We start from the raw sequence: 62032 nt of genomic DNA, 5'->3' as shown, positions 1-62032 counted from the left end.
GGCCCGGATTTTACGGTGCTTCCTACAGCGAATGCACAGCATAGGCTATTGTACACCTTCAGAACGACTACACAAGTGCCAGGTATCCGCACGCCCAGAATTTGCGATCTGTCAAGTTTCGCTTTGACAGATTCACCGCATCCGCTACAACATCACTTTTGCTGTCACAGAGTTGGGCTAACTACTGTCCAGCGAATGCCCATGAAACCCTTACACCTGATGATAGCAGGCATAAGGCTTTCTTTTACCATCGTAAGGGTTAAAATCAATATTAAAATATATTTTTTAAGTGATATAAGCATACACTTACGTTTAAAATTCGTTTAGGTAAATTTTATTACGTTTTAAAATGTTACATTTATATTTCAAAACATTCAATTTGAATTTTAAATCATAGATTCATAGAATCATAGATGATACGGCACAGAAGGAGGCCATGCAGCCCATTGAGTCTGCACTGGCACTTTGAAAGAGCTCTTCACATAGTCCCACTCCACTGCTTTTCCCCATAGTCCTGCAAATTTCTCCTTTACAATTATTTATTCAATTCACTTTGGAAAGTTTCTATTGCGTCTGCTCCACCGCCCTTTCAGGCAGCGCACTCCCGATCACAACAACTGGCTGTGGTAAAAGAAAACTCATCTCCCCTCTGGTACTTTTGCCGGTTAGGTTCAATTAGTCTCCTGCAGTTACCGACCCTCCTGCCACTGGAAACAGATTCTCCTTATTTACTCTTATCAAAACATCTTGTAAATTTAAAAACCTCGATTAAATTTCCTCTTAACCTTCTGCAGGAAACAATTCCAGCTTCTCAGTCTCTCAACATAACTGAAGTCAACTCATCCCTGGGACCACTCGCTCTTTGTGCTTGTCTCTCTTTCTTTGTCTCTATCTGTCTCTCTCTTTGTCTCTGCCTCTCTGTTTGTCCCTGTCTCTCTCTCTGTCTGTCTGTCCCTTCTGTCTCTTTCTCACTCTGTTCACAGGCCCATTCTAGTTCTGATCAAACACTGCAGTTTTCAGTTACTCGTTAGTATACTGGTGAGTATCCTCGCCTGTCACGTGAGTGACCGCGGTTCAATTACCCGACGGGGAGGATTTTTTTTTTTTAACAACGCCAATTTTAAACTTCTTCCCAGCTCCTTGAAATGCTCCTTTGAAAAGTTCAAGTGAAATAATTTTAAAAGATTTACTGGCATATGAAGAACTGTATAAAAACTTCCTGCACCTGTTCCTTGTTGGAATCGTGCTCGCCCTCTATTTCCCTCTCACTGTTCTGTGCGACAGAGAGGAGTCATAACGTCACAGAATGAGACCATTGAATGCTTAATTAAATTCATTTATTTTGAACATGTGACCATTTATTCTTACTTCCGTGGTGTGGAATGTTATTTATTTGGAGATTTCTATTATGCTTATGGGATTCCGTACATAAAGCATCATAGGAATCCCCCTGTTAGATTGGTTGGCCTGGCCAACGTGAATCCAGGGATGCTGCCGAACCGTGAGCGCCAATGGTATCCGTGGGCCTTTATGCAGGCGTACGCCAGCAGGCCCAAGACCGCAAGTGTGCGAAGCTCCGGAGACACCAGTTAATTGGGATTTGTTTCTCGGTTCGGAGGCGTAAGCCGGAGCCAAACCTCCGATCGCAATTTCAAGGCCCATCATATTTTAGGAGGCTGGTTTAAAATGTTCATTACTTACGACATCAGGAATCTGGGGCATATTTTGTTCAATATAACCGGACCGGTTATTGCGCAGAATAAAAAGGTTCCACTCGAACATATCCACCCGGGCTCGATGTGGGAACTGTTCATGTAGGAGGCGAACATGATAGTCGCTGCACTACGGAAACCGGAGCGTTAGTGTCCACGGAAAAGCGAATCAGCAGCGAACATAAAACCTCATGGTGATCATTTTCAGATTCAATGCAGTCAGCCATTAAATAAAGTGAAATAATTTTACAGTGAAAAGATTTGGAAGTGTTACTCGTATCTGTGCCTTTAATTAAAGTTTGTGGCGTCTGACTCCCGCTCATGTCTCTGAATAAGAAAGGAGGGGCTTGACGTTGACCAGACTGCACTGTGCCTGAGGTTTGTGAGCTCATCCTTTATATTGAGCGGTTTCTCATTCTTTGATCGGCCTCAGCATCAGCTCAGCGGTATCTTCGCAGACTTAACTTAATTGTAAGCTCGAACCCACTCTCTCCGCGGGCGTTGTATGGTGATTTTATAGTCATATTCAATCCCGTTCTTCTACACCGAAACAAATTGTAGCCGTGATTTTAAACCTATGCTGCGTGATTCATAGCGATCACCTTTAAATGATTCAGAAAACCAGTCCTTTCACCTCCGCAACACGATTTCGATTCCTGGTCAGGAAAGTGACTTTTATAACAGTTTTTAAATCACAACCTGATGAAATTGACTACATTCAGCTGATTTGAAAAAATTAGAATTGTATAAATTACCATTACTTACCCCATAACTTTCATTTGCAGAACGAAATAATTAATTGCTTTGCACCATTTAAAATTATTCTGTGCGTCTATTCTTCCTACCAAAGTGAATAACCTCACATTTCCCTACATTATATTCCATCTGGCACCTTCTTGCCCGCCCACTCACTTAATCTGTCTATATCCCATTGTAGGCTCTTTGTGTCCTTCTCACAGCTTACTTTCCCACCTAGCTTTGGATCATTAGAAAACTTGGATACATTACACTCTGTCCCTTCATCTAAGTCAGTAATATCGACTGTAAATAGCTGAAGCATGCGCACTTGATCCTTGCGGCACCCCACTAGTTACAGCCTGCCAATCTGAAAATGACCCGATAATTCCTGCTCTCTATTTTCTGTCCGTTAAACAATCCTCTATTCTTGCTAATACATTACCTCCAGTCCCATGAGCCCTTATCTTGTGTAACAAGCTTTTACGTGTTTGCTTATCGAATGCCTTTTGGAAATCCAAATATGCTGCCTCCACTGGTTCCCCTTATAGTTCCAATGAATGCCTGAAGCAGAACATCCCGTTGTGCGAATGGAGCCTGTTTGTCGGACAAGGCTACATGTAAGGAAGGAGTGTGGTAAGGGGATAAGGGAAGTGATACTCTGGTAACAAGGTCGGGTAATAAAAATAGAAAGTGCTGGAAACACTCAACAGGTGAGGTAGCAGCTGTGGAGAGAGAAGCAGATTTAACGTTTCCGGTCGAATACCTTCCATCAGAAGGTGGGCAGTTGTGTTAGGTTACACTATTAAACGTGCACATTGTCACGTAGTAGAGGTAAGGAAAAGATATCAAAAGTTTGGAACAGATACTTTAGAATTCGTTAAAGGTTTGATTAACTTGTATATCGAACTCGGAACTATAACGTGTTGGAGTTCCTCGGTTAAAATTCGCAAAGATTTGTTTAATAGCTGTTGTTAATTATACTTCTAATTATTGCATGATTAATAAATCTGACATTTACGGTTGCGAACCCTTTTACTGCACTGCGCGTTCTCCAGCTGAGCTCGGAGCGTCGTCCCCTTCAATCCATCGCTCACAGGGACTGTTCCATTCAGCATTTCTTTTCTCTGGGCCTTGGTGAAATTTCATAGATTGAAAGCGACGTGTCTCAACCCCAAGCTCGTCACCGACTCACTAACCGCTGCACAGCGACCACACTCTGCTCCCGTGAGGTGGAGGCCCAGGAGCTGTTTCAAGCTCGAGTGCAGTTACAAGCAGAACTCATTCAAAGAAAGTCCACATCATTGAGGCGCCTGAGTCTTTGCACCGAACTCCTTTCCAAAGAGTTGAGATTAATGTGGGGGCGATTTGGGCACATTTTTCCCCACATTACAAATCTTCAAAGGGTCTTCAATGGGTTTACAGACCTTTGGGACGTCCTGAGTTCGTGAAAAGCTCTGTATCAAAGCCAGTGTTTTTTTTTCCAGAAGTTCGAACAGCAAGTTCATAATTCGCGGGCAAAATAAGGGCTCGTCCGGGATCTCCCGCAAGTTTCAACCAATAACCCCGAAGCGAGAATCATACCAACGAGCCAACTGATAAATTTGACTGGAGATAAGAGGTAAGCATTGTAAAACCATTTTGTTTGTGTGGTTGTTCTTGATGAGCAGAGCACCTAAGACCGAGACAGTGACTTTGCCTTTTCGAACTGTCTACTGAATCGCCGCCCGGGCCCACTGCTACAGTTAATGAGCTGTAGTTGAATATTGGATGGGATAAAAATTGATAAAGAGGAGGTACTAGAAAGCTGGCTGTACCAGGACCCGTTGAAATGGATCCTAGGATGCTGAGGGGAGTAAAGGTGGGAATTACGGAGGTACTGACCATAATCTTCCAATACTCATTGGATATGGGGTGGTGCCAGACGTCTGGAGGATTGCAAATGTTACACCCTTGTTGAAAAAAGTGTATAAGTTTCAACCCAGCAACTGCATGCCAGTCAGCTTAACGTCGGTAGTGAGTAAGCTTTTAGAAAGGATAACCCTGCACAAAATGACCAGTCACTTGGACAAGTGTGGATTAATTAAGGAAAGTCTGCTCGGATTTGTTAAACGCAACTCGTCTTTTCCCAACTTGATTGAATTTTTTGATGAGGTGAAAGAGAGGGTTGATGAGGGAAATTCATTTGATGTGGTGGACATGGACTTCCAAAAGGCATTTGATAAAGTGCCACGTAACAGGCTTGCCGGCAAAGCTGAAGCCCATGGAATAAAAGGGACAGTGGCAGCATGGATGTCAAATTGGCTAAGTGACAGGAAACAGAGAGTAGTGCTAAACTGTTGTTTCTCTGACTGGAGGAAGGTACACAGTGGTGTTCCCCAGGGGTCGGTACAAGGAGCCTGCTCCGTCATTCAATGAGATCATGGCTGATCATCCAAATTCAGTACCCTGTCCCTGCCTTCTCCCCATATCCCTTGGTCCCTTTAGCCTTAAGAAATATATCTAACTCAGTGAAGTAAAATAAAGTGCAATTAAAGAACAAGGTAGAAACCGCTGTGGCCCATTTGACAGGAGAATAAATTCGCCTCTAATTTTTCGCCACAGCAAGTTTAAAACATATATGTTTCCACCCGGGCACGAACCTGATAACAGCTACAATGTGGAAACCACCGGCTCTGTAGCAGCAGCAGAGTGGTACTGAGTCAGTTAACGTGCTCTGTGCAGATCGGCAATGTGTTGCCTCACTTTAAACACCTTCTGTCCCACACTGAATGCTCTCAGTCCTTCTCCCCCGCTGCCCTTTACAAATAATGTCACTAATTCCCCCACACACCCCTAACATGAATCCTTCCACATCCTGACATTGGGGCCGCTGAAGCTCCCACTGTCTCCCCGCGATCAGCGATCTCACCCAGTTTGTAAAATTAAACGCGGAACAAATGTCACGCAAAGAGCGTCTGTAACCGAAATCTGTAACAGAAAGTGATGGATTTATTAGCCAAGATTAAAGCCATTATTACTCGTCTCACAGACTTGAATTATCTTTCTGCAATGCACTGTTCCCAAATCTTATGTCAAGATGAATTCCTTGATTGTGAATCGAAAGCAGGTGAGTGTCATTCGACCACCACGGACCAGGTATGATACTTCTGTATATATGAACCTGAATACACAAAGAAAGTTGTCGAGACCTCGTGGCGCAACGGTAGCGCGTCTGACTCCAGATTACAGAGTCATAGAGTCATAGAGTTTTACAGCACAGAAAGAGGCCCGTCGGCCCATCGTGTCTGCGCCGTCCATCAATCCCTGTCCAGTCTAATCACATTTTCCAGCATTTGGTCCATAGCCTTGTATGCAATGGCATTTCAAGTGCTCATCCAAATGCTTCTTGAATGTTGTGAGGGTTCCTGCCTCTACCACCCTTTCGGGCAGTGAGCTCCAGATTCCAACCACCCTCTGGGTGAAAAAGTTCCTCCTCAAATCCCCTCTAAATCTCCTGCCCCTTACCCTGAATCTATGCCCCCTTGTTATTGACCCCACTACTAAGGGGAAAAGTTCCTCTTTATCTACCCTATCTATGCCCCTCATCATTTTGTACACCTCAATCAGGTCCCCCTCAGCCTTCTTTGCTCCAAGGAAAACAACACCAGCCTGTTTAGCCTCTCTTCATAGCTGAGGCGCTCCATCCGAGTTAACATCCTGGTGAATCTTCTCTGCACCCTCTCCAAAGCAATCACATCCTTCCTATAGTGAGGCGACCAGAACTGCACACAGTACTCCAGCTGTGGCCTCACCAGCGTTTTGTACAGCTCCATCATAACCTCCCTGCTCTTATATTCTATGCCTTGGCTAATGAAGGCAAGTATCCCATATGCCTTTTTAACCACCGTATCTACCTGTTCCGCTGCCTTGAGGGATCTATGTACGTGTACACCAAGGTCCCTCTGACCCTCTGTACTTCCTAGGGTCCTATCACTCATTGTGTATTCCCTTGCCTTATTTGTTCGTCCAAAATGCATCACCTCGCACTTTTCAGGGTTAAATTCCATTTGCCACTTTTCCGCCCATCTGACCAACCCGTTTATATCGTCCTGTAGACTGAGGCTTTCCTCCTCGCAATTTACCACCCCACCAATTTTCGTGTCATCTGCGAACTTACTGATCATACCTTTTACATTCTCATCCGAATCATTTATGTAGATCACAAACAGCAAGGGGCCCAGCACCGATCCCTGAGGTACCCCATTGGACACAGGCTTCCAGTCACAAAAGCAACCTTCGACCATCACCTTCTGCCTCCTGCCACTCAGCCAGTTTAGGATCCAACGCGCCAAGGCACGCTGGATCCCATGGGCTCTTACCTTCTTGACCAGTCTCCTATGCTGGACTTTGACAAAAGCTTTACTGAAGTCCATGTTAACCACATCCACAGCATTTCCCTCATCCACACACCTAGTCACCCCCTCGAAAAATTCAATCAGATTGGTCAGACATGATTTACCCTTGACAAAGCCATGCTGACTATCCCCGATTAATCCTTGCCTCTCCAAGTGGTGACTAATTTTGACCCTCAGAATTTCATCCAATAATTTCCCTACCACAGATGTTACGCTCACTGGCCTGTAATTCCCTGGTTTATCCCTGCTACCCTTCTTGAATAATGGTACTACGTTACCTGTTCTCCAGTCCTCTGGTACATCCCCTGTGGCCAGAGAGGTTCTGAAAATTTGTGGCAGAGCCCCTGCAATCTCCTCCTTTGCCTCACACAACAGCCTGGGATACATCTCGTCCGGGCCTGGGGATTCATCCACTTTTTGGCCTGCGAAAACCGCTAGTACCTCCTCCCTCTCGATGCTAATATGTTCAAGTATGTCACAGTCCCCTTGCCCGATTTCTATGTCTGCATCGTCTTTCTCCATAGTGAACACAGATGCAAAAAAATCATTTAAAACCCCGCCTACATCATCTGGCTCTACACACAGATTGCCACTTTGGTCCCTAATCGGCCCTAACCTTTCCCTGGTTATCCTCTTGCCCTTAATATACTTATAAAACATCTTAGGTTTTTCCTTTATTTTGCTCGCCAGTGTTATTTCATGGCCCCTCCTCGCCCTCCTAATTTCTCTTTTAAGTATGCCCCTGCACTTTTGATACTCCTCTAGGGCTTCCTCCGTCTTTAGTCTTTTGTAATTGCCAAAAGCCCCCCTTTTTTCCCTTATGCATTTTTGTTTATCCCTTGTCATCCAAGGTTCCCTTTGCATGTTGGTCCCACCCTTGACCTTTACAGGAACATGTTGGCATTGTACTCTCTCTATTTCCCTTCTGAAAGTCTCCCACTGTTTTGATGTGGATTTTCCTATAAGCAGCTGCTCCCAGTCCACTTTGGCCAGATCCTGCCTTATCATATTAAAATCGGCCTTCCCCCAAATTAGAACCCTTCTTTCCGGGCCGTCTTTGTCTTTTTCCATGACCACCTTAAATCTCACCGAATTATGGTCACTGTCGCCAAAATGCTCTCCTACTGACACTTCCACCACTTGCCCGACTACATTCCCTAGAATTAGGTCCAGTACCGCCCCCTCTCTTGTAGGACTTTCTACATGTTGGCTCAAAAAGCTCTCCTGGATGCACTTTAAGGATTCTGCACCCTCTAAGCCTTTCACACTCTGACTATCCCAATTAATATTGGGGAAGTTGAAATCCCCCACTATTATTACCCTATTATTTTCGCACTTCTCTGAGATTTGCCTACATATCTGTTCCTCTATCTCCCCCTGACTGTTTGGGGGCCTATAGTACACTGCCAGCAAAGTGCTTGCCCCCTTTTTGTTTTTAAGTTCTACCCATATGGCCTCATTAGAGGAACGCGCTAATATATCGTCCCTCCTTACAGCAGTAATTGACTCCTTAATTAATATTGCAACACCCCCTCCCCTTTTACACCCCCCTCTGTCTCGCCTGAAGATTCTATACCCCGGAATATTGAGCTGCCAGTCCTGACCCTCCCTCAACCATGTCTCCGTGATAGCAACAATATCGTACTCCCATGTGTTCAACAACAACTTCAGTTCATCCACCTTATTTGCAAGGCTCCTTGCTTTAAAATAAATGCCTTCCAGCCCTGCCATATTCCCTTTTGCCTTCACATATTTGCTCTGCCTTCCCAGCTGACTTGTTTTTTCCTCCGTATTTGGCTGTAAATCACCCCTTACTATAGCTCCACTCTGTATCCCATCCCCCTGCCAAGTTAGTTTAAACCCCCCCCAGCAGTGCTAGCAAACCTCCCCGCAAGGATAAGAACATAAGAACATAAGATATAGGAGCAGGAGTAGGCCAATCGGCCCCTCGAGCCTGCTCCACCATTCAATAAGATCATGGCTGATCTAATCCTAACCTCAAATCTTCTATCACTCTGCATCCACCCGAACCCATGTGATCTCCCGGGAGAGGCGAAAAACCAGATAAAGACCCAATGGCCAATTTGGGAGAAAAAAATCTTGGAAATTCCTCTCCGACCCAGCTAGGCGATCGAAATTCTTCCAGGAGATCACTCTGTCCCTATATTTTCTACAGTACTTACCTTCTGTAAAGGCGATCTCCACCCCAGCCAGGAATAGGTTCAGGTGTTAACCGTCCGACTTGTACAAGTCCCACCTTTCCCAGAAGCAGACCCAATGATCCAGGAAACTAAAGCCCTCCCTCCTGCACCATCCCTTTAGCCACGCATTCATCTGCTCTATCTTCCTATTCCTATATTCAGTAGCACGTGGCACCGGGAGTAATCCAGAGATTACAACCTTTGAAGTCCTGCTCCTTAATCTTCCACCTAGCTCCCTAAATTCTTGCTGCAGGAACTCATCCCTCTTTTTTCCTATGTCGTTGGAACCAATGTGGACCACGACCTCTGGCTGTTCACCCTCCCCCTCCAGAATGCCCTGCAGCCGCTCAGTGACATCCTTGACCCTGGCACCAGGGAGGCAACAAACCATCCTGGATTCACGTCTATGGCCACAGAAACGCCTATCTGTTCCCCTTACTATAGAATCCCCTACCACTATTGCTCTCCCACTCTTTTTCCTCCCTTCCTGGGCAGCAGGAGCACCCCCAGTGCCAGAAAGTTGGCTGCTGCTGCCTTCCCCTGGTGAGTCATCCCCCTCAACAGTATCCAAATTGGTATACCTGGTATCAGAAGCCTGCGTTTTCAAATCACGTCGGGGTCACTGTTCTTTTACAGCTCATATCAGTCTCGACAATTAATATCTTAATTGTTAACTCACAACAATGAGAAATTATATCAGATGTATGTTTTATATTGGTTAGATGTAGGTCTCGCTGGCAAGGCCAGCATTTATTGCCAATGCCTGAGGTGATGTTGTGTCACTGTAGTCGCCTTTCCCCACTTACAGATCTACACCATAGAAGCAGAAAATGGATACAGCACAGAAGGAGGCCATTCGGCCCGTCCAGCCCGTGCCGGCTCTCTGCAAGAGCCCTTCAGACAGTCCCACTCCGCCGCCCTCTCCCCGTAACCCTGCACATTTTTTTTCCTTCAGGCACTTATCCAAGATTTATATGCATCTGCGTTATTTATTCATTTATTTGGGTGAATCTGTCTCATTCAAAAAGCATGTTCTGGCTATTTATGTCTGTCTTAACTTTAAATGCCACGCAAATACATTTATACAGAACACCAATACACACACATCCATTGAGAAATAACACACAGATACAATCACATTTCTTCATCACCAGCCCACTGATATTCACAAAATCCATTTAGAAGAATCTCACTTTCAAACACAGATATTTATATATTGATAACCTGATGGATATGATAAAAGTCAAGAATATAAATGTACAACTGACACACAAAGGGAGACTGGATAGGCACTTGAGGGAAATAAACTTGCAGAGCTACGGGGATAGAGCGGGGGGAATGGGACTGACTGGATTGCTCCACAGAGAGCCAGCACGGACTGGAAGGACCGAATGGCCTCCTTCTGTGCTGTTATGACTCTATGACTCAATGACATGCAAAGGATCGCACTCAGAACACAAGCACTCGCTTGATATAGAAACATGCCACCCATGTACACACAGTCACAGCTCATATTGTCACCCGAAGCCGGTTCCATTTCTGTGAAAAGTTATTCTGTAGAAATTCAATCATTTATTTAGCTCTGAGCATGTGATGAGCCTTTATCCCTAGCTCATTGTATTTTAGGAACCTTGGTTTAAAATGTTGAGTGTTTATGACACGCACCCAGCCCCAGAATCGCCACTGTGAAAGTAGGGAACTGCTCGAAATACACAACAGGGCGGGCAACTTCTGAAAAACAATTAAACTTTTGGCGTGTAGACTGTTCACAGAAATGGAACCAGCTTCCTGTGAAAATATGAGCTGTGAGTGGGTGTACATGGGTGGCACGTTTCTATATCAAGCGAGTGTCTGTGTTCTGAGTGCGATCCTTTGCATGTCATTGAGTCATAGAATCATAACGGCACAGAAGGAGGCCATTCGGCCCTTCCAGTCCGTGCCGGCTCTCTGTAGAGCAATCCAGTCAGTCTCATTCCCCCCGATCTATCCCCGTAGCTCTGCAAGCTTATTTCCCTCAAGCGCTTATCCAGTCTCCCTTTGTGTGTCAGTTGTACATTTAATTTCTTGACTTTTCTCATATGCATCAGGTTATCAATATATAAATATCTGTGTTTGAACGAGAGATTCTTCTAAATGGATTTTGTGTGTATCAGTGGGCTGGTGATGAATAAATGTAAATGTATCTGTGTGTTATATCTCAATGTATTTGTGTGTATCTGTGTTCCATATAAATGTATTTGCGTGGCATTTAAAAGGAATACAGACATAAAGAGCCAGAACATGCCTTTTAAATGAGACAGATTCACCCAAATAAATAAATCAATAATACAGATGAATGTAAATCTTGGATAAGTGCCTGAAGGGAATAAAATGTGCAGGGCTACGGGGAAAGGGCGGGGGAGTGGGACTAGCTGAAGGGCTGTTGCAGAGAGCCCGCATGGGCTGGACGGGCCGAATGGCCTCCTTCTGTGCTGTATCCATTCTCTGATTCTATGGTGTAGATCTGTAAGTGGTGAAAGGCGACTACAGTGTTTCACCACCACCCCAGAGATGGGCAATAAATGCTGGCCTTGCCAGCGAGACCTACATCCCAGGAACAAAATAAATTAAATATATCTAATACAAGTACTCATTGTTGTGAGTTAACAAATAAGATATTAATTATCCAGACTGATATGAGCTGTAAAAGGACAGTGACCCCGACGTGATTTAAACACGCAGCCTTCTGATCTGATGTCAGACGCGCTACCGTTGCGCCACGAGCTCTAGACAGCTTCGATAGTGTATTCAAGTTCATATATACAGAAGTAACATACCTGGTTCCTGGTGGTCGAATGACACTCACCCGCTTTCGATTCTCAATCAAGGAATTTATGTTGACAAAAGATTTGGGAACAGTAAATTGCAGAAAGATAATTCAAGTCTGTGAGACGAGTAATAATTGCTTTAATCTTGGTTAATAAATCTATTACTTTCTGTTACAGATTCTGGTTACAGACGCTCTTTGCGTGACATTTGTTCCGCGATTAATTTTACAAACTGGGTGAGATCGCTGATCGCGGGAAGACAGTGGGAGCTTCAGCTGGCTCCACCGTCAGGATGTGGAAGGATTCACGTTAGGGGCTTGTGGGGGAATCAGTGACATTTTTTATGAAGGGCAGCGGGGGTGAAGGACTGAGAGCATTCAGTGTGGGACAGAAGCTGTTTAAATTGAGGCAACACATTGCCGATCAGCACAGAGGGAGTTAACTGACTCAGTAGCCCTCTGCTGCTGCTACAGATTGTAGCAGTTATCAGGCTCGAGCCCGGCTGGAAACATATATTTTTTAAACTTGCTGTGACGAGCAGCCAGAGGCGAATTTATTCTCCTGTCAAAAGAGCCACAGCGGCTTCTACCTTGTTCTTTAATTGCTCTTTATTTCACTTCACTGAGTTAGATATATTTCTTAATGCTAAATGGATCAAGGGGTATGGGGAGAACGCAGGGACAGGGTACTGAATTTGGATGATCAGCCATTTTAATATTGATTTTAACTCTTACGATGGTAAAAGAAAGTCTACACGCCAAAAGAACCACGCAGAGCTAGAGACAGTACTAGGCCTGGTTAACTACTTAGCCAAGTTTGCCCCGAGTCTCTCCAAAATCAACGCACCCATGCGTCAGTTGCTCAAACAATCCAATGAGTTCCTGTGGGACAAACAACACGACACAGCATTTCAGAAAATGAAAGACCTAATCACCAGAGAACCAGGACCAAAGTCATACATGAAGGATGGCCTGAGGAAAGGAGGAAACGCCCTCAGAGCATTTCTGAATTCTGGAACCACAGAGACAAACTGTCACAAGTCAACAGAATCGTCTTCAAAGGGGAGAAAATCGTCATTCCTACCAGTCTCAGAGAAGAGATGTTGACAGAAATTCATGCTGGACATATGGGCATGGAAAAATGCAAACAAAGAGCACGTGACATTATGTTTTGGCCCGGAATGTGCAAACATATTGAGGACATTGTCGGAAAATGTTCCATTTGTCTCGAACGCCGCCCATCAAATGTGAAAGAGCCCATGATACATCACCGTATCCCAGACAGGCCCTTGCAGGTCGCAGCAATTGATCAGTTCACATGGAACAACGAGGACTACATAGTGACTGTTGATTACAACAGCAGATTTGTTGAACTGGACAAGCTTCACAGCACCACATCTGCAGCTGTGATCCACATGCAAAATGCAGCCATTGCCAGGCATGGCATGGTAGAGACTTTAGTCTCAGACAATGGCCCCCAATATAAATCAAAAGAGTTCGAGTCGTTTGCCAAGGCATGGGATTTCACACATGTCACATCAAGGCCACATTACCCTCAAAGTAATGGCCTTGCTGAAAAAACTGTCCAGATTGCAAAAACACTCATGGACAAAGCCAAACCGGGCAAAAGAGACCCCTACGTCAGTCTCCTTGAGTACCGCAACACTCCGGTTGACAACTTCAAGTCACCAGCACATCAGTTGATGAGCCGCAGACCTCGCTCAATCCTTCCACGCACCAACCAGCAGCTGCAGCCAGAGCTCGCCAGCTGCAAGCAAGTGCATGCAAAACGTGTACAGAGACAGCAACACCAAAAGAAATATTATGACAGGTCAGCTAGACTACTGCCGCCACTGCAAAATGGAGAATCCATCAGAATCCAGGATCTTGACTACTGGAAGCCAGCAGTCGTCATCCAGCCAGCTGACACTGAGGGATCGTATCACGTCTGCACCCCAGAAGGACAGGTGTACCGCCGCAATCGCAGGCACCTCCTGAACACCAAGGAACAACACCGTCATTCCGACGAGAGGATCAGTTCAACAGAGTGTGATGAACAGAGCAATACACAAAACAAATCATATTTACCTGAACCTAAACCTGAACCTGAATTGTTGACCGATTCAGAGGCATGCTCAGTTCCATACCACACAAGGTCGGGACAAAAGGTCAAGCCTAGAGTTATCCTTGACTTGTGAACTGTCAAAGGGTGTAGGCAGATCGCTGCCTTTAAAAAAACTGTACATCATTATTGAAACGTTGAGATGTTTTCACTGTTAGTTAAATGCTGAGTTTACTTATATGTTGATGCTACTGAGAACATTATGTAGAAGAAAAGTTTAAAAGTAAAGCATAACATTTTTCTTTTAAAAGAAAGGGGCTGTAACATTTGCATATTGAATTTTCATTGGCCCGCAGGCATCTGTAAGGAATACCTGGTATATTCACATGTGATCACATGATGAGTTGTCATTGGCCTGCAGGCATCTGTAAGCACTGCTATTGTTTTGAAGTACAGGCTAGGGGTCCTTACTCCATCTTGTCTCCACGGTACTGCTGTGAGTAAGATCAGAGCTAATGCTTCATAAAAGAGTTTAAACTGCAATACTCCATTGTCCTGCAAGTTATTATTTTGAACAAAGTGTGCAAAACAAGACAGGTATGATTCTCGCTGGTTGAAACTTACGAGATATTGGCCCAGAAATTCGGGTCGGGGGCTTCCCGTGGGTGTAAGCCCCCGACCTGCACTTAGCTAGTGCGCCGGCAGTTGAGCTGCAGGGCCCCGTGGAATTCCGATCCGGGGCCTGGTCCAGCTGCCGGCGCGCAGTGCTTCATATCGCAGGGGCGCAGTTAGTGCGATGCGTCCCCTGGGATCACGTGAGCCATGGGCAGCCAATCGGAGGAGGGAAAGCCCATTCATAAATCTGACAGGAAGACCTGTCAAGACTTATAAATACTACGGCCCCAAAATAGCATTAAACCTTCAAATAAATTTTTAAAAAATCACACTTTTTAAAATAAACTATAAATTACATTAAATAACTATTTAAAACAATAATTTAAGTTTTTGAAAAAAATAATTTTATATTCTAACAGGGCTAAAAATAAACTTACCTTGCTTTAAAGTATTTAAAAATAATAAACCTGTGGAAAAAATGTTTTAATTTTAATTAATTGACCACTTACCTTGTAAAAAGCAGGCCTTACACCTGCTTTTGACATTTCTAAATCCTGCAGGCTTACGATCCCGGGAAAACCTGCAAAAAAAACCTAAGTTCAAAGCGCACGCGCAGCCTCTCCCGCGCACGCGTTCGACCTCTGAACCTCTTCGTTCAGGGGAACGGAAGTGCCGGAGACACGAATTTCTGGGCCAATATTCTGGGTTCAAATCCCCGACATGCCCTTCTTTTGTCCGCGGATTTTGCACTTGCAGTTGAAACTGTTGAAAAGAATGACTTGCGTTGATACAGCGCTTTTCATGAACTCAGGACATCCCAAAGCGCTTTATAAACATTGAAGTACCTTTGAAGTGTTGCAATGTGGGGAAAGGTGAGCCGAAATGCCCCCCACATGAATCTGAACTCTTTGGGAAGGAGTTCGGTGCAAAGACTCCGGCTCCTCAATGTCTTGGACTTTCTTTGAATGAGTTCTGCTTGTAACTGCACTCGAGCTTGAAACAGTTCCTGGGCATCCATCTTACGGGAGCAGAGTGTGGTCACTGTGCAGCGGTTAGCGAGTCGGTGACCAGCTTGGGGTGAGACACGTCGCTTTCATTCTATGACATTTCACCAAGGGCCAGAGAATTGTAACGCTGAATGGAACTGTCCCTGTGAGCGATGGATTGAAGGGGACGGCGCTCCAAGCACAGCTGGAGAACGCGCAGTGCAGTAAAAGGGTTCGCAACATTAAATGCCAGAGTTATTAATCATGCAATAATTAGACATATAATTAACAACAGCATTTAGACAAATCCTTGCGAATTTTAACCGATCAACTCAAATACGTTATGGTTCCGATTTCGATATACAAGTTAATCCAACATTGATCGGATTCTAAAATATCTGTTCCAAACGCCACTTTTACATCATTTCCTCACCTCTTCTACCTTATCATTTGCACGTTTAATTGTGTTACCTATCACAACTGCCCAACATCTGATGGAAGGTCATCGACCGGAAATGTTAACTCTGTTTCTCTCTCTACAGATGCTGCCTGACCTGCTGAGTTCGTCCATCATTTTCTCTTTATATTACCGGAACTTGTAACCAGAGTATCAATTCCCTTTTCTCCAAACCACACTCCATCCTTCCATGTAGCCTTGTCCAATCAACAGAGGGGAACGGACCAGGGAACTCCATCTGTGCTGATTGGCTCACCTAAAATAGCTTCACTCAATATAAAGGATGAGCTCACAAACATCAGGCACAGTGCAGTCTGGTCAAAGTCAAGCCCCTCCTTTCTTATTCAGAGACATGAACGAGAGTCAGACGCCACAAACTTTAATTAAAGACACAAATACGAGTAACACTTACTTCCAAATCGTTTCACTGATAAATTCTTTCACTTGATGTAAACGCTGACTGCTTTGAATCTGAAAATGAATACCGTGGGATAGTTTGTTCACTACTGATTAGATTAGCTGTGAGTAGCAATGCAAAGTTTTCCGTAGTCTACTGGCTATCACATTTGCTTTACATGCGAAAAGTCCCGCGTGCCAGCCAAGGCGGGCGGGAACATTACAATAGCCAGTATTTTATTCTGTGCAGTGACCAGTCCTGTTAATTTTTATCGAAAGCTGCCCCATTTTTCTGCTTTCATAAGCAATGCAATTCTAAACGAGGTTCCTAAGATACAATGTGTAAAATTAGATGTGGTTAACAGTTCATTACTTACAAAGGGCAAAATGCTTTATTGAAATGTTTTTCGCCTTTCTTTCATTCTGTAAATTATGGTAATCGGTTATTTAATGGTGATTGCAAAAGATTCAACTGCAAGTTGAATAGTGGCCGGCGACGCGAGCGCTCGTTTGGGATTTGAATCGAGGACTTCACGGAAACTTAAACAACCACCGAAGCGAAAATCGGACCCGGAGAACGCCGGTTCAAACCTAGCCAGATGAGAAGCTGACCATTGTAAAACCATTTTGTTTGTGTGGCTATTCTTGATGAGCAGAGCACTGGAGACCGAGACAGTGTCTTTGCCTTTTCGACCTGTCTTCTGACGCGCCGCCCGGGCCCACTCCAACAGTTAATGAGCTGTTAGGATGTTAATGTATCCGGGCTGCAGGAGGCCACCCCAGGCGCAGCAGAGGAGTCTCTGCATTAGTTCTCCGTGGAAACAGCATTTTCCCCTTCTCTCTTCCTCTTCTCTATATCCCTGTGCAGTTTCCTGAATCATTAAAGGGAGGGGACATTTTTAGAGACGCGCTTTTTTATTACTTATTGAATGGACAGCCAGCCGGACCGATTGAAACTGCAATTTCAATCCTGTCGCCGACCTTGTGTTTTCCTATTAATCTGTGTTGTTCTGCTTTCCATATTCTCAATGAGAATGCTCCCACCCTCAATTTTTAAGTCAAATAAGGCCCACCTCTTCAAATAGCGACACGCGAGTGGGAGATTCCCTAAATCAGCGCCAACTTTTCCCAAATCCTTCTTACAGTATCGCAAGCCAAACTGTGTCCTTTATGGGAAATATCATTGAGAATTACTTCATAATTCGCCTGACAATGCGCGTTTTATTTATACTGAACCAAACATGAAATTATTCCAGTTGTCATATTTACTAAACTTGAATGGAGAAAATACCTTAAATTGCCTCTACCCACTTTCGAACCGTTGAGTTTTCGTAAAGCGATCACCAGTACACACCGGAAAACCTCCAACACTTGGGTGCATTGCATTGCAGCGCCTCAATAGGAACAGGAGGAGGCCATTCAGCCCCTCGATCCTGTTGCGCCATTCAATTAGGTCAGGGTTGATCTGTATCTTCATTTCATCTACCCGCTTTGTTTCTGTAACCCGTAATAACCTTACCCAACAAAAATCTATCACCAGTAGCGGCAATCTTCAGCCTGACTCCAGCTGCACTCCCGGATCCAGACAGAAAAGGCTTCTTACTGAAGGCCACCCTGCAGATCAATGAATTACATTTCTGAACTTCAGGGATTCGGGGATTCCAGGGTTTAAAAGGGAACAAAAGATGAAATGGACCTCACTGTGGATCAGTTTTCTCTCACTCAGACGTATCTGATTGGTGAAGTTAAATAAAGAACAAGGGAGAAGCCGCTGTAGCCCTATTGACAGGAGAATAAACTAGCCATACATCTCTCACGTTTCCCAATTCTAACAGAAGTGTAATCGAATTGAAACGTTCACTCTGTTTCTTTATCCACATATACTGCTTGACCTCTTAAGAATTTCCACCATTTTCATTTTCTATTTGCGATTCCCAGCATTTGCAATAATTTTCTTTTGTCACTTAAAATAAATCCGCTGGTTGTTCATCCACAGCAGCATTAAACACAATGTTCCCGCCCAGGCTCAAACCAGGAACCTTTCGCGTGTAAAGCAAACGTGATAACCACTACACTACGGGAACCGCTGGGTACACAGCTTCAACAGAGGGGAACTGACCAGTAAAGCCCCTCTGTGCTGATTGGTTCAGCTGAAACAACATCAGTCAATATAAAGGATGAGCTCACAAATATCAGGCGCAGTGCAGTCTGGTCAACGTCAGCCCCTCCTTTCTTATTCAACAGAGGAAGAAGAGACATGAGCGGGAGTCAGACGTCACAAACTTTTATTAAAGCTACAAATACGAGTAACACATACTTCCAAATCGTTTCACTGAAAACTTCTTTCATTGATGAAAAAGCTGACTGCATTGAATCTGAAAATGCGCACCGGGCGATATTTTGTTCACTACTGATTCTATTCTCGGTGGGTTACGCCGCAGCGGCTGCCGTAGTGTACCGGTTATCCATTTCGCTTCACACGTGAAATATCTGTGGTTCGAGCCCGGTCAGATATACGATATTCGCCAGGATTTCATTATATGCAGTGACCGATCCTGTTGGCTTTAACAAAAGTTGCGTCAAATTTCAGCTTTCATAAGCAATTAACAATTTAATCGTGATTCCTAAAATACAATGTGTAAAATGAGATATGGTTAACAGTTGATTACTTACAAAGTGCAAAATGCGTTGTTGAAGTGTGTTTCGCCTTTGTTGCATTCTGTAAATTATGGTAATCGGTTATTTAATGGTGATTGCAAAAGATTCAACTGCAAGTTGAATAGTGGCCGGCGACACGAGCGCTCCTTTGGGATTTGAACCGTGGGCTTCTCGGAAATTTAAACAAACACCGAAGCGAAAATCGAATGCCGAGAACGCCGGTTCAAACCTAGCCAGGTGAAGAGCTAACCATTGTAAAACCATTTTGTGTGTGTGGCTATTCTTGATGACCAGAGCACTGGAGACCGAGACAGTGAGATTGCCTTTTCGACACGTCTTCTGAAGCGCCGCCCGGTCCCACTCCTACAGTTAATGAGCTGTTAGGATGTTAATGTATCCGGGCTGCAGGAGGCCGCTCCAGGCGCAGCAGAGGAGTCCCGGCATTAGTTCTCCGTGGAGCAGTATTTTTCGCTTCTCTCTTCCTCTTCTCTATATCGCTGTGCAGTTTCCTGAATCATAACAGGGTGGGGACATTTTTAGTGAGGCGCATTCTTTGTTTCTTATTGAAAAGACACACAGACAGACCGATTGAAACTGCACTTTGAATCCTGTCGCTGATCTTTTGTTTTCCTATTAATCTGTGTTGTTCTGCTTTCCACATTCTCAATGAGAAAGTCCCCAGCCTCAATTCTTAAATAAAATAAGGCCCAGCTCGTCAAATAGCGACACGCGAGTGGGAGATTCCCTAAATCAGCGCAAACTTTCCCCAAATCCTGCTTACAGTACCGCAACCAAAACTGTGTCCTATATGGGAAATATCATTGAGAATTACTTCACTCACTGTAACACTGCCATTTGAATGGCATAATTCGCCTGTCAATGTGTATTTTATTTATACTGAACCAAGCATGCAAATTATTCCAGTTTTCATAATCACTAAACTTGAATGGGTAAAGGGCATTAAATTGCCTCTACCCACTTTCGAACCGTTGAGTTTTCGTGCGTTAGCGGAATGCGATAACCATTACACACCGGAGACCCTCCAGCACTCGGGTGCATTGCATTGCAGTGACTCCATAGGAACAGGAGGATGCCATTCAGCCCCTCGAGCCTGTTGCACCATTCAATTAGATCCGAGCTGATCTGTATCTTCACTCCATCTATCCGCTTTTGTTCCGTAATCTTGAATACCCTTACCCAACAAAAATCTATCGCCAGTATCGGCAATCTTCAGCCTGAAGCCATCTCCTCTCCCGGATCCAGACAGAAACGATTTCTTACTGACTGCCACCCTGCAGATTAATGGATTACATCTCTGAACTTCAGCGATTCGGAGATTCCAGTGTTTAAAAGTGAACAAAAGATGAAATGGCTCTCACTGTGGATCAGTTTTCTCTCACTCGAAGTTATCTATTCAGTGAAGTGAAATAAAGGGCAATTAAAGAACAAGGGAGAAGCCGCTGTGCCCCTTTTGACAGGAGGATAAATTCACCTCTGGTTGTACGCCAAACCTCGAACGTGACACCCGCTTCTCTGCGGACACCCCCGGCTCTATAGTAGCAGCAGAGGGGACCTGACTCAGTGACCTCCCTCTGTGCTGATCGGCAATGTGTTGCCTCACTTTAAACAACTACTGTCCCACACTGAAAGCTCTCAGTCCCTCTTCTCCGCTGCCCTTTTCAATTAATGTCACTGATTCCCCCCGCACACCCCTAACGTGATCTCTTCCACACCCACACATTGGGGCCGCTCAGCCTCCCCCTGCCTCAACGCGATCAGCGATGTCACCCAGTTTGTAATATTAAACCCGGAACAAGTGCCTCAGAAAGAAAGTCTGTAACCTAAATCTGTAACAGAAAGTACTGGGCTTATTAACGGTGATTCAAGCAATTATTACTCATCTCACAGACTAGAATTACTTTTATACAGTGCTTTATACAATCTTTTGTCACGCTGAATTCCTTGATTAAGAATCGTAACCGGATGAGTTCCAGTCGACCACCAGGGACCAGCTATGATTCCTGTATATATATATAGATATCAACCTGAATATGATTAGGGAGCTGTCTAGACCTCATGTCGCAACGGTAGTGCACCTGACTGCAGATCCGGAAGCTGCCTATTCAAATTATGTCGGGGTCACGGTTCCTTTGCAGCTCATATGTGTTTGGATAATTAACATATTAATTGTTATCTCACAACAATGAGAACTTGTATTAGATGTGTTTTTTATATTGGTTCAAGTGATGTAGGTCTCGCTGGCAAGGCCAGCATTTATTGCCCATCCCTGGGGTGGTGGTGAGCCACTGTAGTCGCCTTTCACCACTTACAGATCTGCATCATAGAATCAGAGAATGGATACAGCATAGAAAGAGGCCATTCGGCCCGTCCAGCCCGTGCCGGCTCTCTGCAAGAGCCCTTCAGCTAGTCCCACTTCCCCACCCTCTCCCCATAGCCCTGCACATTTTATTCCTTCAGTTGCTTATCCAATATTTACATGTATCGGTATTATTTATACATTGATTTGGGTGAATCTGTCTCATTCAAAAATATGTCCTGGCTATTTATTTCTGTCTTACTTTTAAATTACACGCAAATGACCTTATTCGGAACACCGATACACACAAATACATTGATCAATAACACACAGATACATTCACATTTATTCATCACCAGCGCAATGATACACCCAAAATCCATTTAGAAGAATCACAGTTTCAAACACAGATATTTATATATTAATATCCTGAAGTATGTTATAAAAATAAAGAAAATAAATATACAACTGACTCAAGTATTTTTACATGTATGTGTAACCTTTAGGTCGATGACCTTTCGTCATTAATTCTCTATATGCATATATAGAACTGGAGGATGCCAGTGCACCGTGTGAGTCTGTGGCTGTTGTACAGCCGGTCTGAGGGAAGTAGAAGAGGCTGGAGCACTTTAAAACGGTTTCGAATGAAGATGGATGCACCCCAATAAATGACAAACTTTTTCAGATACATTGTAAATAGATCTGTAAGCCGCAGAGTCATGAAATGCTTTTACATGTAAACACGCAAAATTAATTTGTATCTAATACAGATTGACTCATTCTAATTACAATTATTGCGTCACTTTACTTCAGTGTTCCCTAATAGTCTCATGATCAGAATTCGGCACACTTACTGCCCGGGTTCAATGCCCGGTCAGGGAAGTCATTTTTATAACAGTTTTTTATTAAATTAAAATAATTTTGCTTCAGCTCTAACACGCAGCTAACCTGGAAAATAGTTTTAACTATTATTAATTAATCGATAATCTTAGTTCATAGAATGACATAAATGCTAAAGATACCTCACTAACATATATTGAGCTTTCTATGTGATGAACTGTTATGCAGATCTTATTTTACACCATGGCCCGGATTTTACGGTGCTTCCGACAGCGAATGCACAGCATAGACTATTGTACGCCTTCAGAACGACTACACAAGTGCCAGGCATCCGCACGCACAGAAATTGCAGTCTGTCAAGTTTCGCTTGGACACATCCACCGCATCCGCTGCAACATCACTTTTGCTGTCACAGAGTTGGGCTAACTGCTGCCCAGCGAATGCCCACGAAACCCTTATACCTGGCAATATCAGGCGAAAGGCCTTCTTTTACCATTGTAAGGGTTAAAATCAATATTAAAATATATTTTAAAAGTGATATAAACATACACTTACATTTAAAATTTGTTTCGGTAAATTTTGTTAAGTTTTAAAATGTTACATTTATATTTCAAAACATTCAATTTGAATTTTAAATCATAGATTCATAGAATCATAGATTGATATGGCACAGAAGGAGGCCATGCAGCCCATTGAGTCTGCACTGGCACTTTGAAGGAGCTCTTCAAATAGTCCCACTCCACTGCTTTTCCCCATAGTCCTGCAAATTTCTCCTTTACAATTATTTATTCAATTCTCTTTGAAAGTTACTATTGTGTCTGCTCCACCGCCCTTTCAGGCAGCGCATTCCCGGTCACAACAACTGGCTGTGGTAAAAAAAAACTCATCTCCCCTCTGGTACTTTTGCTGGTTAGGTTCAATCGGTGTCCTTCAGTTACCGACCCTCCTGCCACTGGAAACAGATTCTCCTTATTTACTCTTATCAAAACATCTTGTAAATTTAAAAACCTCCATTAAATTTCCTCTTAACCTTCTGCAGATAACAATTCCAGCTTCTCAGTCTCTCAAAATAACTGAAGCAGCGATTTACTTGTACTTCTTGCAATTTAATATACTGTATTCGCTGCTCACGATACGGTCTCCTCTACATTGGGGAGACCAAACACAGATTGGGTGACCGCTTTGCGGAACACCTCCACTCAGTCTGTACGGGTGACCCTGAGCTTCCGGTCGCCTGTCACTTTAATTCAGCTTCACTCCCACTCTGATCTCTCTGTCCTCGGGCTATTGCATTGTTCCAATGAAGCTCAACGTAAGCTGGAGGAACAGCACCTCATCTTTCGTTTCGGCACTTTGCAGCCTGCCGGACTCAACATTGAGTTCAACAATTTCACTTAATTATCCCTGCCCCCATTTATCATGTAGTATGATTTTTGCCATTCCCATTTGCAACATTTTATCTTTCCTGCCTCTTACAAAAGTACAGAATGTTCTTTCTATTTCTTCCTCCCCTCCTAACCCCGCCCCCCTGTCTCTGCACCTGCTTAATATCTGTTACATCTCCAGCTTTTTCCAGTTCTGATGAAGGGTCCCAGACCTGAAACGTTAACTCTGTTTCTATCTCCACGGATGCTGCCTGGGCCTGCTGAGTATTTCCAGCATTTTCTGTTGTTATTTCAGATTTCCAGCATCTGCAGTATTTTGCAATTATATTGAAGTCAACTCATCCCTGGGACCACTCTCTCTTTGTGCGTGTCTCTCTTTCTTAGTCTCTATCTGTCTCTCCCTCTCTCTTTGTCCCTGTCTGTCTCTCTGTCTGTCTGTCTCTTCTGTCTGTTTCTCACTCTGTTCACAGGTCCATTCTAGTTCTGATCAGCACTGCAAGTTGCAGTTCCACGTTAGTATAGTGGTGAGTATCCCTGCCTGTCGCGCGGGAGACCGCTGTTCAATTCCCTGACGAGGAGGCTTTTTTTTTTTAACAACCCCAATTTTTTAACTTCTTCCCAGCTCCTTGAAATGCTCCTTGTAAAAATTGAACTGGAAAAGTTCAAGTGAAATAATTTTAAAAGACTTACTGGCATATGAATAACTGTATAACAACTTCCTGAACCTGTTCCTCGTTGGAATCGTGCTCGCCCTCTATTTCCCTCTCACTGTTGTGTGGGGCAGAGAGGAGTCATAACGGCACAGAATGAGACCATTGAATGCTTAATTAAATTCATTTATTTTGAACATGTGACCATTTATTCTTACTTCCGTGGTGTGAAATGTTATTAATTTGGAGATTTCTATTATGCTTATGGGATTCCGTACACACAGCATCGTAGGAATCCCCTGTGTGATTGGTTGGCCTGGCCAACGGATGCTGCTGAACCGTGAGCGTCAATGGTATCTGTGGGCCTTTATGCAGGCGTATGCCAGCAGGCCCAAGACCGCAAGAGTGCGAAGCTCCGGAGACACCAGTTAATTGGGATTTGTTTCACGGTTCGGAGGCGTAAGCCAGCGACAAACCTCCGATCGCAATTTCAAGGCCCATCGTATTTTAGGAGGCTGGTTTAAAATGTTCATTACTTACGACATCAGGAATCTGGGACAAATTTTGTTCAATATAATCGGACCCGTAATTGCAGAGAATAAAAATGTTCCACTCGAACATATCCACCCGGGTTCGATTTGGGAACTGTCCATGTAGGAAGCGAACATGATAGTCACTGCACTACGGAAACCGACACGTTAGTGTCCACAGCAAAGCGAATCAGCAGCGAACATAAAATCTCATGGTGATCATTTTCAGGTTCAATGCAGTCAGCCATTAAATAAAGTGAAATAATTTTACAGTGAAAAGATTTGGAAGTGTTACTCGTATCTGTGCTTTTAATTAAAGTTTGTGGCGTCTGACTCCCGTTCATGTCTCTGAATAAGAAAGAGAGGCTTGACGTTGACCAGACTGCACTGTGCCTGTTGTTTGTGAACTCATCCTTTATATTGAGCGGTTTCTCAACTTTTGATCGGCGTCAGGTTTAGCTCAGCGGTAACTTCAACAGCCTTAACTTAATTATAAGCTCGGACCCTCTCTCACCGCGGGCGTTGCATGGGGATTTTTTCGTCATGTTCAATCCCCTTCTTCTACACCGAAACAAATTGTTGCCGTGATTTTAAACCTATGCTGCGTGATTCATAGCAATCACCTTTAAATGATTCAGAAAAGCAGCCCTTTCACCTACGCCACACGGTTTCGATTCCTGGTCAGGAAAGTGACTTTTTTAACACAGATTTTAAATCACAACCTGATGAAATTGACTACATTCAGCTGATTTGAAAAAATTAGAATTGTATAAATTACCATTACTTACCCCATAACCTTCATTTGCAGAACGAAAGAATTAATAGCTTTGCACCATTTAAAAATATTCTGTTTGTCTATTCTTCCTACATTATATTCCATCTGCCACCTTCTTGCCCGCCCAATCACTTAATCTGTCTATATCCCATTGTAGGCTCTTTGTGTCCTCACAGCTTGCTTTCCCACCTAGCTTTGGATCATCAGAAAACTTGGATACATTACACTCTGTCCCTTCATCTAAGTCAGTAATATAGACTGTAAATAGCTGAAGCATGTGCACTTGATCCTTGCGGCACCCCACTAGTTACAGCCTGCCAATCTGAAAATCACCCGATAATTCCTGCTCTCTATTTTCTGTTCGTTAACCAATCCTCTATTCTTGCTAATACATTTCCTCCTGTCCCATGAGCCCTTATCTTGTGTAACAGGCTTTTATGTGTTTCCTTATCGAATGCCTTTTGGAAATCCAAATATGCTGCCTCCACTGGTTCCCCTTATAGTTCCAATGAATGCCTGAAGCAGAACATCCCGTTGTGCGAATGGAGCCTGTTGGTCGGACAATGCTACATGTAAGGAAGGAGTGTGATAAGGAGATAAGGGAAGTGATACTCTGGTAACAAGGTCGGGTAATAATAATAGAAAGTGCTGGAAACACTCAACAGGTCAGGCAGCAGCTGTGGAGAGAGAAGCAGATTTAACGTTTCCGGTCGAAAACCTTCCATCAGAAGGTGGGCAGTTGTGTTAGGTTACCCTATTAAACGTGCAAAATGTCACGTAGTAGAGGTAAGGAAAAGATATCAAATGTTTGGAACAGATACTTTAGAATTCGATAAAGGTTTGATTAACTTGTATATCGAACTCGGAACTATAACGTGTTGGAGATCCTCGGCTAAAATTCGCAAAGATTTGTTTAAGAGCTGTTGTTAATTATATGTCTAATTATTGCGGGATTAATAAATCTGACATTTAATGCTGCGAACTCTTTTGCTGCACTGCGCGTTCTCCAGCTGTGCTCGGAGCGCCGTCCCCTTCAATCCATCGCTCACAGGGACTGTTCCATTCAGCATTTCTTTTCTCTGGGCCTTGGTGAAATTTCATAGATTGAAAGCGACGCCTCTCAACCCCAAGCTCGTCACCGACTTGCTAACCGCTGCACAGCGACCACACTCTGCTCCCGTGAGATGGAAGCCTGGGAGCTGTTTCAAGCTCGAGTGCAGTTACAAGCAGAACTCATTCAAAGAAAGTCCACATCATTGAGGCGCCTGAGTCTTTGCACCGAACTGCTTCCCAAAGAGTTGAGATTCATGTGGGGGTGATTTGGGCACACTTTTCCCCACATTAAAACACTTCAAAAGGACTTCAATGGGCTTAAAGCGCTTTGGGACGTCCTGAGTTCGTGAAAAGCTCTGTATCAAAGCCAGTGTTTTTTTTTGCAAAAGTTCGAACAGCAAGTTCATAATTCGCGGGCAAATTAAGGGCTCGTCCGGGATCTCTGGCAAGTTTCAACCAATAACCCCGAAGCGAGAATCATACCAACGAGCCAACTGATAAATTTGACTGGAGATAAGAGGTAAGCATTGTAAAACCATTTTGTTTGTGTGGTTGTTCTTGATGAGCAGAGCACTTAAGACCGAGACAGTGACTTTGTCTTTTCGAACTGTCTACTGAAGCGCCGCCCGGGCCCACTGCTACAGTTAATGAGCTGTAGTTGAATATTGGATGGGATAAAAATTGATAAAGAGGAGGTACTAGAAAGCTGGCTGTACCAGGACCAGTTGAAATGCATCCTAGGATGCTGAGGGGAGTAAAGGTGGGAATTACGGAGGTACTGACCATAATCTTCCAATACTCATTGGATATGGGGTGGTGCCAGACGTCTGGAGAATCGCAAATGTTACACCCTTGTTGAAAAAAGTGTATAAGTTTCAACCCAGCAACTACACGCCAGTCAGCTTAACGTCGCTAGTGAGGAAGCTTTTAGAAAGGGTAACCCTGCACAAAATGACCAGTCACTTGGACAAGTGTGGATTAATTAAGGAAAGTCTGCTCGGATTTGTTAAACGCAAATCGTCTTTTCCCAACTTGATGAGGTGAAAGAGAGGGTTGATGAGGGAAATACAGTTGATATGGTGGACATGGACTTCCAAAAGGCATTTGATAAAGTGCCACGTAACCGGCTTGCCAGCAAAGCTGAAGCCCATGGAATAAAAGGGACAGTGGCAGCATGGATGTCAAATTGGCGAAGTGACAGGAAACAGAGAGTAGTGCTGAGCTGTTGTTTCTCTGAATGGAGGAAGGTACACAGTCGTGTTCCCCAGGGGTCGGTACTAGGACCACGGCCCTTCTTGACATATATTAATCATTTGGAGTTAGGTGTCCAGGGCACAATTTCTAAATTTGCAGATGGTACAAAACTTGGAAGTATAGTGAGCAGTGAGGAGTATAGTGATAGACTTCAAGAGGACATGGATCGGCTGGTGGAATGGGCGGACATGTGGCAGATGAAGTTAAAAACAGAAAAGTGCGAATTGATACATTTTGGTCGGAAGAATGAGGAGAGGCAATATAAACTAAAGGATACATTTCCAAAGTGGTTGCAGGAACAGAGATACCTGGGGGTGTATGTACACAAATCGTTCAATGTGGCAGGCCCGGTTGAGAAATCAGTTAAAAAGCTTACAGAATCCGGGGCTTTATAAATAAAGGCGCAGAGTACAAAAGCAAGGAAGTTATGATGAATCTTTATAAAACACTGGTTCGGCCACAAATGCAGAAATTATGTGTTCCAGAAAATTTTATCCTGTGCAATAACTGGTCCCATTAAATTAAACAAAAGTTGCCCCAGATTCCTGGTGACATAAGCAAAGAACATTTTAAACCAGACTCCTGAAATACAATCGGCCTGGAAAATGCGATCGGAAACTCTCCGCTGGCTAATGCCTCCGAATCAAAAAACCAATACGACTTACCTGGTGTCTCCAGAGCTTCGGACTCTTGCTGCCCTGGGCCTGCTGGCATACGCCTGCATAAAGGCCCATGGATCCCAGGGGCGCACACGGTTCGCAAGCCTGTGTGTCCCTGTGCACCAGTCGCTGAAGGTAAGCATGCAGGTGCAGCAGGCGGTTAAGAAGGCAAATGGTATGTTGGCCTTCGTAGCGAGAGGATTCGAGTACAGGAGCAAGGATGCCTTGCTGCAGTTGTACAGGGCCTTGGTGAGACCACATCTTGAGTATTGTGTGCAGTTTTGGTCGCCTTATCTGAGGAAGGATGTTCTTGCCATGGAAGGAGTTCAGCGAATATTCACCAGGCTGATACCTGGGATGGCAGGAATGACATATGAGGAGAGACTGGAACGATTGGGCTCGTACTCGCTGGAGTTTAGCAGAATGAGAGGGGATCTCATTGAAACTTATAAAATTCTGACAGTACTGGAAAGACTAGATGCAGGAAGGATGTTCCTGATGGTCGGGGACTCCAGAACCAGGGGTCACAGTCTAAGGATAAGGGGTAGGCCATTTAGGACAGACATGAGGAGGAATTTCTTCACCCAGAGAGTGGTGAACCTGTGGAATTCTCTACCACAGAAGGCAGTAGAAGCCAATTCATTAAATATATTCAAGAAGTGGTTGAATATATTTCTTAAGGCTAAAGGGATCCAGGTGTATGGGGAGAAAGCAGTGACCGGGTACTGAAATTGGCTGATCAGCCATGATCGCATTGAAAAGCGGAGCAGGCTCGAGGGTCCGAATGGCCAACTCCTGCTCTGATCTTCTATGTTTCCATGTTTCATCCCTGGGATCACATGGGCCAGACCAACCAATCAAAAAGGGGGATTCCTATGAGGCGAATTGGGATTCCATTTATGTACGGAATCCCCATAAGCACATTAGAAATCTCCAAATAAAGAACATTTCACACCACGGAAATAAAATAAATGGTCAATTGTTCAAACGTAATGAAATTAATTAAAGATTTAAAATATAATTGAAATTTATGAAATATAAATTTGAACATTTTAAAGCAGGCCAGAATTTAGCCAAAGTAATTTTAAATGTATGTATGTTTATATCATTAAAAAAATATGTTATAATCAACCGACAAAAAATTGTGTTGCACAATGAAGGAATTGCTAACATGTTTGCTGGGTGACAGTCAAACTTTAATAGCCTTTTTTATAGAATCAGAGATTTATGACAGACGCCGATTTTTCACTTTAATGTTATCGTAGTGTAGTGGTTATCACGTTCGCCTCACACGCGAAAACTCCACGGTTCGAAACCGGGCAGAGACGTTTTGTAAATCGTGTTCATTTAAATAGTAGAAAAAATGGAACAATTCGTATTTCTGATGCAATGTAACAAAATCCTGTTACATTTGTGTTTCTCTGTGCAGTCCTGCACTCAATCAAAGCACTACAGTGTCACTCGCTCACTCTCATTTCCAGCTCTGACCATGCAGACAGACCCTCTCAAAGCTGCACATTCCGGCTGCTATCAGTTGAATTGTGAAAGATTATTCAAGGATCCTGCAGCTATATCTCGGTTCACAACAGCAGATCGAAGCCGCGTTTCTGCAAAATACAATCCATGTTTTCCAGAATTCCAAGGTGTATAAGGAACTCAATCATTAAAATCCCTTTCATTAACCACAGGATTTCAGGAAATTTCCTATGATTCTATAAAAAGTTATTGAAGTTTGACTGTCATCCGGTATACATGTTAGCAATTCCTGCAGTGTGCAACAAAATGTTGTGGGTTGATTAATGATAATAGAAACAATTATGAAGTGCCTCACAGACTTCAATGATCCCTTAATACCGTTGGTTAACTAAAATCTATCAATCGCAGGTTAAAATGAGCAATTCATGTTGCATCTTTGAAAGAGCTATCCAATCAGTCCCACTCCGCTGCTCTTCCCCCATAGCCCTGCTGACACTCCTGCCAGTGGAAACTGTTTCCCCCATAATTTTGATCACCTCTATTAAATCTCCCCTGACCAGTGATTAATGGACTTCAACGCGGGCAAGTGTCAGGTCATTCACTTGGGGCCGAGCAAAGATCGGTCAGTGTGTGGTCTGAAAACATCATGTGAGAGAATAGTTTTTTTTTCTGTGAAATAGCCGGTCCCGTTAAATTTAACAATTGTTGCCCCAGATCGCTGCTCTCTCAAGCAATGAACATTTTAAACCATTCTCCTAAAATGCAATGTGTAAAATGAGATGTGGGTTAAAAGTTCAGGAGATGCAAAGAGCAAAATAAATGAATGAAGTTTCGACTGTCCCTCAGTAACCATATTATCATGTCTTTCATTCTGCAAAATAAAGTTACCGGTTAATTAATGGTGATTAAAGCAGTTCTTATTTATTCACATTAGATGCATGTAATTAATTTAATAAAATTACATCGCATTCATGAATAAAAAACGGTGATACCAAAATTTCTTCACTAACTGGGAATCGAACCCATCTCGCAGCGCTGATAGGAATACGTTATTGAATAATTTTGTGATGCCCTCGAAAAATGTCACAGTGCTAAATTAAAATCACTGCTATAATGTGTTTTGTTGTTGAAGAAGGGGATTGAAAATGACAATAAAAAGCCCAAACTGCGCCCGCAGTGAGACAGAGTTCCAAATTAGAAAGAAGTTGGTGCTGCGAAGTAACCGCTGAGCGAAAGCTGACACCGGTTAAAGAACGAGAAACCGCTCAATATAAAGGATGAGCTCACAAACACCAGACGCAGTGCAGTCTGGTCAACGACAAGCCCCTCCTTCCTTATTCAGAGACATGAACGGGAGTCAGACGCCACAAACTTTAATTAAAAGCACAAACACGAGTAACATTTACTTCCAGATCTTTACTGTTAAAATGATATCACTTTTTTACAATTCGGGCTGCGTAGAATCTGAAAATCAGCACCATGGGATTTGATGTTCACTGCTGATTCTATTTTCCTGTTCAATATGACAAAAGTTGGCCCAGATTCCTGGTGTCATCAGCAATGAGCACTTTAACCCAGACTCCTAAAGCACAGTGTGTAAAATGAGATATGGGTAACAGTTAACATGCAAAGCAAAAATAAAGTGATTGAAGTATCGACTCTCGCTCAGTTATCATTTCTTTAATTGGGCAAAAGAATATTATCGGGTAATTAATTATGCTTTTCCGTGAAAGCAACATAAAAGTTGAACAAAAATAATTCTCCCAACATGGGGCTCGACTCCACGACCCTACAATTAAGAGTCGCGGCCGACTGAGCTAGCCGGGCTGGAGAAGCTGATACGTTCTTGTCTTTGATTGCAGCCAGGCGCCTAATGGCTCGGCCCCAGGATAAACCACGAACCAGGTTCTCCTTAATTCCAAGGTGTGTAAGGAAATCAAGCATCAAAAGCCCTTTCATTAACCACAGGGATTCAGGCAATTTTCTGATCGCAAAGTGCTTTCTCACCTTGTCAATATCTCTCGTCTATTTGCCAGTGTTTCCCGATTCTGCCTGTCTCTCTGGCGCTGTTTATTCTGTGTGACCACCTGCAGGTTGATTTTGAGCGAATACCTGTGCTTGTGTCTTGTCACATTAAATAAATGAGGAATTGTGGCGCTTCTCTCCCTGACACTGGGGAAAGAGTGAGACAGTCTTTGGAGCAAGTGTCTGGTTATTGTGAAATGGCAAAGAAAACAATAATTCTGGAAATACCCAGAAGAACAGTGACCCCGACGTGATTTGAACACGCAGCCTTCTGATCTGCAGTCAAACACTCTACCGTTGCGCCACGATGTCTTACAATTTGGACAGCGCTGTTTTATATACACACGTTCCACAAACACTGTTTCATTCCTCCTGCCTTCTCCTGATTCCTCAGTGTCATGCACAGAAGCGCCTGATGCCCTCATTTGTTTAACGTAACAAGCAGACACAAACACAGGTATTCCTTCAAAATCAACCCGCAGGTGGCCACAGACACAATAAACAGAGCCAGAGAGAAAGACAGAATCGGGAATCTCCGGGAAATAGACAAGAGATATTGACAAGGACTAAAGCGCTTTGCGATCAGAAAATTGCCTGAACCCCTGTGGTTAATGAAAGGGATTTTGCTGCTTGAGTTCCTTATACGCCTTGGGCTTCTGGAGAACTTGTTTCGTAGTTTGCAGAAACGCGGCTCAGACATGCTGTTGTGACCGGGCCGGAGCCACCAGGTACCTGACTGCAATCAGCGACAATGAAATACAATTCCAACAGGCCCGGCTAGCTCAGTCGGTAGAGCATGAGACTCTTAATCGCAGGGTCGTGGGTTCGAGCCCCACGTTGGGCGGTATTTATTTTGTTAAACGTTTATGTTGCTTTCAAAGTGTCATTAATTGAGCGATAACCTTGTTTTGCACAATGAAAGAAATGCGAACTGAGAAAATGCTGCAGATGCTGGAAATCTGAATTGAAACAGAAAATGCTGGAGATACTCAGCAGGTCAGGCAGCTACTGCGAAGAGAGAAACAGAGTTAACGTTTCAGATCGATAACCTTTCGTCAGAACTGGAAAAAAGAGGTAATGGAACAGATTTTTAAGCAAGTGTAGGGGATTCTATGAGATCATGGCTGATCTCCTGCCTCAATTCCATTCACCGGCCCGAACGCCATATCCCTTGATGCCCTTACCAGTCAGAAATCTACCGACTTCTGTTTTGAACATACCCAATGACTGAGCCTCCACGGTCCTCTGGGGTAGAGAATTCCAAAGATTCACCACTATCTGTGTGAGGAAATTTCTTCTCCTCTCAGTCCTGAATGACCTAACCTTCATCCTGAGGCTGTGGCCCCTGGTTCTAGACTCCCCAGCCAAGGGAAACATTCTCCCCGCATCCAACCGATCAAACCCTGTAATAATTTTGCATGCTTAATGAGATCCCCTCTCATTCTTCCGAATTCAAGAGATTGCAGGCCTAGTTTACTCAATCTCTTCTCATACGAGGTCAGTGACAGTCTTGCAAATGGTGACTTGATATTCGGTAGTGTGGTCATGGTCCAGGCGGAGGTGGGAGGAGGTGTTGGAGAGTTGGCGTACAGCTTCCGCTAGGTAGAGGTCGGTTCGCCAAACAGCAACAGCTCCACCCTTGTCAGCAGGTTTTGTGCTTTGCATGTTAACTGTTAACTATTACCCATATCTCATTTTACACAATATATGAGCTACTCCAGCTCCTAATTCTTTTGTTCTTAGTTGTTATTTCCTCACACAGGAGAGCAATCTCGCCCCTGGACAAGCAGAAGGAGCAAGTTCCAACAAAATGATTCCGCAAACGTGATAACTGCTACACTGTGGAGCCGTCTCCACTTTCAGTACCAGGTCAGATGGAAATGTTAACATTTTTTGAGGATGTAACTGGTAGAATAGATAAGGGAGAACCAGTGGATGTGGTGTGTTTGGACGTTCAGAAGGCTTTCGATAAGGTCCCACATAAGAGATTGGCGTGCAAAGTTAAAGCACATGCGATCGGGTGTAAGGTACTGACTTGGATAGAGAACTGGTTGGCAGACAGGAAGCAAAGAGTATGTCTAAACGGGTCTTTTTCCAAGTGGCAGGCAGTTACTAGTGCGGTAGGGCAGGGATAAGTGCTGGGACCCCAGCTACTCACAATATATATTAATGATCTAGAAGGTTGAACTAGATGTAATAACTCTAAGTTTGCAGACGACACAAAGCTGGATGGGCATGTGTGCTGTGAGGAGGATGCAGAGAAACTCCAGTATGATATGGACAGGTTAGGTGATTTAGCAGAAGCATGGCAGATGCAGTATAATGTGGATAAATGTGAGGTTATCAACTTTGGTGGCAAAAACAGGAAGACAGCTTATTATCAGAATGTCAATAGATTGGTAAAAGGGGAACTGCAATGAGACCTGGGTGTCCGTGTGCACCAATCGCTGAAGGTAAGCATGCAGGTGCAGCAGGTGGTTAAGAATGCAAATGTTGGCCTTTATAGTGAGAGGATTCGAGTACAGGAGCAAGGATGTCTTGCTGCAGTTGTACAAGGCCTTGGTGAGACCATACCTTGAGTATTGTGTGCAGCTTTGGTCACGTTGTCTGAGGAAGGATGTTCTTGCCATGGAGGGAGTGCAGCGAAGATTCACCAGACTGATACATGGGATGGCAGGAATGACGTATGAAGACAGATTGAGATGATTAGGCTTATATTCGCTAGAGTTTAGAAGAACGAGAGGGGAGCTCATTGAAACTTACAAAATTCTAACAGGACTAGACACACTAGATGCAGGAAGAATGATCCCGATGGTGCAGGAATCCAGAACCAGCGGTCACAGTCTAAGGATAAGGGGTAAGCCACTTAGGGCTGAGGAGAGGAGGAATTTCTTCACCCAGAGAGTGGTGAACCTGTTGAATTCTGTACCACAGACGGCAGTTGAGGCCAATTCGTTAAAAATATTCAAGAAGGAGTTAAATATATTTCTTAAGGCTAAAGAGATATGGGGAGAAAGCAGGGACAGGGTACTGAATGTGAATGATCAGCCATGATCTCATTAAATGGTGGAGCAGGCTCGAGGGGCCGAATGGCCTACTCCTGCTCCTATCTTCTATGTTTCTATGTGAATGGAGCAGGTGAACCGCTGAATCCCACTTTTGAGGGATGTCCCAAAGTGCTTGACAGTGGTGTGAAAATAAATGAGTTCCGCTTGGTAATTAAAAGTAAAGACTGTCAGAAGTGGGATTCGAACCCACGCCTCCAGAGGAGACTGCGACCTGAACGCAGCGCCTTAGACCGCTCGGCCATCCTGACTTGTTCCATTAATTTCTGCATCTCATCTTTTCCGCATGAAGAACGTTTCCGTCCGGGTGCTTGTTCAATGCTGTTGAAGGCTCAGTGACCGGGATATCATCTCCCCCGGGGTTTTCCTCAGCTTGTGCTCGGTGTATGGGGAGGTTTGTCCCGGGTCCCTGGTATTTTGCAGCTCGAGGGATGGGCAGTAACAATCTGACCTCTGGAGCTGGGGAGAAGCGAATAATTAATGGATTGTTTACTGGCCTGAAATGCGGCTTAGATCTGTTGGCATTAACCGAGGCCGGGGCTGCGAGGTATTTCAGTTTGTTCACGTTTAATCAGAGGAATATCCGCAGTCAGGAGCTGAAAAGGACCAAGAGCTGAAAAAACACCAGAAAAAAGATAAGAAATATCAGCAATTGTGATCAACTCTTTAATGTGTGTTCTGGTAGTTTAGTGGTTTAATTGTTTAAACAACATTCATTAACCGAAAGCGTTGTTTTGCAGAATGAAAGAAATGCTCACAGTAAGGGACAGTCGAAAGTTGAGTAATTTAACTTTAATAATTTGTGAAAGTTTATTCATTGACGAAGATTTATACCCTATCAGAATTTACACACTGTGTATTTTAGGAGTCTGCTTTAAATTGTTCGTTGCTTCTGACACAAGAAACCTGTTAAATTTATTTCACAGAAAAATAACATTTCCGCCCAAGCTCGAACCAGGGATTTCTCGCTTGTGAGGCGAACGTGATAACCGCTACACTATGGAGACCTCTGCTTAATGCAGCATCGAGAAAGCACTATTCAGACAGAAGGAACACTACAGAATCGCTTTTTCTGCAATGATTTCCTCTGACTGGCATTTCTCTGACCGAACTGCACAAGTCAAAAATGTTCCTTTCAAACTCATTAAACTGCCGAATTTCCTTCCCTTTGAATCTGATGCCTCTAGTTTTGCCCACTCAACCAATGTCCCTTTGCAATTTTCTGCTCCCTTCCGCACTACTTAATCTGCCACTAACTTAGTGTCGTTAAACTTGGTAATATATGCCTATAGAAGACTTTGGGATTACCTTTTATGTTAGCTGCCATTCTATTCTCAGACCCTCTCTTTTCCCCTCTTATTTCCCTTTTCACTTCTCATCTGAACTCTCTATAGTCAGATATATTAGGATAGTTGAAGCCCCCATTATCACTAATCTATAATTCATCGTCATAGAGTCATAACGGCTCAGAAGGAGGCCATTCGGCCCATCGATTCTGTTCCAGCTCACTGTGGAGCAATCCATTCAGTCCTATTCCCCCGCTATATCCCCATAGCCCTGCAAGTTTATTTCCCTCAAGTTTCTATCCAGTCTCCCCTTGAAAACATTGAGTGTCTCTGCTTCTACGACTTCCGTCGGCAGCGAGTCCCAAGTCCTCACCACTCGCTGCGTAAAAACGTTTTCCTCACATGCCTCCTGTATCTCTTGCCCAAAACCTTAAATCTGTGTCCACCAGTCCTTGTACCATGAACTAGTGGGAACAGCCTTTTCCCATCTCGTGTATCCAAACCCGTCATAATCTTGTACACGTCTATCAAATCACCCCTCAACCTCCTTTGTCTTAAAATCATCCTGTCCAGCGCCTTGGGACGTTTTACTACGTTGAAGGTGCTATATAAATAGAGGTTGTTGTTGTTGTTGTTGTGGTAATGAAAACAAATCCAGCTTCTCCAACCTGTCCTTTTAGCTAAGATGCCCCATCCCCAGAACCATTCTGGTAAATCTCCTCTGCACCCTCGCAAGGGCCTTCACATCCTTCCTAAAGTGTGGTGACCAGAACTGGACGCAATTCTCCAGTCGTGGCCTAACCAGCACTTTATAAAGGTTCAGCATAACTTCTCTACTTTTGTACGCAATACCTCTATTTATGAAGCCCAAGATCCCATATGCTTTGCTAACCATTCTCTCAATATTTCCTGCCACCTTCAGGGACCTATGTACATTAACTCACAGGTCCCTCTGTCCCTGCACACTCATTAAAACTATGCCATTAAGTATATATTGCCTCACCCTGTTCCTTCTACTAAAATTCATCACTTCACACTTCTCTGTATTAAATTCCATCTGCCATTTGTCTGCCCCATTCTGCAAGACTTTCTATGTCCTGCTGTATTTGACTGGTATCATCCTGACTGTTTGCCACACCCCAAAGTTTGTTGTCATCGGCAAATTTAGAAATTCTACTCTGTATTCCAATATTCAGGTCAATTACATATATATCATAAAAAGCAGTGGCCCCAGCACTGACCCTTGGGGAACACCACTGTCTACCATCCTCCAGTCTGAAAAAACACACATTTACCACAACTCGCTGTTTTCTATCCTTAAGCCAATTCCTTCTGCAAGCTGCCACTGACCCACCTATTCCATGAGCCTCAATTTGGTTATCCAGCCTTCTACGTGGTACCTTATCAAACGCCTTCCTAAAATCCATGCAGACAACATCCATTGCATTCTCTTGATCAATGTTCCCTGTTACTTCATCAAAAAATTCAATTATATTAGTCAAACACGATCTGCCTTTTACAAATCCATGTTGGCTCTCCTTAATTAGCTTAAACCTCTCCAACTGGCCGTTGATATTTTCCTTGATTATTGTTTCTAGAACTTTACCCACCATTGATGTTAAACTGACCAGCCTGTAGTTACTGGAATTATCCTTACAGCCTTTCTTGAATAGTTCTTACATCTCTCTGTAATTTCTCTGCAAATTTGCTTCTCCATATTTTCTCACTAGTTGGTGGCCTATAGAATACATCTAGTAGTGTAACGGCCCCTCTATTATATCTTAACTCTAGCCATATAAATTCGGTCCTTGTCCCCCCAGGACATCCTCTCTCCCCAGCACTGTAACATTCTGCTTAACCAATAATTTCGCACCACCTCCTGTCATTCCTTCCCTATCCTTCCTGAACACCATCTATCCAAGATTATTTAATACCCAATCCTGCCCTTTTTTGAGCCAGGTTTCAGTTATTTTCACAACATCCTATTCCCATGTGACTATTTGCGCCTTCAGCTCACCAACCTTGTTTACTATGCTTCGTGCATTCACATACATGCACTGTAACCCTATCTTAGAACATCCTGTGTTCTCTCTAAGTCTGACCCCACCTAATACCTTACTATTTTTTACGTTAGCGTTATCCCTCTCTCCAAATCTGGTGTACACCATTTTCTTCTTTCTATTGGTACATCCTGGTGCCCATATCCCTGCCAACTTAATTTAAATCCTCCCCAACAACACTAGCAAACCTCCCCATGATGATATTTCTACCGGCTCTGTTGATTTGCAACCCGTCCGGCCTGTACCGGACCCACCTCCTCCAGAACCGGCCACAATGCCCCAGGAATCTCATCCCTCTTTCTACCACGACCTCTGGCTGTTCTCCTCCACCTCAGAATATTCTGGAGCCGCTCAGTGACATCCTTGACCCTGGCACCAAGGAGGCAACATTACCATCCTGGAGTCATGTCTGTTCTCCTCGTCTGTCTAACGATCACCCATTCCCTCTCTGCCTGTACACTCCTTAGCTGCGGGGTGACCACCTCCTGAAACGTGCTGTCCACGTAGCTCTCAGCCTCGCGGATGCACTGCAGTGACGCCAGCTGCTGATCAAGCTCCGAAACCGCGAGCTCCTCCAGCTGACGACACGACCTGCACAAGTGGTTGTCCAGGACATGGGATACATCCTGGATTTCCCACATGGCACAGGATGCACATTCCGTGGGACTGAGCTGCCCTGCCTTTATTTATTCGACTATTAACTAACTTTACAGAATATTAAGACTAAGATGTACCTAATTAAGTTATTAATGCAATATATTATTAACAGTTACTAATTTAACGTAGAATTAAATTTTTGCTAACAGTCGCTTGTGTGAAATCTTCTCAAATGCCTGCTAGAAATCATCATATTAATTCTAGAAAATCCCTCCATAGTGTCCTATGTACATTAACTCCCAGATCCCTCTGTCCCTGCAAACTCGTTAAGACTGTGCCATTAATGTATATTGCCTCTCCCTGTTCCTTCTGCCAAAATGCATCACCTCACACTTCTCTGTATTAAATTCCATCTGCCCATTCTGCTAGCCTTTCTATTTCCTGTTGCCGTCGATTGGTATCAACCTCAATGTTTGCCACACCCCCAAGTTTGGTTTGATATTTAAGGGGGAACTGATAGGGTAGGTAGAGAGAAACTATTTCCCCCAGTTGGGGAGTCTAGGGTTAGGGAACATAGCTTACAAATTAGATCCAGGCCTTTCAGGAGTTGTACTTGGGAAACATTTCTACACACAAAGGGTGGTAGAAGTTTGGAACTCTCTTCCACAAACAGCAACTGATGCTGGGCCCATTGTTAATATTAAATCTGCGATTGATCGATAATTGTTAACCAAAGGTAATATGGGGTATGTGTAGTGTCCGTGTGTAGATAAAGACACTGAAGACAGGAGTTGGTTCATAGGTATTTACTAAGCAAGTCTGGGGGGGGGTTCTAAAGGATATACACAATACACAGGCTTATATAGCCCAAGTGGCAATTACCGGCAATACGCACACCTGGGGCTCTTAAAGGCACATACACCACAATTGCTCTTAAAGGCACATACACCACAATTCCTCCCCTTCTAGCTAACTAGTACATCATATTTTAAGTAATTATTAATTACATGTTATTGGCAAAATAATATACGTTGCTGTATTAATTAATTATAGGTTAGTCTCTCAGGAGGCTTCCTGACTCGGTCCGGATAATGCCTCGGGGGTGTAGTAGTTTCTGGTGGTGTAGTAGGTTCTTCTGGCAAGGCTGATTCGGCTTGAAGGCCAATGTCGGGTTCATCGGGTTCCAGTATCACCGGATCGGAGGTAGATATGGGTATCCCTATTTCATTGTTAGATGTATAGCGTGGTGGTGTAGGTTGTCCCTTTTCGGATGACTTGATGATTTGGTCAGCATGGTGCCTTATTATGCTTTCTCCGATGTCCACGGTATACATCAGTGGTCCTAGTCGTGTGCAGATAGTTCCAGGCTGCCATTTCTCGGTATGGTAGTCCCGGGCCAAAACCGGTTGGCCTATCTGGAAGGCCCGAGTTGGCCTTTCATTCATGCCCTGAAACTGCCGGTTCTCCACGTCCCTTCGGATGTTGGGCTTGACCAAATCCAGCCGGCATCTTAGGTTTCTATTGTAGAACATCATGGCGGGAGTTTGGTTTGTAACCATATGTGTTGCATTCCTATATGCAAATAAGAAGTTATCCACCTTGTGCTGAAGTTTTATGTCTTCATTACCCATGGCCTTTATGGCCTTCTTAATGGTCTGGACAAACCTTTCAGCCAATCCATTGGTGGCGGGATGGTATGGGGCGGACGTGTAGTGCTTTACCCCATTGTTCTTTAAGAACTTTCTCAATTCTTCGGACACAAATTGCGGTACAATATCAGAACATATCTGTTCCGGCAGCCCATTCCTGGCAAATATGGTCCTTAATACTGTGATGGTTTTTACCGTGGTGGTGGAGGACATCTTTATTACCTCCAGCCACTTGGAGTGTGCATCAACTGCGATTAAGAACATTGAGTCCATAAATGGACCAGCAAAGTCGATGTGCACCCTTTGCCAGGGAGATGAGGGCCACTCCCATGGATGTAGAGGGGCCTGTGGTGGAGCATTTTGGACCTTCTGGCATCCGAGGCAGCTCTTGGTCATGTCTTCGATGTCTCCATCGATACCTGGCCACCATACAAACGCCCTAGCTAGGTTCTTCATTTTCACTCCACCCAGATGCCCCTCGTGAAGCTCCTTTAGCACTTTATCCTGGAGTTTGGGTGGAATCACCACCCTGGATCCACACATCAAGGTTCCTCGGCACACTGACAGCTGTTCTCTTCTTTGCAAGAATGCTGGCAACAGTGGTTCGCCATGTGCTGGCCATCCCTTCATTGTTAAATCGTAGACCCGTGAGAGAGTAGGGTCATTTCTTGTCTCCCTTTCAATGGCAGAATTTGTCACCGGTAGACATTCCACTATGGTAGAGTGGAATATCTCTGCTGGGTCTACTGTAGGTGCCTCTTCTATCGTTGGCAATGGCAGGCGCGATAAACCGTCAGCATTCCCATGCTGTTTTGACCCTTTGTATTCAATGTTGTATTGGTGTGCCCCTAGAAAAAGGGACCACCTCTGTAGTCTTTGTGCCGTCATAATGGGGACACCTTTCTTAGGGTTGAATATGGAGATGAGGGGTTGATGGTCAGTCAGCAAGGTAAATTTTTGTCCGTGTAGGTAATGGTTGAATTTCTTCACTCCCCATACCAGGCTGAGTGCTTCCCTGTCTATCTGGGAATAGTTACGCTCAGCTGAGATCAATGAGCGTGACACAAAAGCTATCGGCCGTTCCGAGCCATCAGGGAATCTATGGGGCAATACCGCTCCTATGCCGTAAGGGGATGCATCGCACGCCAGTCTGATTGGTAGTGATGGGTTGTAATGAGCCAAAACTTTCTCGGATGTGATTAAGTCTTTACATTTATGGAAGGCACGTTTACAGTCTTCGTTCCATTTCCAAATCACTCCTGTGTGTAGAAGATCATTAAGATGGTGTAGAATAGTTGATAAGTTCGGTAAAAATTTATGATAGTAATTTATTAATCCCAGGAATGACCTCAATTGTGAAACATTTTCAGGTGCTTGGGGTTTTATAACTGCTTCAATTTTTTCAGGTGACTTATGCAACCCTTCCTTATTAATTATGTGGCCACAATATGATATCTGATTTTGGAAAAATTCGCACTTGGGGCGATTTGCTCGTAGGCCCCGCTCTTTCAGCCTAGTGAGCACCTGCTCCAAATTGGCAAGGTGCTCGTTGTCGTTTTCTCCTGTTATAAGGATGTCATCTAGGTAGCACTGAGTCCCCGGAATCCCTTGCAGGACTTGCTCCATAGCTCTTTGCCAGATAGCTGGAGCTGATGCTACTCCAAAAACCAGTCGATTGTACTGGTACAGGCCTTTGTGTGTGTTTATTGTGAGATACTTTTTAGATCTCTCCTCAACCTCCATCTGTAGATATGCCTGTGCCAAGTCAATTTTTGTGAAACGTTTTCCTCCGGATAGTGAGGCGAAAATATCTTCTATCCTCGGAAGAGGATACTGTACCATGTGAAGGATCGGGTTTACAGTCACCTTAAAGTCTCCACAGATGCGAATTTTTCTCTGTTCCTCAGAGTTATTTTTCAATGTTTTTTTCATGACTGGAACGATGGGTGTTGCCCATTCGCTCCAATCTATTTTGGATAATACGCCTGCCTTTTCCAAATTCTCCAGCTCTGCCTCGACTGCCGGACGTATTGCGTATGGCACCGGTCTTGCCTTAAAATTTTTTGGAATTGCTGCATCTTCCACTTTTATTGAGGCGGTGATGCCTTTCAAGGTTCCTAGTTTCTCTTGAAACACTTCTTTGGAGTTGGCCAAGATGTCTTTTAATCGTTCAGGTATGATGTCATCATTGTTTTTTTCCTTACTGGTCACCGTCAGTGCCTGAATGGAGTGCCAGTCTAAACGTATCTTCCTTATCCATTCACGTCCCAACAACGGTGGACCACCATCTTGTAGAATGTATACATACAACTTTTGTATTTCTTTGCCGTTGTATACCACAGGCACCTTTATTTTTCCTTTGGGGTATACTTTCTGCCCCGTATATGTTTTTAAGATAATGGATGTGTCTTTTAGAGGTATATGTGAAAATCGCCTCTCGTAATCTCATCGATTTATTACGGTTAGAGCTGATCCTGTATCTAGCTCCATTTTAACTGGGGACCCTGCTGTTATGAGGGTAACCCAAATGGTCTGGTAATCTTCATTGGCAATTACATTATGTAATTTGAGAGAGCTTAGTCTCTTGTTCCCGGAGTGGCTATCGCTCTTCTGGTCTTTGGAGTTACTGTCCGTCATCATTTGTACCTTTCCGTGCTTTTCCTTATTGATTCTTTTCCTGTTAGTGGATTTTTTATTTTCAGATCGGCATACACGTGGAATGTGTCCCATCTTTCCGCATCACCTGCATGCTTTTTCTTTGAACCAGCAATCCGTCTGGTCATGGTTGGATCTGTCGCAGCAATAACATCTCTTGAAACCCCGCGTCATTTCATGGGTGCCGAAGTCCTGTGGCCTTTGCTGTATATTTGCCGCTCCTATTGCACTGAAAGCCTTGTCCAGTGTTAGATCTTTTCCAGAAGATACCTTTTTTTTGTGTTTCTACACTTAGGGGATCGCAGATGAATTTGTCTTGAAGAGAATCTGCCAGTCCTGCCTCGAATTGGCAGTGTAGGTTATCAACAATCTCCTCAAAATTCTTGTCCATCGGTTTGGCTGGAGTGATTAAGTTATGTAACAGCTTGTATGTTTCTGCACCCATTAGATCCAGAAGCACTGAAGCTTTTTTTTCATCTTCTATTCCATTTGCGGTGCAAAACACCTCCACTCTTTCTACATATGTGGTCCAATCCTCTATCTTGTTATCAAAAACATCAATATTGCCAAAGTTAGGCTCCGTTTCGTTATCAAAAGCATCAATATTGCCAGACTTAGGCATTTCAAAAAAAGATATGGCGCTTCCTGCGCTTTTTTTTTCTTCTCTGGAGCAACGATATTGCGCTTCCTGCGCTTTGCCGCCTCTGCTACCGATAACAACGCTGTTTTACTGTGGTTTCCGTTTATTCACTGTTGGAGACTCGTTCCCGACGGAGGTCTAAACGCTGAACTGCTTGCCGCGCTGGCCGTCTCCCGAGTGCACCCTCCCAGTCCGTTATTGCTTGCCTCCGATTTCGCTGCCTGTCTCAGCTGTAGAGCCCACCGCTGGAGCCCCAGCCTGACGCCCAGGAAGGATTTGCGCAGTACCTGCCACCAGCTTGGCCAGCTGGTGAAACCACAGTTTCTATTACTTCCTTGAGTCTTCTGGACGCTGGAGGAACCGATGTCCTTGAGGTGCTGCCGAATTGCAGGTAAGTCCGTTTCCACTTCGTCGCCACTGTAGTGTCCGTGTGTAGATAAAGACACTGAAGACAGGAGTTGGTTCATAGATATTTACTCAGCAAATCTCGGGGGGGTTCTAAAGGATATACACAATACACAGGCTTATATAGCCCAAGTGGCAATTACCGGCATTATGCACACCTGGGGCTCTTAAAGGCACATACACCACAATTGCTCTTAAAGGCACATACACCACAGTATGGGCAAAGGCAGATAGATGGAGTTAGATCACAGATCAGCCATAATCTCATTGAATGGCGGAACAGGCTCGAGAGGCTGAATAGCCTCCTCCTGTTCCTATGTTCCATGGGGATTGACAGGGTAGACACTGAGAGGTTGTTTCCCCTGGCTGGAGTGTCTAGAACTAGGCATAGTCTCAGGAAGCGGGGTCGGCCATTTAAGACTGAGATGAGGAGGAATTTCTTCACTCAGAGGGTGGTGAATCTTTGGAATTCTCTGCCCCAGAGGGCTGTGGATGCTGAGTCTTTGTGTATAGTCAAGGCTGAGATAGATATAATTTTTGGACTGTAGGGGAATCAAGGGACATGGTAATCGGGCGGGAAAGTGGAGTTGAGCTCGATGATCAGCCATGATCACATTGAATGGTGGAGCAGGCTCGAGGGGCCGTATGGCTGACTCCTGCTCCTAATTCTTAGGTTATTCTGTTTTAAGGGGGCTTTCTGGTTGATGTTGGGTGTCAGCCTCGGCTCAGTTGTTCGCGCGCTCGCGTGAGTCGTAGGTGCAAGCTCCACTTGACTGAAGCACAAATTCCTGTGAAATAGTCCTGAGGGAGCGCAGCACTGTCGGAGGTGTCGTCTTTCGGATGTGTTGTTAAACCGAGGCTCTGTTTTCCCTCTCAGGTGGATGTAAAAGATCCCACAGTTGTATTTGGAAGAACACCGGGGTGTTCTTCTGGACAAATCTTTATCCTTCAACCAACACCTCCAAGTCTGCAGATGACACAAAGCTGGGTGGGTGTGTGTGCTGTGAGGAGGATACCGAGAAACTCCAGGATGATTTGGACAGGTTGGCTGATTGGGCAGATGCATGGCATATGCAGTATAATGTGAATACATTTGAGGTTATCCACTTTGCTGGCAAAAACAGGAAGGCAGATTATTATTTGAACGGCAATAGATTGGGAGAAGGGTAAGTGCAACGAGACCTGAGTGTCCTTGTGCACCAGTCGCTGAAGGTAAGCATGCAGGTGCAGCAGGCGGTTAAGAAAGCAAATGGTATGTTGGCCTTCGTATCGAGAGGGTTTGAGTACAGGAACAAAGATGTCTTGCTGCAGTTGTACAGGGCCTTGGTGAGACCACACCTTGAGTATTGTGTGCAGTTTTGGTCGCCTTATCTGAGGAAGGATGTTCTTGCCATGGAGGGAGTGCAGCGAAGATTCACCAGACTGATACCTGGGATGGCAGGAATGACGTATGAGTTCAATTGGACTTATACTCGCTGGAGTTCAGAAGAATGAGAGGTGATCTCATTGAAACTTATAAAATTCTAACAGAACTAGACAGACTAGATGCAGGAAGGCTGTTCCCGATGGCGGGGCAGTCCAGACCCAGGGGCCACAGTCTAACGATAAGGGGTAAGCCATTTAGGACTGAGATGAGGAGGAATTTCTTCACCCAGAGAATGGTGAACCTATGGAATTCTCTACCACAGAAGGCAGTTGAGGCCAATTCATTAAATATATTCAAGAAGGAGTTAGATATATTTCTTAAGGCTAAAGGGATCAAGGGATATGGGGAGAGGGCAGGGACAGGGTACTGTGTTTGGATGATCAGCCATGATCTCATTGAATGGCAGAGTAGGCTCGAGGGGGCGAATGGCCTACTCCTGCTCCTATCTTCTACGTTTTTTTGTTTATTTTTCCCTGTGTACACAGAGGTCATTGACAGGCTGGTGGAATGTGCAAGCACATGGCAGACGACATTCAATGGGTTGGAATGTACGAGTGAGGAAAGTGTCGCTGCGATTGTAGAGGGCCTTGCTGAGACCACACCTGGAGTACTGTGCAGAGTTTTGGTCTCCTTTCCTAAGGCAGGATATACTTGCCTTAGAGGGAGTGCAATGAAGGTTCAGCAGACTGATTCCTGGGGTGAGAGGGCTGTCCTATGAGGAGAGATTGAGTAGATTGGGACTATGCGCTCTGGGGTTTGGAAGAATGAGAGGTGATCTCATTGAAACGTGTAAAATTCTTAAGGGGCTTGGCAGGGTAGATGCTGAGAAGCTGTTTCCCCTGGCTGGAGAGTCCAGAAGGAGGGGGCGACTGAGATGAGGAGATATTTCTTCATTGAGGGTGGTGAATCTTTGGAATTCTCTACCTCAGAGGGCTGTGAATGCTGAATCGTTGAGTATATTCAAGGCTGAGATCGATAGCTGTTTAGACTCTAGGGGAATCAAGGGATATGGGGATCAGGTGGGATCAGGTGGGAAAGTGGAGTTGAGGTCGAAGATCAGCCATGATCTTATTAAATGGCGGAGCTGGCTTGAGGGACCATATGGCTGACTCCTGCTACTATTTCTCATGTTCTTGAGAGGGGAAGATAATGGGCGGGGTCAGTGGGAAGGTAACGGTACAGGGGATGCAATGGGAATGAGGGGTGGGAGGCGTGAGTGTTTGGGGATGGGTCGGGAGGGAATTCCGGCCAAGTCCTACCCACAAATTGCTTCCGGAAGACATTGGCGGCTGCTTATTGTGCACCACCACACGATGCAAACCAGCAGCTCCCATGCGAAAGGAAAAAAGAAAAATGGTAGGGGGAGAAAAGGAGAAAAAGAGACGCGAACATAGGAATTGAGGATTGAAGAGAAGGGAAATAGGGAGAAAGAAGCAAAGGAGGAGACAGAGAGAAATAGCACACACAGCGAAGAGGAACCTTGCCATGTGCAGTACCTTAGGATACTGACTATATTTATATCTTTCAATAGCATTCTATTATTATCAGTTAATCTCCATTAGTGCCACACACGGGGCACTGTGACTAGGGGGGAAAAGTTCAGTATCACCCCGTTTGGGGCGGCATTATCGGCCATGCGCAAAATTTAGTGCCTGGCGCACTAATTATCACCTCCGACGGCAAACTTGGCTTTTATTGCCCCTGGAGATGATTGGAGCGCTAAATCAGGTGCTTCACACCAGTCTTAAGGCAAAAAGTCCGAGGAGTGATGCGATACCTCAGAGCGCTGGCGAAGCAAGGAAGGGCAAATTAAAATAAACCTGCAAAGTGCTTCTCTGTACCCAAAACTCCTTCACACAGCATTGAATCTCTCCAGAAGTCTCTCTCGCTCTCTCTCTCAGAATGCGTGGTGCAAAAATGTCACCAACAAAAAAAGGCAGGAAGCGGTCGCCTTTAAGTAGCGCTCCCCCAGTCCCTTTCTGACTGCATAACGCTCTCCTCAAACTGTTGTTGCTAGCGGCAGGCGGTAAGGCAGGGGGCGCCACTAAATATCTGGTCCGGGGCACTACCGGGGCATTGTGCACTTGACTGACGTCACGATCTGCCGGCCCAAGAGATCGTGGCGGTAGTGTTTAGTGCCGCCACAAAAGTCTAGTTAATTTCGCGAGTGGCGCATGCATTGCCGCGCCCGGGCACTAGTTGCTTTACGCCCATTTAGTGCCCTCTTAAGGCGCTAACGGGAGGTGCAAACAACTGAGATTCCCCCCTAGGTGTGGTATTAAGGCGAAACACTCTATATCAGTAAGTTAGATGAAGGGAGCGATTGTAATGTGCCCAAGTTTGCTGACGATACAAAGATAGGTGGGACAGTAACCTGTGAGGAGGACACAAAGAACCTGCAAAGGGATATAGACAGGTTAAGTGAGTGTGCAATAAGGTGGCAGACGGAGTATACTGTGGGGAAATGTAAGGTTATTCACTTTGGTAGGAAAAATCAGAAAACAGAACATTTTTTTAAACGGCGAGGCACTGTTAAATGTTGGTGCTCAGAGGGCTTTGTCTGCCTTGTACACGAAACACAGAGAGGTAACATTGTAGGGGTTCGCAAAATCCCCTCAGCCCCCAAAGATCGGGAAATATTAACCCACATCGTGGACGAAGACGTTGCGTGATTTAAATTGTCTCTGGGTTGGACAATGTTTTAAAACATACCCAGAACCGCAAGAAGGCTGCGTTAAGCTAGGCAGCACTTGGACAACACCGGATTCAAAGAACTTTGTAAAAAAATCGCACACCTTAAGACAGTACATTTTTATTAAAAAAAGGAACTCTTGAGTTTGGTAAATTGCCCAGGGATAAAATGGCTGTCAAACTGCGTCGCCAAGGACAAAGGGCATGGAAGCAGCTTTCTGTGTCTGTGAAGCAACGGCAGTCAAATTCTGTCAATCAAAAGGGGAGTTTCCCCTCCCTGCAGAGACAATCGATGTTTGTTTACAGAAACTGCTACAAGGATATTTGCACAAGGGATTAAACCAATTGACTGCGGTTTCAGTGACTACAAGATAATGGGTTTCTGTTTACATAGCAATACAACTCCATTCAAAACCCATCAGGTTGAATGGAGATGGATCTAAGGCTCAGCACAGACATTTGAAAAGAAACACTTAAACTGAGGAAGGGAACAGTTTAAAATGAATGGGTTTGAACCACCCATTACTGGAAAATGGGGACAGTTGGATCCCTTTTGTTTTAGCCCAGAAACTTCCGGATCTGGGCGGGCACATTTCGGCACCAAAACTGGGGTATAAGAGATTGCTTCTCAGAGGCATCTCTCTCTCTCTGGCTTGCCTCCGTGTGCCCTCTGCAGCGTGGGAGTCTGTCTGAAGAAGTAAGAACACCAGCAGTTTACTTTTAAAACATTGTGGTGTTTCTTTACTTCAGGACAGTGAAGATCTCGTTGGACATGGAGCTGGCACTGCAGTGGTGAGCATATATTTTTCTGGCCTTCCACAAGGCAACTTATGATAGGTTTAGGGGTGGGAGTAAAGTGGGGATTTCGTTAGAATTGTATTTTAGTCGATTTCCCTCGTTGTGTCCGTTTTTTTCCTTCCCTATTTAAGCAATTTTACCGTGATTACAAGATCGTGTGTTGTAGTTTCTTAGTTTTAGTAAAGTTTGACTTTCTTGCATCCAGACCATTTGTCCATTTTAATATATCATTAATTATAAGTTCCTCCAGTCAGAACTGGAAGGAGGGGTTTTGTGATTTGAAACCGCTGTGCAGTGCAAAAAGTGCAGTGGCAAAAACGCTGCCTGACCAGGTAAATTACCGTAAACCAGGTAAAGGAAGGTAAATTACCGTAAACCAGGTAAAGAATGCCCCCTTCAAATTTGCGACCGTGGCAGGACTGGAGGCAGTTTTTGATATGATAAGTGGTCTGGACCTGGAGAAAGCACCAGCTCTTGCTTTTCTTGCTTTTAGTCTGTGGGTAGCCCTGCAGAAGTTAGCGGCAGTGTGTAAGCTCACCGTTTATGGTATAGGTGGCTGGGTTAAGAAGGGTGAGATGAGGGTGCGGGAGGAGGTTAAAGAGGCCAAGAATCGGGAGTCAGAGTTTGAAAAATGCCAGGCGGAGGTAGAATGCCTCATAAGAGAGGTGAATAAGGCCAGAGATAGTGGGATGAGGGTGCGGGAAGAAAATGCACGCCTTACACTAGAGGTCATGAAATGCCAGGCTGAGATAGAGCACCTTGTGCAGGAAGCCACAGTGGCTAGGGACAGTGAGATGTAGCTACAGGAGGAAAACGCACACCTCACCCAAGAAACTAGTGATGGCAAAAGCCACGTGAGGCACAAGATAGAGTTCCTAAAGTGCCAAATTACAGAAGCAAGGAGGAACGAGATGAGACTGCGGGAAGAGAATACCCACCTCACCTCAGAAGTAACAGAGCAGGAGGAAAAGGTTAAGGAGGTAAAGGCAGCTTATAAGCTGGCCTGCGACCAAAGGTTTAGTGGAGCAGATCATACCCCATGTAACAGAATGATTGAGAGTTTGGGTATGGAGTTATTAAGGACTGAAGGGATGGAATGCCTCATAAGTCCGAAGGGAAGTCCATCGGACAGTACCAGCAGCCCAAATAAAACCGCCCCACAGGCAGCACCCAGAACAGAGCTTGCTAGGGAATTAGAGATCCCAAGACAGCAGCCCACGGCACCGAGTTTTGAGGAGCTCTGGCAGCAAGAAGGGGTGGACAATGGGGTGGTAGCAGAACGCCAGCAGGTCCCGCTAGGCAGGCGGGGATCAGAACCAGTGTACCCCCTCCCACAACGGAGGTACGGGCCGCCCGTGAACGATAAAGACCCAGGGACTGCTCAGCATATCTATCTGGTGCCCTATGATACCCCACAGCTCAGAGGCCTGGTGAAACATATTCCCCTGCTCTCCAAAAAGAGAGACCCCTCAGTGCACTTGCAAGGGATAGAACAGGCAGCCTGTGTTAATGGCTGTGATGATGAAGAGAAAGCCAAAATGTTCCTTTTCTCTGTAGATACTAAGCTCTATCAGACCCTTTCAGATGAGGCTAAGAGAGGGCAGAAGGGTTTTGAGGACCTAAAGGAGGAAATACTGGAAGCCATGGGTGCGAACGACGGCAGTCCATTCGATCGCATAGGAAAAACACCGCAGAAGGAAGGGGAGACCCCACAGACATTTGCAGACAGGCGGTAGCCAGTCTACAACAGTGCATGTACAGGGGGACAAAATAGGGCACGCCTGAACCCGCAGCAGCGGACCCAATGGCTTTGTTGCCTGGTGTCCAATTGTCTGCCCCAGATAAAAGCAAAGGCTGATACTTGGTTTGACCACCGAGACCCCCTAGCAACCGAAGAGACTGTAATCCGGCAGCTCACAGTAGCATATAGGAACAGTAGGAATAGTGGGAGCCCCAGCAAAATGGTAAGGTCCACGAGTTAAACCTGGGACTCAATTCAAGAAATAGCGTCGCCAGGAGGGGAGCCGACCCTCCAAGAACAAGGTCACTTGTTACAGGAGCGGGGAGGATGGCCACTGGCGCAGGGATTGTAAAAAGCCTGGAGAGACGATAAAGCCAGCACCCCCGCAGCCCCAACTCAGAAGGCAGAGACAGAAACTCCTCCCGATACAGTCGAGTCCATCATGGAGTCGATAAAACCGTTCCTCAGGGCCAATCAGGGAAAGGTAGCAGCCATCAGTGGTGCTGCAAACCCCTTGCCCACCTTTGCCTCCCCACAATGACTGGAGCATGCGCAGCCTGTCCGTCTGTGTAATCTCCGGTAAGATGAATGGAAGAGACCGCTCGTACAGATGGAGACAGAGAAGGTTACAGGGACTTATCTATTGGATACGGGGGCATCATGCATCGTGATCCATACGGATAATCCCACCACCACACCTCTGTTTGATGGGGTTCCAAACATACTATCGGAATTCACCAGTCAGTAGCAGGCGGGGGTATACTCCAGATCCCTCTCCGTCCATCTGGGCACGCTCCTAACTAAGTGGACGTGCATCCTGGCAAAGTGGAATAAGGAGGAAGGAAACGGGATCCAAGGAGCCGACTTCCTGGTGGGCCACGGGATCCTCGTGGATCTCCGCAACCATTGCCTTTGGGGGGCTAGCACAGATAGGGAAGAAGGTGTAGTGGTCATCCCGGCCAAGGAGGGTAAGGGGACCTTGTGTACTGTGAAGCCCAAAGAAGGTTACGACCTCAGGCTCATGGTAAATGGTGTCCCGGAGGCACTGCAGGCAGTCGTGCAGGCAAACCTCACAGCCTTTGCCACCCATAAACACGCCTGCGGAAGGATCACAGGGTTTGAGTTTAAAATAAATGGGGAACCCATGACCCGACCACAGAAGCAGTACAATTTCCCCAAGGAGGCAGAACCCGACATGGAGGCAGCCATCACCTCCTTAGTTAAACAGGGAGTGTTGAGGCCCATAGCCACTCATGTTAATTCTCCACTTTGGCCGGTTAGGAAACCGGACAATTCATGGAGAGCCACGGTGGACTATCGGGTGCTTAACAGCAATATCCCCGCGTGTGCCCCCACAGTAGAAGCAGTGACTAATATTATTAGCAGTATTCCAGAATCCGCGAACACATTCACGGTGCTGGAAATTTCGAATGGGTTCTGGTCCATCCCTTTAAAATGGGAGGACCAATATAAGTTTGCCTTCACCTTTAAGGGACAGCAGTATACCTGGACCTGTCTGCCACAGGGTTTCTACAACAGCCCCGGCATCTTCCACCAATGCATGAAGGATAGTTTAAAGGAGTTCAGTCAAACCACTCAATTACTGCAGTATGTGGATGATCTGCTCTTATTTACCGACTCGGTCGGGGAGCATGGCCCACTGCTGGCTGAGCTGCTGCAGAGAAAGTGGTTTAAAGTCAACCCGAAGAAGGCGCAGATGGGTCAGCAAGAAGTTTAATTCCTGGGTCTGACTGTCCGCACAGGAGAGAGGTCGATAGATAAGGCAAGGAGGGAAGCGGTCCAGGAGTTACCGATTCCCAAATCAGTAAGAGGGCTGAGGTCGTTCCTGGGATTGACGGGGTACTGCAGGGAATTTATAGAGGACTATGCAGCCACAACGGCCCCTCTGCTCCGTCTCCTACACAAGGGAGTGGAGTGGTCATGGGTTGAGGGATGCCAGGCAGCATTTGTTAAGTTAATGGGAGACCTGCAGACCGCAGCAGCCCTAGGAGCGATAGATGGGAAAAGGGAATTTTTTCTGCAGGCAGCAGACAGCATGAGGAAGCAGCATTGGAATAACTGGCTGCTGCTGGAGCCTAGCAGGAGCCACCAGTGGGAGATAGGAGACCTAGTGATGGTAAGATACAATGCCCAGGTGGGAAGTTTGGAGCCACTCTACATGGGACTATACTATTATAGTTGATAGGGACAGCCCCATGGTCAATGCAGTAAAACTACCCCGGTGCACAAAGTAGTTCCACGCCAACCAATGTAAATTGTAACAAGTTCAAGTTCACAGGCTGTAAAGACAGGCACTGTGGCTTGTTCCAAGGGAAAAGTTGTCCGGCCCACCAACAGGGACACTTCCCCGCCCCAGTGGGACCTAAGTTTTGGCCAAAGTTTAAATTTGAACCAGTTATCTAGTTCAGAAACAGAGAAACAGCCGCCTGAGAGTAAACATCTGCAGGGTGCTGCGAGTTCATTCCCAGAAGAGACTGCCCGCACATGTGTAGTCGCTGGTCTGGAGGCAGGAATTCCCCAGTCTTTTGAACAGGAGGTACACGGGGAGAGGTTTCCCAACACCAGGTTCGCACAGGTGCAGTTCCCCAGCCTGTGACCCCAGCGGCTCCTCTTCAGTTTTCCCACGCAGGCGCTGTCGCCTGTTTGAATACAGAGATTTCACAGCCTCTGCCGGGGGACTCAGGGGAGGAGGTTCGTGCAGGCGCAGTTGCCTGTTTCAAGGGACAAACTTCCCAGCCCGCTTCTAGAGTGGTTCCCCCTATGGTGTGGGACTCTGGGGAGGAAAGGATTGAAATTCCTCTTGTGGGGGACATATGGAAGGAGCCGGTACCAGGTTTTGGACCTGGAGAGGAAGATTTTCAGTCACCAGCAGCGGGTGGTGAGGGGATGCCTGCCCCCAGTACAGGAGTGGGTAGGGAAAAGGAGACAAACCCAGATTACTGGCAGGCTGCCAGGTATATTAAACAGTGCGGTCTGTTTGCATCAGGGGGAGAAAGTTCCTAGCCAGCTAGGGCTGTGACCCAGGCTCAGGGTCTGTCAGCCAAAGCTTCCCCGCAGAGACGACCCTCAGAAAGTCTCAGCGGGTCCACAAGCCTAATATAAGATGGTCACCAGGGTACCTGTCACAAAGAGCAATCTACCGAGCCGGGAGGAAACAGATCACAGAGGTCCCCAACTAGCAGCCATAAGCTGCTAGGGACCAGAAGCAGGACGCAGTCCAGCTTCACTGCAGGCAGCAGTAATCTGCGACCGTGACACCAGAGATTAGCCTGGCCGTCCGGAGACGGGCAGCATTTGTATTATAGCTTTGTGTTAAGTTACCAGTGTTTATAGCTTGCTTTTAAGGTGTTTAAATTTTAAGTTTAGAATGTAACTAGTAGTTTAAAGTTTAAGCTTGTAAGTGTGCCAAATATTTGTATTTTGGTCCGAGGTCAAGGGACCCGACCATGTCTCCACCTAAGGCAGCAGGTCAGTGAGAGACTTGGCTGCATGTCCTTTTAAGTTCTTTTGCAGGAGAGTGGACAAAGGAGCAGACCTGTTCGCCCAGCCCGAGCTGGGCATCGAATGAAGATATGGTCATACAGAATGCTGGTGATCACCTCGCCATTGGACAAATCCAGAAGGAGACACCACAGTGACCTTCGGGAGAAACCGGACAGAGTTCGGAGGAACCTCCCTACTCAAGGGGGGCACGGTGGCATAGTGGTTAGCACTGTTGCCTCACAGCGCTAGGGACCCGGGTTCAAATCTGGTCTCGGGCGACTGTCTGTGTGGAGTTTGCACATTCTCCCTGTGTCTGCATGGGTTTCCTTTGGGTGCTCCGGTTTCCTCCCACAGTCCAAAGGTGTGCAGGTTAGGTTGATCTGGCTATGATAAATTGACCCTTAGTGTTAGGGGATTAAATACGTGGGGTTATGGGGATAGGGTGGGATATGTGTCGGTGCAGGCTCGATGGGCTGAAATGGCCTCTATCTGCACTGTAGATTCTGTGTGTGATTCATCCTACGTGGTAGTGATGGCCCCAGCTAGGTGGGGCACAGCCGCAACCCAGCACTATCCTGACCGAATTTCACTTGCTGGAGACCTCGCTATTGAGGAGTCATGGTGGGGAAGCACAGGCGCCTTGTCAGATAGGGACGCGTTCCCCGGGGACTGGGTGGTGATGGCCCGGGAAAGATTGTAAAGGGGAGGGGGAGACTCAAGAGTCGCATGGGTGCATTCGGGGAAGGGAGGAACTCACCCGGGGCCCACAGGCAAAGTTGGAGTGTAACTGTGGCTGGGAAGGATGAGTGAGTGGCCGGATCTGGGATCCAAGTTTGAGTGTGGGGCCAGTGAGAGACGCCACACAGGCACCCATCATTTTCTGCAGCCAGTCAAGGGAAGATGGGAGGGGGAGGGACTGGGAGTTGCGATCCCATACTCCCCGGTCTCGGTCTGTGAAACATGAGGGGTACCCCGCCTCCACAAAGGGAGAAGGGAATGGCTTGGGGCTGGCGGAGCAGACTGTTCTGTAAAATCCATTCTGTATGTTTTAAAAGTTTAAGACCATTAAAAGGGGGGGTGGAAGGAACATTTACTGCCTGGGTGGGAGAAGCAATACTCACTCGAATTTCGTGGCCCTTCATTGGCACGTGATGGTCGGGGTTTATTTCAGCATTTTGTTTCAAATGTTTAATGGAGATTTTTGTATTTTGTTTTACAGTTCCAAGTGCTGCAGAGGCGTAGGACACTCTACGTGCTTGAAATCATTCTGATTACATTGTATAACCAAGATTGCAACATTTTGTAATATGTTATAATGTAACAAGTGGTGCAGGGGTATGAGACCCTTATTGTAACATTTTGTAATTGATGTATCTGTAGATGCCTACCGTACCACGGTTTTCTCGGATTTGAGGGGAATAGACAGGTCGGGGAATCAGTGATAGGTAGCTATAGGTAAATACAGGGGATGGTTGTTTGTCGGGTGTCAGAAATCTTTGCTCACTTCTTCAAGAGGATACGACAAGCAAGTTGGAAGTATCCAAGGTGCGAATGTAGGGGTTTGCAAAATCCCCTCAGCCCCCGAAGATCGGGAAATATTAACCCACATCGTGGACGAAGAGTTTGCGTGATTTAAATTGTCTCTGGGTTGGATTTTTTTTATAACATACCCAGAACCGCAAGAAATCTGCGTTAAGCTAGGCAGCACTTGGACAACACCGGAATCAAAGAACTTTGTAAAAAAATCGCACACCTTAAGACAGCACATTTTTATTAAAAAAAGGTACTCTTGAGTTTGGTAAATTGTCATGGGATAAAATGGCCGTCAGACTGCGTGGCCAAGGACAAGGGGCCTGGAAGCAGCTTTCTGTGTCTGTGAAGCAACGGCAGTCAAATTCTGTCAATCAGAAGGGGAGGTTCCCTCCCTGCAGAGACAATCGATGTTTGTTTACAGAAACTGCAAAAGGCTATTTGCACAAGGGATTAAACCAATTGACTGCGGTTGCAGTGACCACAAGATAATGGGTTTCTGTTTACATAGTAATACAACTCCATTCAAAACCCATCAGGGTGAATGGAGATGGTTCGAAGGCTCAGCACAGATATTTGAAAAGAAACACTTAAACTGAGGAAGGGAACAGTTTAAAATGAATGGGTTTGAAGCACCCATTTCTGGACAATGGGGACAGTTGGATCCCTTTTGCTTTAGCCCAGAAACTTCCGGATCTGGGCGGGAACATTTCGGCCCCAAAACGGGGTGTAAGAGATAGCTTCTCAGAGGCATCTCTCTCTCTCTGGCTTGCCTCCATGTGCTCTCTACAGTGTGGCAGTCTGTCTGAAGAAGTAACACCAGCAGTTTGCTTTTAAAACACTGGGGTGTTTCTTTACTTCAGGACAGTGAAGATCTCGTGGGACACGCAGCTGGCACTGCAGTGGTGAGCATATATTTTTCTGGTCTTCCACAAGGCAACTTAGGATAGGCTTAGGGGTTGGAGTAAAGTGGAGATTTCATTAGAATTGTATTTTAGTCGATTTCCCTCGTTGTGTCCGTTTTTTTCCTCCCCTCTTTAAGCAATTTTAGCGTGATTACAAGATCGTGTGGTGTAGTTTCTTAGTTTTAATAAAGTTTGACTTTCTTGCATCCAGACCATTTGTCCGTTTTAATATATCATTAATTATAAGTTCCTCCCGTCAGAACTCGAAGGAGGGCTATAGCGATTCGAGACCGCTGTTTGGAGCTGGTCAAAGTGCAGTGGCAAAAAGGCTGTCTGACCAGGTAAAGTACCGTAAACCAGGTAAAGGAAGGTAAATTGCCATAAAGCAGGTAAAGAATGCCTGCCTACAATATGAAGGTACACCAAAAAATTAGGAAGGTGGATGCATTTTGGCCTTTATTGCAAGGGGTTTGGAATATAAAAGTGAGGAGTAAGTCTCTCATCCCTGCAATTGTCAGTGCTTTTGGGCCCTGAGGGAATCAGGAAATATGGGGATCGGGTGGGAAAGTGTAGTTGAGGCCGAAGATCAGCCATGATCTAATTGAATGGCGGAGCAGGCTTGAGGGGCTGAAAGGCCTAATCCTGCTCCTGATTCTTATGTTTCTTACATGACAGGGTTAGGGAGTTGGGGTTAATTGGAGTAGGGCTTCCAGACTTCATTGGTTCTCCATTTTAAAGTCCCCACATTGTGGTTTGCAACAAAGCTTAGAGTAATATGCAAGGCAGCTACAGTGGGTTGAACCAGAGACGAGTGCACACTGAGAAGCTGGGCTGGTAAATCTGTGCTGCTGCAGCGGCACCAAGTGGTGACATAGAGAGTTGCCATTATTCTTATGGACAGAGCAATTTATTGCAGAAAAGTTGGCACAGAAGTGTGACAAAAAAGTGATAGGAAGTTTTGTAGAAAGGACTCTGTCTTTAAGGGGCCCACATTCTCCTTCGCCTCCCTCTTTATCATACTATACCAGTAAAAACTTTTCACAGGTTTATTCTTGCATTCCCTTTCTACAGTGTTTTTGCACCCCTTTGCTGTCCAAAGAGACTCGAGGTTCCATGTACATAGATCAATAAAATCTCATGAACAGGTATGGAAAATAATCAAAAAGGCAAATGGAATGCTGGCCTTAATATCTAGAAAGCTAGCATACAACGGGGCAGAAGTTATGCTGCAGCTATACAAAGCCCTGTTTAGGCCTCAGTTGGAGTATTGTATTCAGTTCTGGGCAGAGTTGTTAGATGGCTGTGATCCTAGGATGGATTAACTATTATATCCTGTAAGTTACGGTTGCCCCATGATCTCATGCCGTTATGCCCAGTGTTCTGTGTTTTGCTGGTCTTGAAACAACTATTAAGTAAATATTAAATTGATTTATATATACACACATATATATGACACAAATCCACTTTGAATTGACTTCTGACGAGAGGCAGGACTAATTACATTTGATTTCCTTTACATGTTGAGGAACGATAACCTGCTTGATTTAGTTCTCGTACCCGGGCACAATGTCCATAATATGCAAGAATGATTATATCCAAATACTCTCAATATCCCCACGTGCACTTTATATATGTTCAAATGTATCAAATTACTGTATCACTCATTCCATATATGTATCGGTTCAATAAAATGTAATAAAAACATTTCATCTGCGCCAGTTCCTTATTACAAAACCTCCTGTCCCTATTTTGTCACACTTCTGTGCCAACTTTTCTGAAGTAAATTGCTCTGTCAATAATAATAATGATGAAGGCAACTCTCTATGTCACCAGTTGGTGCCACTGCAGCCATCCAGATTTACCTGCCCCAGCTTCTCATTGTCCACCGTTCTCTGGTTCAACCCACTGTAGCTACCTGGCATATTACTCTAAGCTTGGTTGTAAACCACAATGTGGGGACTTTAAAATGGGGACCCAATGATGTCTGGAAGCCCTACACCAATTATCCCCAACTCCGTAACCTGTTACATAAGTTACATAAGAATCAGGAGCTTCGTTTGACTGCACAGCAGATTGCTCAACATTTTCTTTGCAAGCTGCATTCGGCTGGCATACTTGTTGAAATTGAAAGCAGTGCTTCTTGAAACGTAGACATTGCACTTCGTATTCTCGAAAAAAGTTAACAATTGCTTATCTTTCGTGCAGCAGTGCCTTGCAAAGATTATTCACATTTTACCTGGCAGGACTGCAATGCAATCTGCCATGAGCAGTGTGAAAAAGAAGCAGAGATTTGTGAACCGATAGCCATCAAGGCAGCTGTGTGATTTACTCAGAACCGAGGCTTAGCAGAGGGGCAAGTGGGCAAGCTGAAGTTAAGGATGAGACCAGACCGAGACAAAGTATAATGGTGGCGATGGTAATGTTGTTGATTTTAAGAAAAGATTCTAATGAATTCTTCAGTGTAGGTTGCATGGTGTAATGGTGACCACTCTGGACTTTGAGTCCAGCGATCCAAGTTCAAATCTTGGTGGAACCTGAATTCTTGTTGTCCCAGCTGCTGCAAATTTGGGACGTACAAGCTTGGCATCTGCATACCAACCACGGTTACGGGACCGTTTGCTGCCTGGATCGATGATGGTTGACTTATTGTTCTCGACATCAGATGATAGGCTCAACCTCTCATTCCCAGTTCCAAATAAGGGGGGGGAGAAAGATGTGTATTGTCAAGTGCTTCGTTTCACTGCACAGAAATTGCTCAACATTTTCTTTGCAAGCTGCATTCGGCTGGCATATTTGTTGAAATTGAAAGCAGTGCTTCTTGAAACGTAGACATTGCACTTCGTATTCTCGAAAAAAGTTGACAATTGCTTATCTATCGTGCAGCAGTGCCTTGCAAAGATTATTCACATTTTACCTGGCAGGACTGCAATACAAGCTGTTATGAGCAGTATGAAAAAAAACAGAGATTTGTGAACCGATAGCCATCAAGGCAGCTGTGTGATTTACTCAGAACCGAGGCTTAGCAGAGGGGCAAGTGGGCAAGCTGAAGTTAAGGATGAGACCTGGCCGAGACAAAGTATAATGGTGGAGACGGTAATGTTGTTGATTTTAAGAAAAGATTCAAATGAATTTATCAGCAAAGGTTCCATGGTGTAATGGTGAGCACTCTGGACTTTGAATCCAGCGATCCGAGTTTAAATCTCGGTGCAACCTGAATTCTTGTCCCAGCTGCTGGAAATTTGGGACATACAAGCTTGGCATCTGCATACCAACCACGGTTACTGGACCGTTTGCTGCCTGAATCAATGACGGTTGATTTATTGTTCTCGACATTAGATGATAGGCTCAACTTCTCATTCCCAGTTCCAAATAAGCGGGGCAGAAAGATGTGTGTTGTCCAGTGCTTCGTTTCACTGCACAGCAGATTGCTCAACATTTTCTTTGCAAACTGCATTCGGCTGGCATATTTGTTGAAATTGAAAGCAGTGCCTCCTGAAACGTAGTCATTGCACTTCATATTCTCGAAGAAAGTTAACAATTGCTTATCTTTCGTGCAGCAGTGCCTTGCAAAGATTATACTCATTTTGCCTGGCAGGACTGCAGTAAAAGCTGCTATGAGCAGTGTGAAAAAGAAGCTGAGATTTGTGAACCGATAGCCATCAAGGCAGCTGTGTGATTTGCTCAGAACCGAAGCTTAGCAGAGGGGCAAGTGGGCAAGCTGAAGTTAAGGATGAGACCAGGCCGAGACAAAGTATAATGGTGGAGATGGTAATTTTGTTGATTTTGAGAAAAGAATCTAGGGAACTGTTCAGCAAAGGTTCCATGATGTAATGGTAAGCCCTCTGGACTCTGAATCCAGCGATCCAAGTTCAAATCTAGGTAGATCCCGAATTCTTGTTGTCCCAGCTGCTGGAAATTTGGGACATACAATCTTGGCATCTGCATACCAACCACGGTTACGGGGCCTTTTGCTGCCTGGATCAATTACGGTTGATTTATTGTTCTCGACATCAGATGATAGGCTCAACCTCTCATTCCCAGTTCCAAATAAGAGGGGGAGAAAGATATGTGTTGTCCAGTGCTTCGTTTGACTGCACAGCAGAATGTTCAACATTTTCTTTGCAAGCTGAATTCGGCTGGCATACTTGCTGAAATTGAAAGCAGTGCTTCTTGAAACGTCGGCATTGCACTTCGTATTCTCGAAAAAAGTTAACAATTGCTTATCTTTCGTGCAGCAGTGCCTTGCAAAGATTATAATCATTTAAGATGGCAGGACTGCAATGCAATCTGCCATGAGCAGTGTGAAAAAGATGCTAAATTTGTGAACCGACAGCCATCAAGGCAGCTGTGTGATTTACTCAGACCAAGGCTTAGCAGAGGGGCAAGTGGGCAAGCTGAAGTTAAGGATGAGACCAGGCCGAGACAAAGTATAATGGTGGCGACGGTAATGTTGTTGATTTTAAGAAAAGTTTCTAATGAATTCTTCAGCGACGGTTGCATGGTGTAATGGTGACCACTCTGGACTTTGAGTCCAGCGATCCGAGTTCAAACGTTGGTGGAACCTGAATTCTTGTTGTCCCAGCTGCTGGAAATTTGGGACATACATGCTTGGCATCTGCATACCAACCACGGTTACGGGACCGTTTGCTGCCTGAATCAATGACGGTTGATTTATTCTTCTCGACATCAGATGATAGGCTCAACCTCTCATTCCCAGTTCCAAATAAGCGGGGGAGAAAGATGTGTGTTGTCCAGTGCTTCGTTTGACTGCACAGCAGATTGCTCAACATTTTCTGTGCAAGCTGCATTCGGCTGGCATACTTGTTGAAATTGAATGCAGTGCCTCTTGAAACGTAGACATTGCACTTCGTATTCTCGAAAAAAGTTAACAATTGCTTATCTTTCGTGCAGCAGTGCCTTGCAAAGATTATTCACATTTTACCTGGCAGGACTGCAATACAAACTGTTATGAGCAGTATGAAAAAGAAACAGAGATTTGTGAACCGATAGCCATCAAGGCAGCTGTGTGATTTGCTCAGAACCGAAGCTTAGCAGAAGGGCAAGTGGGCAAGCTGAAGTTAAGGATGAGAC

The 62032-nt window shown here is 45.0% G+C and overlaps 4 non-coding genes across 4 annotated transcripts; 2 read left to right on the top strand and 2 right to left on the bottom strand.

The window, feature by feature from the left end:
* Window positions 1-18378: 18378 nt before the first annotated feature.
* On the bottom strand, window positions 18379-18451 carry trnav-uac (transfer RNA valine (anticodon UAC)). Its single transcript has one exon. It is a non-coding gene; the product is annotated as a tRNA-Val (tRNA).
* A 14309-nt stretch (window positions 18452-32760) lies between these two features.
* On the top strand, window positions 32761-32833 carry trnak-cuu (transfer RNA lysine (anticodon CUU)). The gene has a single exon. It is a non-coding gene; the product is annotated as a tRNA-Lys (tRNA).
* A 2389-nt stretch (window positions 32834-35222) lies between these two features.
* Window positions 35223-35305, bottom strand: trnal-cag (transfer RNA leucine (anticodon CAG)). The gene has a single exon. It is a non-coding gene; the product is annotated as a tRNA-Leu (tRNA).
* Window positions 35306-60082: 24777 nt separating this feature from the next.
* Window positions 60083-60154, top strand: trnaq-uug (transfer RNA glutamine (anticodon UUG)). The gene has a single exon. It is a non-coding gene; the product is annotated as a tRNA-Gln (tRNA).
* Window positions 60155-62032: the final 1878 nt, after the last annotated feature.

The sequence above is a fragment of the Somniosus microcephalus genome, unplaced genomic scaffold, assembly GCF_052327205.1.
Source record: "Somniosus microcephalus isolate GS21.2 unplaced genomic scaffold, FLI_Smic_1.0 unresolved_chr4, whole genome shotgun sequence".
In the NCBI taxonomy this organism is placed as follows: Eukaryota; Metazoa; Chordata; class Chondrichthyes; order Squaliformes; family Somniosidae; genus Somniosus; species Somniosus microcephalus.
This window is presented reverse-complemented; position numbering and strand designations above follow the sequence as displayed.